Source organism: Oncorhynchus clarkii, chromosome 28, assembly GCF_045791955.1.
Source record: "Oncorhynchus clarkii lewisi isolate Uvic-CL-2024 chromosome 28, UVic_Ocla_1.0, whole genome shotgun sequence".
NCBI classification, from domain to species: domain Eukaryota; kingdom Metazoa; phylum Chordata; class Actinopteri; order Salmoniformes; family Salmonidae; genus Oncorhynchus; species Oncorhynchus clarkii.
This window is the reverse complement of record NC_092174.1, coordinates 21,103,752-21,164,699: the sequence shown is the minus strand read 5'-3', so window position 1 is coordinate 21,164,699 and position 60,948 is coordinate 21,103,752. Positions and strand designations below refer to the sequence as shown.

The window sequence follows — 60,948 nt, the reverse complement described above, 5'->3', positions numbered from 1 at the left end:
CTTTTTAATTCATTAAGATTAATAACATTCAAATTGAATGGGAAATTGGAGCTTTGATATGATGAAATCAAAGGGCATTTGAGTGTAGAACTTAAAGACAGCGGTTGTTGTTATCCTCCAGGCTATTTCGAGACATTTATTGCAGTTATTATAAGTAATGCTTTTATAATGATAGGTTACATTAACCTCTGCTCTGTTACAGACTCGGTTAGCCTTTTTTGGTGGATATCTTTGAATTGTGCACTTTCTGTGCTTTAAACTTAAAAGGAGTTGTGTGGGGGGTTTGTGCTGGGCTGTGTTGAGCTGGGCTGTGGGGCTGAATGTGTGGGAAGTACAAGGGTCTAGCTTGTAATTTGGGTTTTCTGGGAGCCGCTCCATAAGTCAGTGCTTTCCAGGTTACGGCAGGCTAATCAGGTCCAGTCGCACTCTGATAACTGGGCTGGGCTGAGAACTTGGAACATGGATGGGGAGGGACGGAAGGGGGTTGGTTGGGAGGGGGGTAAATGTTGCAGTATTTGGTGCAGGGGGCCGTGGTGTAGCAACACCCTGTTGTTCAGTCAATTAGGCTGAGCAGGCCCTGGACATTTTAGGGGCGCCTCTGGCAGTGTCATTGATGGAGAGGTTAGAGAACAGGCCAGGACCACCCGGAATTCAACAGCCCCCAGACCCCTCCCCCCCACACCACCCCCCAATCCCAAAAACACACACTGACTAAATCACAGGAACACAAACACCCCCCCCCCCCCCCCCCCCCCAGCTCCATCTAGGGAGTATGAACAAGGGGATTAGGAATATAAAACAAGTAAAAGCTCAATTATACACAGAGGGTTCAGTTTTAATGCCATCTAAGAAAGCGTAGAATAAAACGCATCACAGTCACATAAAACACTGACCCACACAAGTTCACACATGCTACTTTGGCTAGTAACGTGTTATCTCCTGCTTCTTAGGGTTGCAAAACTCAGGTACCTTTCCCCAAATTCCCAGATTCTTCAGAAATCCCAGTTGGGAAGTTTCCCAGATTTCCTACGTATTCTCTATGTCCTTATTCCAGGAATCTTACAAACAGTATTTCTGGAAAACCTAGGAATTTTGGGTTACTGGAATTTTGCAACCCTACTGTTGCCGGACAAAGTGGAGGTGAGTGGGACTTGAGTGTGTGATGGCAAGGAGAGGCAGTAGTATGCTCACCCTCTGGCTCTATAAGCTGGGCACTCCCTACCAGGCAATATTTGATGTCTGCACCTCGGCCGATCACAGCGTTACTGCAGATCACACTGCCCTGGATGTTACACCTGTAGAACAAACACACAGCACCATCAACCAGACTTCCCCTTGAGAACTAGTACACTATCACACTGTGCAGATTGTGGGTACCTGCGAAGACATCGCAGAGTTGATTGCTGGCCATTGGACACTTGCTCTCTGACCTAATGCAAAGTTAAAATCCTGGTCTTGTGTACCTTATTTGAACATCTACTCGACCAGGCTTCATTTTCAAGGAGGACGTTTTCTGGATGCAATATTTGAGAAGATGCTTTCAACTGCACAGGCTTTCATTAATGCACGCGCACACACACACTCTTTCATGGGATCACTTTGGCACCATAAAACTTTATAACTTTATGTGCACAGTTTGATGTTTACTTAACATGCCTGGGCCAGGCCAGCTTTTTTTTCTTGATGCATGAAGAACATATTTACAATGAAATTTCTCTTTCATGTCTTCAGCTAATTGCACAGCAGAGGGAGGGCCTTGTCCTTTCCTGCCTCTAACCCCTCCCTTAAAGGAAACATGACCCCTCAGAGTTTTCAGCTGTCTTGTTTTATTTTCCTCAAGAAACTAGATTAGCATACATATTAAAGAAAAACACCAGCCTCTACCTTGTGTGTGCAAATTGATACACTATCATCGACATTTAGAATATTAGGTATTCGATATTGTCAGGTTTATTTTTTATTTTGTTGAGGGCAGGGGGTGACAAAACATTATAGACAGATGTTCATCAAGGCTGAGACCAAGCACACGCCCCATGTCGAAATAAAAAACCCATTCTGGATCCTATGTTATAATTATTATGGGTACTGAGCTCAGTCTAAATAGTGGGTTTCAGACATTAGGCTTATGTGATGTCTAGGTAGGCAGTATACTCATTAATTTGAGTGGGGTAGCAATTCTCTATGGTAAGTAGACCGTGATCTTTCAAATTCCTCATTAACTGTTAATATCATGTTTTAAACATCTTAATTGTTCCTTCATTACCTTGATTGTGTCTATTCTACATTTAAACTGAGATGTTAAATGTTTAACTAAAGTTTGGTATGATTTTATTTGATCAATAATAGAGAAAATCCTGAATTAATCAATGAATCTCAATTCAGGATTGAATCTCATCTTCCTTTGTGTAACTGTCATAGTGAAACTCCAGACCCTGGTTGACAGGCAAAGGCATGCTAACAATCAGAATATCAACAGATGGAAAGTCTGTGAGGTGTTGGTGCTGTGTTGGGTTGGGGTTAGTTTAAGATAGCAGGGGAACCGACAACCCTGCCCGGGGATGGTTGATGTTCTGCACCACCTGGGTTGGCAGTCCAGACTAAGGCCACCATAAAGTCTTCTCTGGAGGATAGAAACAGAGTGAGCTCTGTGGGGCAGGCTGGGGAGCAACATGTATGTCTCTCCCTCCTAGAGAGACTGACGAGCTTGGCCCTGCAGCCACTAACACAGGCAGGTCTGTATTGGCTGCTGCTGCTGCACTGGGGCTATTCAGGTGGTGGTGGAAGTGTTGGAGGGAGAGGAAGGGGGGTGAGCAGGGAGGGAGGGAACCGGGTGGGGGGTTCATGGCAATGGGAGATTACAAGGATTGGAGTTTTAAACTGAGAGACCACCAAAGAAGCCCAACTGAAACACCACTAATTACTGACACTGTGCTCCTCCTCGCTGTGACCCCCCCACCCCCACACCTCAACCACCCACATCCTCTGCCTGCTTCCCCGCGACCTCGACCGCAGCCCCCCCCAAATAGCCTCTGCTTTGTAAACAAGCACTCCTACATGCAAACAAAGGGGCCAAAAAATGCAAGTGCCTTCTTTAACATGCCAGGGATTTGCTAATCCCCTCGTACATTTTTTTAATGTTGCGAAATAATTGCCATTTCTTTATTTTCCTATTTTCTCTCGTTCTTTCTTTCTCTTTATGCGTGCACTAACTCGGACATGAGGGTACCCCCGCTGGCTCAGGCCTCCCTGTCTTTAAGAGAGACTGTGCTAAAGCCCAACTCTGCCAGATAAAGCTCTTCCCCAGGATTTGAGGATGTCTGAATTTAAAATAACAGGGTCCTTTTCTACTTCTCAGTGGCCTCTCTCCTGCGATTCATGTCATGCTTGCAGTTTTCAATCACCAGCCAGGACATCCTTTCAACCAGCCAGCACGAGTGAAAATACTTTAATTAAAAATGTCTCCCAATGCTAGACTGAAAAAAAAAAAACGAAAAAAAAAAAACGATTCATAGTAGGTTTACATGGTAAGCAATCCACCCACAATAAATAGTTGAATATAACACTTTAAAAAAGGTAGAAAACTGAGGTAAAAGTTTTTATTTTATTTTTTTAAATCCACTTGTGAGTTATATGAAGGAAGTGAAATACGTTGTTGCTGAGAATCTAGCTACAGCATAGTTTAACCATGTATATTAATCACCTATGTGTTTATGTATGCCATTGTAAGCGTGCTCTGGTTCACTGCACACCAATGGACATTGTCAACATAGTGTTCTCTGTTTCCCCCACATATCACATAAAACAAGCCTCAGGCAGTCAGTCCCCTCCTCGCACTGCAGCCCACCCAAACACAAACACGGTTGCTTTACTCTCCTTGTGGGAACCAAACAACTGATTCCCATTCCAAATCCTATTTTCCCTAACCCTAACATTTAACCTAACCTAACCCAACCCCAAACCCTAACTCCTAATTCTAATCCTAAACCTAAAAAAGCATTTTGCTTGTGGGGACCGGTGAAATGTTCCCACTTGTGCAAATGTTCCTTGTTTTACTATACCTGTGAGGACTTCTGGTCCCCACAAGATAGTAAAACCAAAAGACACACATACTCCGGAGTCATCCATACACTCTGGCCTCTAAAACCTAATGGTTCCCCTTTGTGGTTTAAAACTATACTGGGCATAATTGGAGAAGGGAGTTTACTACCCGGTCTTTTCCAAATGGAAATAACAGTGTGTGTGTTACACTGCTTTCTCTCTACCATAAAGTGTCATCTGTGACTACCTGGTAAAATGTCCTGGGATCACAGATTCTGAAGTCTAAGGACACAGTGGTAGAAATGGTCCAGATCTGTATACAGGAGGCTCTACTCACCCGTCCTCGATGGTGACTCCGTGCATGATGATGGAGTTGGTTACTTTGACCTTCTCTCTGACGGTGGTGGACGCGCCGATCGTTGATCTCTTGATGGATGCCTTGTCTGAGATTTGACAGGATGCTCCTATTATGCTGTCAGCACCAATCTGGCAGACAATAACCAGATGTGGTAGAACGATGTCAGGAAAAAGAGATCATAAGCCGAAAAGACCACACCAGAATGTACACTTCCCTCTGTTCCCTTCCTACACTACTATATCAGTCAAATTTCCAGTGTAAAAATCAAACTCTTACACACACACACACACACACACACACACACACACACACACACACACACACACACACACACACACACACACACACACACACACACACACACACACACACACACACACACACACACACCAAAAAAATAAACGTCCCTTTTTCAGGACTGTCTTTCAAAGATAATTCGTAAAAATCCAAATAATCTAGATCTTCATTGTAAAGGGTTTAAACACTGTTTCTCATGCTTGTTAATGGGAAAGAACCATAAGCAATTAATGAACATGCACCTGTGGAACGGTCGTTAAGACACTAACAGCTTACAGACGGTAGGTAATTAAGGTCACAATTAAGAAAACTTAGGACACTAAAGAGGCCTTTCTATTGACTCTGAAAAACACAGGGTCTCTGCTCATCTGCGTGAATGTGCTTAAGGCATGCTGCAAGGAGGCATGAGGACTGCAGATGTGGCCAGGGCAATACATTGCAATGCCCGTACTGTGAGAAGCCTAAGACAGCCCTATAGGGAGACAGAACGGACAGCTGACTGTCCTCGCAGTGGCAGACCATGTGTAACAACACCTGCACAGGATCGGTAAATCCAAACATCACACCTGCGGGACAGGTACAGGATGGCAACAGCAACTGCCCGAGTTACACCAGGAACGCACAATCTCTCCATCAGTGCTCAGACTGTCCGCAATAGGCTGAGAGAGGCTGGACTGAGGGCTTGTAGACCTGTTGTAAGGCAGGTCCTCACCAGACATCACCGGCAACATCGTCGCCTATGGGCACAAACCCACAGTCGCTGGACCAGACAGGACTGGCAAAAAGTGCTCTTCACTGACGAGTTGCGATTTTGTCTCACCAGGGGTGATGGTCGGATTCGTGTTTATCGTCGAAGGAATGAGCGTTACACCGAGATCTGTACTCTGGAGCGGAATTTATTTGGAGGTGGAGGGTCCGTCATGGTCTGGGGCGGTGTGTAACAGCATCAGCAGACTGAGCTTGTGGTTGCAGGCAATATCAAAACTGTGCGTTACAGGGAAGACATCCTCCTTCCTCATGTGGCACACTTCCTGCAGGCTCATCCTGACATGACCCTCCAGCATGACAATGGTCCTACATCTGTAAGAGGTGTAGTTGCCAAATGTCCCCAACTGTTGAACAGGACAAGAGGAGCTGAGGGCCTCTGCTAGTGGCCTCCTCTGCCTCTTATGCTCCTTAATCCCCTATGACACACACTTAAAGCATCTTCCCTGATAGACAACTAACAAGAATAGCATGTGACTCACCAAAGCACACTCACTCTAATGGCATCCTCACTCACAACGCTCATTCTACTACAACCTGCTAATGACTCAGATGCAGTCCGAAAATACACATCGTACCAGACATCTAAGAGAACCACCCATCTAGCTACTAGGCTAGCTACACACCAGACAGCGCACAGATATCGCTGCTGATGGATGGACTGCAGGCTCATCAAACAGCTTCGGGGCCTGGAACACAAGACAATAAGGTATACATGTTCATAGAAGAGGATAAAACAATAATGCCAGTAATGTACAGGGAGCATGGTCCTCACCAGATAAAAGGTCATGTTAATCACATCTAAAAGTTGTAAGCTAGGGTTACTAACAGAGCAGGCTATTAGTTTGATGTGGCAGGTAAAGAAAGCAGTGAACGAGAAGAGCATGCTAGCCATGAAGCAGTCAGAAACAGATGAATACATGTTCAGTACATCTAGTTTCACTCTCTCAATTACCAGGCGATTGGCTTCGATGTAGGCCGCTAGCGTGTTGACGCGGTAACACATGCCCTCGTCCATGATGTGCACGTAGCAGCGCAGGCGTCCTCCGTGGTAGGCCTCACTCATGTCCCCACGATGGTCCTTCCAACAGGACCTCTCCCAGGTTAGCTGCAGCAGCACCTCATCCCTGGACAAGATCTGAATCTCTACACACACAGACAGCAGATACACACAGTTGAGTGTGTATGTGTGTGTGTGCATGAGGTGAGTTACAACCTAGCTATGGAAACTCTCTTAAAATGTTCAAGTATGGTTTCATTACCTACGTTTGCATTGCCATCCTTTTTCTTAAGCTTTTGATCAGCTTCATCGTTGACATTCGGAGAGGTCATGGATTTAGAGAACTGTTTGCAGACGAGATACGGGACTAACTCTCCCCGAATCGAAGAGACAGATCTTTGAGAGAAAAATACAATAATTACTCAGTTGTTGAAATAGGTACATTCACTGAAAGTAAAAAATACATTTTACTCTCATGAAGTCTAACATTTGACCCCCAACTCTTTTGAAAAGTAATAGCATAGAATCAGGACAACATTTGACCGTGGCAATTGACCTGTTCTACTCATAATATTTATATTTTGATTCAGGTATTTCCTCATGACCAATCAAAACGATAGAAGTAGGAAGTAGGGAGAGGGGGGTGAGAAGGGGGGAAATGCCTTTGAGTGTACATAGCTAATGTCCATGCACTGAACGCTTTCACAAGTTCTAGGCCCATCTCTGCTCATGAGGGTTACCGCTAACCAGAAAACAAAGAAATAACCACGATCATTTCACAGTGTACACGTTCATGGGTTTCCTAACAGGTTAAAAAAGATTAGGCTGAATCATGGTTTCAAACTACCATGTAAGCCCGGTAGGCAATTTAACTTTCTCCTCCTTCTCCGCTCTCCTGCACTCCACTCAATGTCCCTCTCCATCTCTCACTCTCTTTTTAGTTTCTTTTAAGGGAGATTAGAATTTCCATCTGAATGCAGAGAAAGAAACAACAGTTACTCTGTCCATTTTTCTCCTTGAGCGCTCCACAGCAGAGCAGCTTCAAGAGGGAGAGATAGAGAAAGAGATGGAGAGAGAGAGAGGTAGAGAGAGAGAGGGGGAGGGAGGGAGAAAAAGGGGAGAACATGGAAAAAAAGGGGGACAAAAAGAAAGTCCACCTACTTTGATGCGGGAGAGAAAGAAATAAGCGATTAGTGCTTTTGAGGTCTCCCGAGTCTGGGTGGCAGATAACATTAAATGATATTTATATCAGGATGACTGGTGAATTCAAATGTTAAAGCAATGGGAAGCAGCAGGAACAAGCGTCTGCAATGCAGAGTATTTATGTAAACCCCCAGTAGAAAATTCCTATTTGGAGGGAAAGTGGGCCGAGTGAGTGAGTCAATGCACTCCCCAATTAATGCCACCTGCACTTATTTTCAACACCACTTAAAGGAGCTGTTGGGTCTCCTCACAATGCCAGTTTAACAAGCACAAAAGGGACGGGGGGACTAACTGGGGTACTGGACTGGGGGGGTGGGTGGAGGAAGAGGTTGTGCTGCTGCTTTTGGTTTTGCTGGAGTTGGCGGGAGGGGGGGGGGGGACAGTTTGGTGGGGGCTAGCAATTACTAGACCCATTTCTCATTCAAGCCCTGTTCTGTCCCCCTCCCAGTTCTGAAGTATCCCCTGCCTAGGATGTATGGGCAGGAGAATGTGAGTAGATGAATGCAACACCACTAGAAATATAGGCTACATGAATAGGATGTACATTTATCAAATTGGGACACACTTCAACTAAGTGGTCTAAGCATCTAACAGTGGCTTCAATTGCTTGGCCTTGATTTTAAGGATCCAGTACATCTTTTAAATTGTGGACCATTTGATCTGGTGGTGGTGGTGACCACAGAGATCCATTAAATGACTTCAATATGTTGGAAGATACATGTCAGTCTATGGTGGTGGTCCTATTATATACGGTAACCCAGAAAAGTACAGTGGGCAATAAACAGACTTTCTGATTGGCCCAAAGTGATTGCAGTTTAAAAGAAAACCAGAAGTATGAGGAAGTGAGATGATCAACACAGTTGTGATTGAGGTGTACCTCTGACACTAATGCACAAGGGGGCTAAAAGCCTAATAAACTGCTCAAGTGGCACATTGTAAAACAAATTAACACCTGACAAGAATACCTACCAGCCTCAAAGCCTTTCTATAGTCACAGCCTGTTCTCAAATTCAACACGCATGAACCTTGGCAAAAAAGGTGCTATTCAATATTTCACCTGTGTATAGCAATGCACTGTATTCACATTTATGTGGATGGTTATCGGTAGCTTTAAAAAATATTTTGATATACATTAAACATAAAACACGAGCACATTTGTGAGAAAATGACATGCACAAAGGCTACATCCCAATGGTACCCTATTCCCTACACAGTGCACTACTTTACAGGGAATAGGGAGCCATTCAGGAAGCAAGCAAAGTAAAATGGCCTCACTTGTTATCAGCCAGGAAGTCAACCACAGACTTCTTCAGGCAGTACAGGTGGGCGTCCACAAGGTTTTGATGTGCATAATTGGATGTCTGAATGAAAGAGAGAGAGACAGACGGAGGGGGTAAATCAAATCACATGTTAACTAAAAAGCCAGCGAAAACGGGGATGTTTTAGATTGCAATTACCTCTATCACTGTGTCGTAACATAGTAGTTGTTATAGAAACATTGTACTAACATGTCTTATCACATACTCTAGCAATTGGTTTGGAGTTGAGAGCGATTTTTGCTATCACCCAAGAGGGCTAAGGATTATTCCCTATTTCACTTCTGTAAGTCAACTGTTAGAGTAATAACAGTGTTACGACACAGGTTTAAGGGGAACTGTAACTGACTACTGAGAACACAGGTGGTGCCAGTACCACAGTTAATGTCACTGTTCATGGCACAACACACTATAAAGTATCCTGTAGCAGACACTGAGGCACCAAGCCTCTTTCTTTACATGAGCAAAACCACTTTTTGTTTTTCTTCTCCAGATGTTTTTTTAATTAGATGACAAAGAGTAAAAATAACTACAGTCTTTAATTTAGCTTTTCATTCTACCTCCTTAATTACTCTGTTGAAAGCAGTATGTGACAGAACAGAACATCTGTTATGATAAAAAAAAGAGGTGATATAACAGTCCTGCATCTGTGTATTGTCCCCTGCCAGCCTCTGTCCACAGGCCCTGCCCCAGAAACATGGCTGTCATGGCAACCGTGTCCAGTTTGAACTGCAGTGAGTGCTGCGTTAACTGGTCAGATGCCAACACCAGCGGACCCCCCAATTGTTTTACAGCCTGCAATGCTCTGGGTATAGATCCTCTGTGTTCAGGCAGGGCAGGCTGCTATAGAGCCCAGGGCTAAAATGGCAACCTATTTCCTTTATAGTGCACTACAAGTAGTGCACTACAATAGGCAATAGAGTGCCATTTGGGACATAGCCCAAAGGCGGCTGCCTGCCCTAGAGGCTAGTCTAATTCATCTGAGAGCAGCAGCAGCCAGGCTGTCTGAGTGATGTGGGAAGTCTCTGAGTTGCAGCTGAAGGCAAACCAAAGGTTGCTGCACCAGGCAGGAAGAAAGAGATGGGAAAAACTCACAGGATCAGAGATTGTGGTGGTATCGTGTAGAAACGCTTTAATTGAGAATAATTGCTGTTTGGGTTTTATTTTTGAAGTCCTCGGGTAAAATGATCATGATAATATAACGTTCTATACTTGCCGAATGGTGGTTAGTTACAGAATTAAATCTAAGCCTACAGTCGACATTGCCTACAGAAGCCAACATCAATTCTCTAAGACAGTGATGTCAGTTAGCAAAGCTAGCACAGTAGATATGACCATGGTGAAAGCAGAACTCATCCTGTGAGAAGGCCTCTGTAAGCACTGCTCACATAAAGTGGCCAGGAGACCCGACTCCATAAACAGTTCCTTGGACAGAACCAAGGCCATGGATCATAAAAGGCCATATCCATACACTCACTAGTCTATATTCTATATGACCTCTGGATCAGAGCACCAGGTGAAACAAATGAAACCTCCACCTAACACCCACCATGATCAGAGTGGTGAAGCACCACCATAACAAACCGGCTATCCAACCTGCCTGGTGGTGTCACATTCAACTGAGCCCCCCATACCCCCCCGTCTCCCCTTAATGTGACATTTATGAAGCGAAACCATAAGAAAATCATCTCATCTCCGGGGCGTTATGTGAGAGCCTCCCCTCTCCGCCTTTTCTTGGGTGAAGAATGCGATTTGAAACATTGAGAATAAGTCAGGAGGTCTGTTTGGCGATGCAGATTTCAGAACCAGATGCTGGGCCGTATAAATCACGTTGTGAGGGGGAGGAGGGTAAACAGGCAAGAGGTAAATTATGACAACTTTGAGCCATTCCATTAACCAGCTCACAGAGGGGCCATGTGTTGAATCCACCAACAAGAGGCTGAAAACAGAGACAGGAATATTCTAGCACATCACACCACCCACATGTGGTTCCAATGTGGTCCTCCGGTCCACACACAGACCAGAGCAAACTGGTTGTCATATCCTGTGTGTGTGTGTATTGTACGCCAAATGCAGATGGAAGTAAATGAGATTTATAGGAACACCCAGCATCTGACATCCTTGTTTGGCACCTGTGGGGCCGGGCAGGCAGGGAGGGAGGCCAAGCAGGAGAGATACCCAGGGATCAGTGTACGGTGGATGGGGTTCAGGTGTGGTGTGGCGAGGATGGGAGTGGTTGGGGTGAGGGTCGACAAGTGCCCTTTATGGAGCAGGACACCATGGTTAAACACAAGCAGGAGCGGCTACAGGCCTAGTCTGTCCGTCCAATGGGACGGCCTACATGCTGATGGAAGGATCCCCATTTGGGTGATCATTTTAGTAGAAATACAATACACATCGTTTGGCCATAAGCCACTGCATTTCCCAGACACAAGTCTAATGTGTGATTCCTGGTAGTCTAGGGGGCCTGGCTGATGAGTGAAACAGAACATTGTTGCAAAACTCCTCAGGCTATGGTGATTCACTCTCAAGCGTTATGACTGACTACTAAAAACCTCAGCATGTAGTAGGATCTACCTCCTAAATGAGCACATTCCACATGGCAGCAGTGCTGTGAGGTAATAGTACTTGTGCTTCTCTCTGAGGGGACACTGCTAACTGCTGTTCTGGACCTAGTCTGTGTCAACACCACTGCAAGGCTCAGACAAATTTGCTCACGCATCCAGCTACATTTCGCTTTACTATAAAGACCTTGGCTCTTTGTCCTCTCTCATGTCTGAGCACAGAAGGTAAATACAAACGGCCCCAAAATGTCCAGACTTGGGTAGTTAGCTGGGAAAATGTGCAGTTAAATGTATAGATTCCCTGCCATCGGACAATACATTGACGCTATTTAAAGAGAGGAATGTTTGAGGAGTGTGCTTCATGGCACACAGGGGACAAGACACATACTGTATTACTAGTTTTGCAATGGTACTACATTCTTCAAATATATTTAGTGTTGCGGGAACCAGGTACTGTAGACCTCAAGTGATTGACCAAATCCATGGTTTCATCCGGAAAGAGAATGAAACTATTTTAGCGTAGCTTAATCATGACGGGCCTAGGTGCCCCCAAAAAATTAAGGGCCCCTGTCACCACCCATATTTTCCTTAAAATGTAAATAATTTTGTTGGTAAGGCTGTGTGTTAATATTACTAAGCATTGTAACAGCAGAGCAGAAGCTAATCTACAGGCACATTTGAAGCTGTTACCAAAGAAGCCGCAATATAGCCAATACATTCAGCACCATGGACGGTGGTCAGAAATGAACCCGTATAAATCGATCAGCACCAAGGAAAGCACAAAGTGGTCAAAATAACCTGATTTTATCTGTAAATAATAGGCAATAGCCAATACTATAAAACCTCATCATGAAGATAAATATCTTGACCCAGTACATGCTCGCTGAGGTTTGGCACGGTGGCAAAACTGACATACCGCTATTTCAAATGATCTGCCTCCCGCACAGGCCTATAGCAAAAACACCAGCAAATCAAATCAAAAGGAGCATTCAAACAGATTTCTTAAATGGCAGCATGCCTTTTAACAGTGTATGCTACGTATGTGCGTATTACTATTGTTCTTATAGCCTAGTTAAACGTATAGGCTATAATGACAATGAAATGGCTCAGCTGCCGTGCACCAGAACATGGTTTCAAAAAACAGATTGCTTGTCAATCTACGACTACGCTCAATGTAAATTCATCTCAATAAAGCCTGATTTATATAGGCTGTCTGGGTAGCCTGCCCTGTAAAAATATAAGCTTACTCACTCATTTGATTGGCATTCGACGGGCCTTACGCTCTGCGAAGTCGTTGACTATGGCATTAAAATCCATGGTCCTGGCCCTGGTGTTTTCAAATGGACAGAATGGCCAACTCACTCGGTCTCTCTTGTCACATGCTGCTCCTCAGGTATGATTGAATTATTTTCAGTTTGGAAAAGGAGTGCTTGGCACTGGCTACCGTTTTACAAGCAGAGTCATAAAAAGGAGCGTCGCTGTAACTACTTCCCCAAATGTAGCAGTGACTGAATTGTAATCCACAATGAGCGTCTTGGCCTGGTCTCTCATTGTAGTGTGCTTTGCAATTTCCTTCTTAAAACAGGCCATCAAAGAGATTAATTAGCCATGTAAGCTTGCTGATACACCTTTGCTGCAATGTTCAGCCAACCGCCTGGCGGTCTAGTGTTGGCCAGGGTAGTGGGATGGATGGAGTCAAACAGACTCGATGTTGCCCACAGACTTTTAAATCTGTTTGACAGCTGGTGGATAACGATGTCAAGGTTTGCATTAAAGACTTTGACTCTAAAACTACTCTCCCCATCACAGTCGTTCATCCTTGCATAGCTCATCATAATGACGCCTCACCTTCCTTCTCCGAGTGTCTTCAAATGCGTTCTGATCTCCCCATTTGTCGGCAAGGGTCTTTGCAGTGACTATGGCCTTCGGAAAATCCTGTCGGAATCCGGACAGGACCTCTATCATGTCCTTGAGTAGGCTAACCGCTCTGTGCAGGTCTGCGTCTTTGGCCTGTAGCATTTTGGAGATGACGTTCACATTTTCTAAAACCTTAGTCTGCAGAACGACTAAATGCGGCATCCTCCCTCTCGTCCTTCTTGGCACTTAAAACTTCTTATGGCTTGGGGGCAGTATTTCGACTGGATGAGAAGCGTGCCCAAAGTAAACTGCCTGTTACTCAGGCCCAGATGTGAGGATATGCATATAAATGGTAGATTTGGAAAGAAAACACTCTAAATGTCTGTGTGTACAACAGAACTGGTATGGCATGCGAAAACCTAAGGAAAATCCATCCAGGAAGTGGGATTTTTTTGATGTGGGTATTTTCAATTGAATGCCTATAGAGTATCTAATGGGTTAGGACCAAGATTGCAGTTCCTATGGCTTCCACTAGATGTCAACAGTCTTTAGAAATTGTTTCAGGCTTGTTTTCTGAAAAATGAAGAAGAATGAGACCTTTCTGTCAGTGGACTGAGGAAGAATGCAGAGCTGGTTTGCGCGCATGACAGAGTGTGCGCCCTTCGTTGTTTTTCCTTTCTATAGAATACGCTATCTGGTTGAAATTTTATCGATTATTTAGACAATTGACAACCTGAGGATTAATTATAAACATCGTTTGACATGTTTCCACGAACTTTACCGATACTATTAGGATGTATTCGTCTACATGTTTTGACTGCCTTTGAGCCAGTGGATTACTTAACAAAAAGTGCCAACAAAACAGAGGTTTTGGGATATAAACAGGGACTTTATTGAACATAACGAACATCTATTGTGTAGCTGGGACTCTTGTGACTGCAACCATATAAAGATCTTCAAAGGTAAGTGATTCATTTTATTGCTATTTCTGACTTATAATTCCTTTACTTGGTTGTAAAATGTTTGTATGCTTTTGTAAGCGGGGCGCTGTCCTCAGATAATCGCATGGTATGCATTTTTGAAATCTGACAAAGCGGCTGGATTAACAAGAAGTTCATCTTAAAGATGTCTAACACTTGTATTTTTTATGAATGTTTATTATGACTATTTCTGTATTTTGAATTTGGCGAACTGCAATTTCACCAGATGTTGTCGAGGTGGGTCGCTAGCGAGATATCTGTATCTCAGGGCGGCAAGGGACTCATATCTAGATGACCAGCGGGTGGGACACAGTTGTTTTAGAGTTACATTTTCTTTTTCTGGTTCAAAATCAAATATACCACTCAACATTGACCATCTCTTTACGCTATGCCAGAAGGTGTATAACCGTATCATAAAACTGTTTAATCTATGGCACATTTTTGAGTCGTTGAGAGCCAGGTTAAGATTATGTGCATTGTGCACAAACAGCAAGCGGCTCTTTTTCGGATATTCTGGCCTGCACACCCGAATAGACCCCGCTCTTGTTAGCAGCTCGACATTTTGAAATATCCAGCCCATTATCCTCTATGCTGCCCAGGATTTTATGTTGAAGCTCAGCTGCTGATGTGTCAGCAGTGTCCAGAAATCCCAAAAACGACTCTGATGGTCAGATCTGTGGCGACATTATTTGCATCCCTTATCACTTTCACATAGCGATAAACTTGGCCTAACTGGTCAACTTTGGATACATCCGGTGTTGCGTTCATAATAATAGAAAAAATAAAACAAGTGAGGCTTCCTGCACCCCTCCCTGAATGTCACACTTCCCACGCTCCAACACCTGTCGGCAGAGATTTGCTGCGTTACGCACGCCTCTCTCCATTTCTGCGTCAATAGTGCCATTGAGCTTCCATTGCTCATATACCAAACAGGCACCCATGTGAATCTGACATGTCTCACGACATGCCATTTTGGATGTTAGATGGTGCCAATCTCTCACCCCATTCACCCACGCGTCAGAGAAGGGGCACTCCGTTCTCATAAAAGCCAGCAAGGCTCACAATATGCGCAGTCTAGCGTGGCCGAATAACATAGCCATGTACGTGGTCATTTGATTCCAGCCTTGGTTGTAGTGGTGTAATACGACACGGAAAAAGACCGCCTTTTGTCATCTCTTGGGAATGGGCCAGTAGGCTTACACGAGCCTAATGCAATAACGTGCAGTTTAACTTTTGCATCCACATTTGTTGCATAATGCCCCATCAGTTGAATAGGTAAAAAGGTTGTCTGTCCCACTTCCACCTGTTTCCTCAGCCGCCAGGATTCTAGCCTCGCCCTGCTCTTCTTCCTCCCCGCCCGGCCCGGGGATAGCTTGTCCGGCCTGGCTTGTGCTCAGGGTCATATCCGATGATACCTGACAGCCTGTATCCTCTGTCAAAGTTGCTTCTCTGGCACAATGGAAGAGCTTGGCCTTGGCTCACTTGACCCGCTAAAAGCTGCTGCTGTGGCGATGATAAACCTACATCCTCTTCTGGTCCTGCTACATTGCTTGTGCTAGCAATGGCTGCACATGAACTGCACTTGAAAAAATAATCGAATTAAACAAATTGTGATACTGTACCTCCTTTGCTTTCTCATTTTTGGCCTTCCTCTTTTGGACTCCACTTTTGTGTTGATAAATTGCTGATTTTTAAATCGGTAATCTTCTATTCTCGACTTTCTTTTTTTAGTCCGTTATCTCTTGATAGCTAGCTCAACTGTTGCTTATTTGCACAATGAATCCCAGAATGCATTTCATTACCTTAAGATGGTTTTGAAACTATCGAACAATATGATTTATTTCGCAAATTAATTTGATTTATTGTCATCAATACACTAAAATATCATGCTGACTTATGTAGTGGCAAAAAACATTTTGTTGTTGAAACCATTAGTGGGTTCATTTATCATACCCTAGGTTAAAGACAGTCGCGGGTCCTGGTGTAACCGCACCGGCTGAAGCTACGCCCCTGTATGGTAGTACATACTGTATGAAGACTATGACTTCACCTCTGCTGAGTTTACAGTGGAAAGTGGAGCAACATTGTATGCGAGAGGAATCTGCAGGAGCCTTCACACTGTCAAATCAATTCAGGGGCCAACTCATATCACATGTGTAGAAGGTTTTCAGCTTCCATTTCAGCTCACATGTGGAAATGGGTAGTGATAGGTGTCACCACTCAGACAACTAGCATGGGAAAAACGTGGTGGTAATCTAGGACAGGGGTCAAGAACATGCAGTTTGAGGACTGCAAAAAAAAACAAATACCGGTAAGATAACTGAAGAGATCGTTATATTTAAGGGCTGGATACTAACTTAAGATCCTAACACAAGATCAGCGTTTGTAACTTGCCCATTCGCATAACTCATGCATTGATATCAAAGGTCCCAGGTTAGCAGTACCACAGGACAGGACAGCAGCCCAGCGTTCCCATTCCATATGTCACCCGGCCCATGTCTGTATAAATACAACGGCAGACAAGTAAAGACTCTGGAGACAGCTTAGACAAACAGCTTTCAGACGTCTAACACCGTGTTCAAACTTCCTACTCTCAGGAAAAAGAGGGTTAATGGGGGAAACGGAGTCAAAACAGACTTTTGACATCTTAGGCTGAAATAAGCGACAAAGTGTTGATACTTGGGTTAGCTTAATAAGAGTTAGGCTAGCCGGCAGCTTTGAGATATCATAAAGCTCACTACACCTCAGTCTCTCAATAAGTGGTCTAGTGCTCATTGACAACTTCTCTTTTAAAGCTCAACTTGGGTAGGTTTCAAATGTTTAGAAAATGCTAATAAATTTGTAGTCCTATACAAGATTTTTGAAGTTGTGCATGTTTGTGCCTGTTTATGTGTGGATACAATTTACGTCTTGGGTAGGCCTTGATGTTCAAATGTTTCCAATATACACAAGTATTTCAGCATGTAACATCCTGGTGTGTGTCTATACATGTGTGTGTTTTTATTTACTAGAGCTGGGCGATATGGACAATAATCATATTTCGACAAAATGGCCTGAATTTGTGTTAATGATAAATAGAACGATACGTTTATAACAACGTGCACAACAGTTTTCATTTCATTAACCTTTAAACTACTAATTTGATGGTTGTAGCCATCAATTGTCCCAATAAAGGTCCAATGTGCCGTTTTTTTTATCTCAATATCAAATAATTGTTGGGTAACAATTAAGTACCTTACTTTCTAGGAGTGGTCTGAGTGGGGAAGGGAAAACTAACTTATTAGCAGAGAGGTTTGGAACTCTTTCTTACTGGTCTATTAACTAATTTACCGTCTGGTGATGCAGACCAAAAAACTCCATCCCACCAAAACAGGCTGAGATTTCAGGTGGTCTTTTCAAACAGCTCTTACACTAAAAAGGGCATGAAAATCATGTTCACAATTTCACACTATTATTCCAACTAGTGTGGAAATACAGTGCATTTGGAAAGTATTCAGACCCGTTGACTTTTTTCCACATTTTGTTACATTATAGCCTCATTCTAAAATGGATACTCTTTTTTTACCTCATTAAATCAACACACAATACCAGACAATGACAAAGCGAAAACAGTTTTTTATGAATTGACAAATGTATTACAAAATTAAATCAGAAATACCTTATGTAAATAAGTATTCAGACCATTTGCTTTGAGACTCGAAATTGAGCTCAGGTGCATCCTGTTTCCATTAATCATCTTGAGATGTTTCTACAACATGATTGGAGTCCACCTGTGGTAAATTAAATTGATTGGACATCATTTGGAAAGGCACACACCTATCTATATAAAGGCCACACAGTTGACAAACAGTGAGGTGGAAGGAATTGTCCGTAGAGCTCCGAGACAGGATTGTGTCGAGGCACAGATCTGGGGAAGGGTACCAAAACATTTCTGCAGCATTGAAGTTCCCCAAGATCCCTGTGGCCTCCATTCTTAAATGGAAGACGTATGGAACCACAAAGACGCAGTCTAAAGCTGGCCGCCCGGCCAAACTGAGCAATCCTGGGAAAAGGGCCTTGGTCAGGGAGGTGACCAAGAACCCGATGGTCACTCTGACAGAGCTCCAGAGTTCCTCTGTGGAGATGGGAAAACTATCCAGAATGACAACCATCTCTGCAGCACTCCACCAATCAGGACTTTATGGTAGAGTGGCCAGACGGAAGCCACTCCTCAGTAAAAGGCACATGACAGCACGCTTGGAGTTTGCCAAAAGGCACCTAAAGACTCTCAGACCATGAGAAACAAGATTCTCTGGTCTGATGAAACCGAAATCGAACTCTTTGGCCTGAATGCCAAGCATCACATCTGGAAGAAACCTGGCACCATCCCTACAATGATGCATGGTGGTGGCAGCATCATGCTGTAAAGATGTTTTTCAGTGGCAGGGACTGGGAGATTAGTCAGGATCGAGGGAATGATGAATGAAGCAAAGTACGAGAGATCCTTGATGAAAACCTGCTCCAGAGCGCTCAGGACCTCAGACTGGCGGCGAAGGTTCACCTTCCAACAGGAAAACAACCCTATGCTTCGGGACAAGTCTCTGAATGTCCTTGAGTGGCCCAGCCAGAGCCCAGACTTGAATCCAATTGAACATCTCTGGAAAGACCTGAAAATAGCTTTGCAGCGACGCTCCCCATCCAACCTGACCGCGCTTGAGAGGATCTGCAGAGAAGAATGGGAAAAACTCCCCAAATACAGGTGTACAAAGTTTGTAGTGTCATACCCAAGAAGACTCGAGGCTATAATCGCTGCCAAAGTGGTTCAACAAAGTACTGAGTAAAGGGTCTGAATACTTATGTAAATGTGATATTTCCGTTTTTTTTTTGTACATTTGCAAACATTCCTAAAAAACAGTTTTTACTTTGTCATTATGGGGTATTGTGTATAGATTGATGAGGGGAAATAAACGATTGAATACATTTCATAATAAGGCTGTAACATAACAAAATGTGGAAATAGACAAGGGGTCTAAATACTTCCGAAAGCATTGTATATATAAATCACAGGAAAATCACCTTTTTGACTGCACAGCACAATCACCCATATTAGCAAACTTATTTCACTTCAAACTTGACATTTCTCTAGAATAGGTTACTTATCGTAATGAACAATATCAGAAAAGGAATTATAATTGATTGAAATGGTCGGTGTCGATAATTTTTGGTTTATCGTCCCAGCTCTAGTATGTACATACATGCTTGCGTGTGTGTGTGTGTGTGTGTGTGTATCTCCACAGTAGTGTGTGTGTGTGTGGCTGATTTCCTTTTGCAGGGAAGCGTGCTTGCAGGTGCTGCGGCCCCTCTCTTATTGGGCAGGATTTACAGTGGCTCTGGCTCCCTGAAGTATTTACGAGCTCCCAACAGACCAGCTCCCACAGCCCAGCCAAGAGCCCAGGACCTGAGTCCACAGCCCAATACCAGAACCCCAAGCACAGACCACAACCCAGAGCCAGACCTACACCCCAGAACCAAAGCTTAAGACCAGAGTCCATATTTACAGTGTCTCAGAGTAGGAGTGCTGATCTAGGACCAGAGACCGTATCTTTAGTGTCAGAGTAGAAGTACTGATCTAGGATCAGGGGTCGCATCTATAGTATCAGAGTAGAAGTGCCCATCTAGAGGGCCTCCCGGGTGGCGCAGTGGTTAAGGGCGCTGTACTGCAGCGCCAGCTGTGCCACCAGAGACTCTGGGTTTGCGCCCGGGCTCTGTCGTAACCGGCCGCGACCGGGAGGTCCGTGAGGCGACAAACAATTGGCCTAGCGTCGTCCGGGTTAGGGAGGGTTAGGCCGGTAGGGATATCCTTGTCTCATCGCGCACCAGCGACTCCTGTGGCGGGCCGGGCGCAGTGCGCGCTAACCAAGGTTGCCAGGTGCACGGTGTTTCCTCCGACACATTGGACACACCGGATGCGCGCTGTGTTAAGAAGTTGTGTATCGGAGGACGCATGACTTTCAACATTTGTCTCTCCCAAGTCCATACAGGAGTTGTAGCGATGAGACAAGATAGTAGCTACTAAACAATTAGAGACCACGAAAGGGTATTTTTTTTATTTTAAAAAGAAAATTAAAAAAAGAAGTGCCCATCTAGGATCTGGGGCCATATCTATAGTATAGTGTCAGAGTAGGAGTGCTGATCTAGGACCAGGGGCCGTATCAATAGTATAGGTTCAGAGTAGGAGTTCTGATCTAGGAAGTCCCCACCTGTCCACGTAAACTTATTACGATCTAGAAGGTAAAAGTGATCCTATATCACTACTCTGAGATGCTGTGTGAATCCGGGCCCAGGGCCGCAGTCCAGGACCTGGTAGGGTGCTGACAGCTTTCACAGCCTTCCTATTGCAGCCCAGACATCATACACACATGCCACACTGGGGACGCAACATAATGCTAAAAAGGGGTTCATGATACGTTTTGCGCACACTAGTTTGCACCAGTATTTGATGATTATTGAGATAAGCAATTTATTTAAAAAAAATAATGGCTATGGTGTTCCATCAGCTCTAAACAGCCTAATCCCAAGATGTATTTCATGGTGGGCAGTATATCTACAAGTATTTTACATCAATATGTCATTTTATCCATCTGGCCAGGGATACATGTAGGATTTAGGCTACACCTTTGGCATTTGAACAAACATTAATTCTGCTTGAAATCTTTTAAGACTTAGGGTGGTGATGGAATAAGACCTTAACTATAAGGCTTAGGAACAGCCAAATGCAAGCAAGCACACACACACACCTCAACGCTAAAGCCTCTTGAAAAAACACATCTAAATGGATGTTGGAAAAAGAGAGAGAACAAGTGAAAGAAAAGAAAAAGGGCCACAGCATGCGCTCAGCTGGAACAGGGGGCCTGCCGTGGAAAAACAGCAGAACACAGCCAAAGCAGGAGCAAATCCCTGTATAGCTGGAGTAATTGGCAAGTCTCATGACAGTCAAGACTGGGGAGTGCTGTGTTTTTATTAGCAATCCCACACAAATGAAGGGTCAGAGCTGAGCAAGTTTGCATTGTTCCTTCCAACACTCCTCCACTCCCACGCCTTAGCTCGTGTGCTCCACACACACACACACACACACACACACACACACACACACACACACACACACACACACACACACACACACACACACACACACACACACACACACACACACACACACACACACACACACACACACACACACACACACCCACCCACCCTGGTGGCTTGATAAGGATTGGGAGAAAAATAGCAAGCTAGCAGTCAGAACAGGAGTAGCTATAAAATATGTATCCCTGAATTGCTAAACCAGAGAGGTGTTAGTTGTTGTGCTTCCCAGTTCCAGGTCGCATTATTTGAAAATGTTCTGAAACGTCATTCATCGTGTGAAAAGTACTTGATTCAACACAGCAACAACAAGATTTGAATGAAAATCCTACAAGGCATCCAATAACATCTCATTAGAGTAAATACATCACCTGGTAGATAATGAGCAGTATCAGAGCCATATGCGATATAGCCTATGGAGTCTACATTATGGCTCTGAGCAATGCATTTGAGTAATAACCAATGTTAACCATTGGTTGTGCCGCTCAAGTAATACTCACTTTCTCATGATGGACTTCCTGATGACTAGACCTTCGTCCAGGTCGGCCTCGTTGGCCATAAAGAGGAGCCTCTTCCCCGTTCCGTCAAATGAAGTTATCCGAGGAATAGCCTTATTTGGGGAAATGCAACTTCAAAAGTCATCCATAAAACTGCCAGATTATATGACAAGGTAGTGCGGTGTGTCACTTTTTTGTGCAGACCTGGTGTAATACTGGCAGTTGTGTAATTTTGTGAATCTTGTGTACCCGTTTTTTTCTTGCCCTTCTGTCCGGGGACAGTCTCCGTGAACTCATGGGCTTTGGTCATCAGCATTGAGAGGGTGGCATTGTGAGCCCAGAACAGGTCAACCACCTCGTGGAGAGCAGCGTCCGTTATCAGGTCACAGCTCACCACCAAGATGTCCATCTGGAGGGAGACATGGAGGAGGACCACAGAGATTCATAAGCATCGTGTTAGCAAATCAAATGCATAGCTGGAGCGCTGAGCTGGATGTCATTTATTTATAATATATTTTTACAAAATTACGGTATTGAAAATCATACCGCCGGTATTTTGAAATATACCGTTTAATCGCCCAAGCCTAAACAACACTAATGTTAAGACAGTTAGTGGCTTGAGAAGAGGAGGATGGGTTTTCACTCAAGACAGTCAGGCCCCACTAAACAGTTGTATTGGATCACAGATACAACAGAGAACTCAGAACACATAGCAGTTCATGACTTGGATAGGAGAATATCACAGCTGGCACTAGTCAAAAGGGCATACAAGTTACAATTAATTTATCTCTAAAAGGAAAGAAAGACAGTGATGACCTAGGACAATATCCTCTTAAAACTTTTTCTACAGCATGCCCAGGACCCTTTTACATCAGAGTCTGTGACAATATTCTGCCTAATAGGAGGAACACCCTTCAAATGAAATTGAAAATACATTTAGCTGTCCCTAGCCAATGCTCAACAAGTTATCACGCACTCCAGCCTTGAAATACACTTTATTCCCCCCAGCTTTATGTTATGCTCAAAACACCCGAGCTTCTTCGAGCTGTGACATTCATCTCAAACGACGTGCATATATGCATGAACATATGAGCCAACGATGCTCAAAAAGTCCTTAGTGCATGAAAAGTTTGGCCATGTTTTTCTTAACGACAGTCACAATGAAAATGGGTTCAAAAGAGGGGTGGGCAAAGTGGAGAGAGAGAGGTGGAGGGAGAGAGAGAGGAGAGTGGAGAGAGATGGAGGGAGGGAGAGTGGAGAGAGAGAAAGAGAGAGCGAGAAGGAGCGTTAAAGGAGGGTGAACCTCCTTGATAAACATTGTGCTCTCCTAACTCCCAGGCAGCCTAGCGTAGTGTAGCAAGGGGCACAGGGGAATCCAGCGATAAATCTTGCACTGCATTTGCCATTGTTTCTGTTTGAGATGTCTGGTTCCCATCTGCTCTGGCCATCTTGGGCCTGTGGATAAATAAACAGGGAAGGCAAGTGAGGAGTGAGGCCTGTTAAAGCATGCCTAGCTCTTTAAAGGCTGTATGCCTCATTGGGGAGGCCTGGGGAGAGGCCCTGCCGTGACGTTCTGCACACGGGGCACGCAGCTCAGCAGTCAGGCTCTGTGAGGCTCTGCTCTGCTCCACAGTCCACAGCACACATGGTCAACAGATAACAACCAGGCCAGAGCCAGGGGCCCCAATCCCACTGTCTGTCTCTGTGCTACTGGAGAGAGACGACCGGAGCATCTTCTCCTATTGTTAATCCCAACATTAAGGTTTTCAGACCGGTTTTAATTGTTAGAACAGACATGTGTGGGGGTGAGGGTTTGGTTTCAACATATATTGTCAAGAAAGACTTTGAAGCACTGTAAATCTTTTAAATCGTGACAAAGTAACGTTTGCTTGAAATATATCCTGTTGAGTGTCTCTTTGAGGCATAAATTAGATTACCACCATGAAAATAGAAATAGGCTACACTTTCTATATTCAGGTCAGGTCACATAACTACATATGCATCTAATACATCTGGCTGTACAATGTTGTATACTGTCAACAGCTGGGATAAACCCCATTAGGTGAAGTCACAATATCAGAGTAAACTGATTTGCTAGACAGCTCCTAATGGTTAAACACACAGCACTCATTTCTATTTCTGAATCCCAAGTTAACCAACCACTAAAAGTGGCAAAAAGCCCTTTGTTACTGCCGGTCAATAGGGAGCAGTCTGTCTGTCGCCCCACACGCTGTCCGGTCGGGCGGTCGGATGGTGGGTCGGAGGCGGACTGAGGGCTGTCAGACAGTCAGTAGGCATCTCTGTGGCTGTCCCAAATGGCACCCTATTCCCTATATAGTGCACTACGTTTGACCTGAGCCCTATGGGCCCTAGTCAACAGTGGTGCGCTAGATAGTGAGTAGGGTGCCATTTGGGACGTAAATTGTGACACTGGAATGGTGTCAGCTGGAGGATTATCTGACAGGGTTTGTGGCCTTTCAGCAGGCCTGATCTCTGGTGGTTAGGTCAGGGCCACCCACACTGCCTGCCTCCCCTGGCTGGTTCTGCCTGGCTGCCCCAAGGCCCTGTTCCCCCTCCCAGGCTCCCTCCACTCTCAGCCAGGTGAGACCACCCTGCACGCAGCACTGTAGAGAGGAGAGAGGGTGTGCTCTCTCTATCTATCTATCTGTCAGGAGTGCCTGCCCGCTCGATTCCTGCTGTCTCTACACAGTCCATAGACGGACACAAACGGCACGCAAAAACACACACATTGAGCACATACACGGAGCACGCACACACAACACGCACGCATGCTCATTGAGCGGACTAATCAATCAGCCAGACACCTCTGGTTTCATGAGGCCAAGTCTCTGCTGAGCACTCTCAACTTGGCATTTACAGTTGAGACATTCCAGTGACAACTGATCTCGATTTAACAGTTTAGGTTATGTGTGCATGAATAATAATGCGGAGGGACGTCTTTTTCAATATGCATTTTGTCCCGTAATTAAGGCTAATAATATCCCACAATAGTTACAATTGCATTACAATACAATTACTTTCTAATCATTCTTATTCATACCTCATCACCAACACTTGCCCAAAAATGAAATATCAGAAAAATATAGACTGGTTCAAAGTTGTTTTAGCCTTATTCAAGAGTAGTCTATTTTATTGTATGCACTTATGACAGAGGGGGGAGCTCTACCAAAAGCTCTGTGTGTGTGTGTGTGTGTGTGTGTGTGTATATATGAGGGAATAGCAAGAACTCCTGACCTCCAGCTCTCATTCAACCATGTCTCCTGTGTCCCCACTCACATGAGAAGCCTGCTCTGTGTCATACATACTGCCCAAATCACAGACGTCAATGTGGCTTAATGCTTAATCACTGAACACAAAAGTCCTTGTGCTAATCTTTTTCTCAATATGTGACTTTAGGCAAACGGAATTTACAGTATTTAGTCAGATACACCCATCATTCCCCAGGTGCAGTGTGTTCGTGTTGATGGGATGGTCTGGGAGGGGAGAGACAACAGAGTGATTCCTATGCGGGGATTTGGAGCCCCATTGCCGGGTTTCCTCTCTCATCACCTCAGGGTCAGTTTGTGTGCTGGGGGACTGTGCAATTCAATGCCTTTAATCTACGTGACTGTCCTGGATTAGGTAGAAAAGCATGTGGAGGCACTGAGGGAGGGAGCATGCTGGAGCCAGCCCTCTTCTCTCCCTGGAGGCCAGCTGAGCCCGCTTGGTTCTGTTTGCCCGCAGACAGTCAATGGATACGTCTGTGTTTTTGTAATGTGGCTTTACTGTAAGTTTAATGCAAACAGAGTCTGAATAGGGGCTTATGAGTCTGAACTTGTCTTAATACTTTATACAGTTACAATACAACATCTCTGGTTTACTTACTCCTTACTAGAATAAATCAATGTGCATAAAACCATAACAAAAAAACATTGAATATGATCTAATTTGGACAACAACAAAATATAGAAAGATAGGCCATCCAGTCAACAGTCCACATCCCTCCCCTCTGTATCCCAGCGATCCCAGACCCCTCAACATGTCTCCTTGTCTTGGCTCCAGAATGCTACAGACCAGGGTGGATTTCAGTGATCCGCTCCGTGCGTTGGACAGCACCGGGCTGCTTCTGACATCATCTGTTTGAAGAACAGCAAGGGGAGGGGGAGAGAGGGGAACGGCTGTAGGGAGGGAGTGGGGGAGGCAGGTTTGCAGCAGGTGAAATGAGGCCCTTCGCTTAGCCGGGACCAGGAACGCACGGGTCAGTGGTCACCCAGCGGCACACAGGATCTCCTGCTTTAATAGCCTCGCTGTCCTCAGTCTTTCCATACCGTGTCCAAGTGAAACATGGGGCGCCTGTCTTCTATAGGCTCATTCTGGGGCTAGTAGTACCCTCGCTCCCTCACTGGCTGAACCACCTTCACCAGCTACAGCCCTACACACACTGACACACTCTGAGAACATTTGTCCAGGCATTTTCTCCCATTTTCTCATTCTTTCAAATGATCAGCCATTATCAGCCGACTCTGTGCCCCCTAAATACCAAAGCAATTAATAATTGATTCCACCTTATCAACAAGGTGCTCTACTATGAGACCATGTTGTCTTGGACATACAGTACACTCATGTGGTCTGCATTGATAGGCCTGTACAGTATATTGATAGATATATAACATTCAAAATAACATTAAGCACATTAACATCTCCAGTTCACAATAGGGAAGATACATTAAACAGTATTTACTGCTGAATATCAAATCTCAACCTGAAATCAGTTTATTCAACTCCACATTATTTTTGGGGAAAATCTCCCATTGACTTCATTGGATGATTTACGTCAACTTCCTAGTAATACACCCATAACTAAAGGTTAGGATTTAACCCCCAGGAGCTCCCACATTAGATCCAGTCAATGCATGGGCAGAGAGAGCAGCCAATCTGGCTATGAGGTCAACTGTCTGTGTATGTGTCAAAAATGGCATGGCCCTTGTCAAAAGGAGTGCACTACATAGGGAATAGGGTGCCATTTGAGATGCACTTTATGAGATCAACTGTCTGAGTCTGTGACCCACCTTGATTTTCTGTTGAATGTGTCTGAGGGCGTCTGCGGTGCCCATGTCAGCATCCTCCTGGATACACACTATGTCTAACTTCATCTTCACATCCAGCTTCGTGTTGGGGTCTGTGCTGATCATCTTCTGCACCTCTTTGGTTGTGATCACAATTACCTCTATCGAGGACCAACAAAGATGTTTAGGAATACTAAACCCAGTCACTCATACAGTGGGGCAAGTTACAGGTCTGTGAGAGCCAGAAATCTTGCTTGTTTGTAGGTGACCAAATACTTATTTTCCACCATAATTTAAAAATTAATTAATTAAAAATCCTACAATGTGATTTTCTGGATTTTATTTTCTCATTTTGTCTGTCATAGTTAAAGTGTACCTATGATGAAAATTACAGGCCTCTCATCTTTTTAAGTGGGAGAACTTGCACAATTGGTGGCTGACTAAATACTTTTTGCCCCACTGTATGGGACAGATGGCAGAATATATTACTTGAATATGTGCATAAAAGAAAATCATTCAAAACACTTCAAAAGTAATACTTGCTTCTTTACACATCGAAAACATTGTAAGGGTTGTCTTGACTGCAGAAATGTTCCTTCCAAAGTAGTTTGCTTACTGATGCTGTATTTAGCCTTGTAAAAGCTAATTGCAGGGCTTTGCTTTGCTAGTTGGCTGCTCACAGTAAATACTGCCACACATGAAGTTACTATAGGGACTGGGAGGGCTCTGACTTTCAGATGGGATAGTATGCATTTTCGTGCTACATACCCAAATCAACTACAGTGCCTTCAGAAAGTATTCACACCACTTGACTTTTTCCACATTTTGTTGTGCTACAGCCTGAATTTAAAATTTATTAAAATAAAAAAAATTGTCACGGACTTACACACAATAACCCATCTCTTAGAAGAAAAAAAATGTTTAAAAGAAAAGCTGAAATGTCTTGAGTCAATTAGTATTCAACCCGTTTGTTATGGCAAGCGTAAATAAGTTCAGTAGCAAAAATGTGCTTAACAAGTCACAAACAGTTAGAGTTTAATGGCTGTGATAGAAGACTGATGGATCAACAACATTGTAGTTACTCCAGAATAGTAACCTAATTGACAGAGTAAAAAGAAGGAAACCTGTACAGAATAAAAATGTCCCCAAACATGCATTGTGTTTGCCACAAGGCACTAAAGTAATACAGCAAAACTTGTTGCAAAGCAATTAATTTTATGTCCTGAATATAAAAAAAGTGTTGTTTCGGGCTAATCCAATACAACACATTACGGAGTACCCCAATCCATATTTTCAAGCATAGTGGTGGCTGCTTCATGTTATGGTTATGCTTGTAATTGTTAAGGGCTGGGGAGTTTTTCAGGACAAAAAAAGGAAAAGGAATAGAGCTAAGCACAGGCAAAATCCTAGAGGAAAACCTAGATCAATCTGCTTTCCGCCAGACACTGGAAGACAAATTCACCTTTCAGCATGACCTAACCTAAAATGCCAAACCTACACTTGAGGTGCTTACCGAGACAGTGAATGTTCCTGGGCGGCCGAGTTACAGTTTTTGTTAACTTAAATCTACTTGAAAAGCAATGGAAAGACATGACAATGATTGTCTAGCAATGATCAAAAACTAATTTGACAGAGCTTGAAGAATATCTTAAAGAATAGAGGGTAAATGTTGCACAATCCAGGTGTGGAACGCTCTTAGAGACTTAACGAGAAAGACTCTGTAATCGTTGCTAAAGGTGCTTCTAAAAAGTATTGACTCAGGGGTGTGAATAATTACTGTTGTAGTCAGAAGTTTACATGCACCTTAGCCAAATACATTTAAACTCAGTTTTTCACAACTCCTGACATTCCATCCTAGTAAGAATTCCATGTCATAGGTCAGTTAGGAACACCACTTTATTTTAAGAATGTGAAATCAGAATAATAACAGAGAGAATGATTTATTTGAGCTTTTATTTATTTCCTCACATTCCCAGTGGGTCAGAAGTTTACGTTCTCTCAATTAGTATTTGTTAGCATTGCCTTTAAATTGTTTAACTTGGGTCAAACATTTCTGGTAGCCTTCCACAATAAGTTGGAAGAATTTTGGCCTATTCCTCCGGACAGAGCTGGTGTAACTGAGTTAGGTTTGTAGGCCTCCTTGTTCACACACGCTTTTTCAGTTCTGCTCACAATTTTTCGTTTGTTTGAGGTTTGAGGTCTGGGCGTTGTGACGGCCACTCCAATATATTGACTTTGTTGTCCTTAAGCCATTTTGCCACAACTTTGGAAGTACACTTCGGGTCATTGTCCATTTGGAAGACCCATTTGCAACCAAGCTTTAACTTCTCGACTGATGTCTTGAGATGTTGTTTCAATATAGTCACAATTTTCTTGTCTCATGATGCCATCTATTTTGTGAAGTGCATCAGTCCCTCTTGCAGCAAAGCAACCCCACATGATGCTGCCACCCCCGTGCTTCACGGTTGGGATGGTGTACTTCGGCTTGCAAGCCTCCCCCTTTTTCCTCCAAACATAACGATGGTCAATATTGCCAAACAGTTCTATTTTTGTTTCATCAGACCAGAGGACATTTCTCCAAAAAGTACTTTCTTTGTCCCCATGCGCAGTTGCAAACCGTAGTCTGGCTATTTTTATGGCAGTTTTGGAGCAGTGGCTTCTTCCCTGCTGAACGGCCTTTGAGGTTATGTCGATATAAGTCTCGTTTTACTGTTGATATAGATACTTTTGTACCTGTTTCCTCCAGCATCTTCACAAGGTAATTTGCTGTTGTTCTGGGATTGATTTGCACTTTTCGCACCAAAGTACATTCTCTAGGAGACAGAACGCGTCTCTTTCCTGAGCGCTATGATGGCTGCGTGGTCCCATGGTGTTTATACTTGCGTACTGTTGTTTGTACAGATGAACGTGGTACCTTCAGGCGTTTGGAAATTGCTCCCAAGGATGAACCAGACTTGTGGAGTAGAGGTCAACCGATTATCATTTTTCAACGCCGATACCGATTTAAAAAAAATGTATTTGTAATAATGACAATTACAACAACACTGAATGAACACTTATTTTAACTTAATATAATACATGAATAAAATCAATTTAGCCTCAATTAAATAATGAAACATGTTCAATTTGGTTTCAATAATGCAAAAACAAAGTGTTGGAGAAGAAAGTAAAAGTGCAATATGTGCCATGTAAGAAAGCTAACGTTTAAGTTCCTTGCTCAGAACATGAGAACATATGAAAGCTGGTGGTTCCTTTTAACATGAGTCTTCAATATTCCCAGGTAAGAAGTTTTAGGTTGTAGTTATTATAGGAATTATAGGACTATTTCCTTCTATACCATTTGTATTTCATCAACCTTTGACTATTGAATGTTCTTATAGGCACTTTAGTATTGCCAGTGTAACCGTATAGCTTCCGTCCCTCTCCTCGCTCCTACCTGGGCTCAAACCAGGAACACATCGACAACAGCCACCCTCAAAGCAGTGTTACTCATGCAGAGCAAGGGGAACAACCACTCCAAGTCTCAGAGCGAGTGACATTTGAAACGCTATTAGCGCGCACCCCGCTAACTAGCTAACCATTTCACATCGGTTACACCAGCCTAATCTCGGGAGTTGATAGACTTGAAGTCATAAACAGCTGCAGGCAAACGCACGAAAGTGCTGTTTGAGTGAATGCTTATGAGCCTGCTGGTGCCTACCATCGCTTAGTCAGACTGCTCTATCAAATCATAGACATAGTTATAACATGATAACACACAGAAATACGAGCCTTGGGTCATTAATATGGTCGAATCCGGAAACTATCATCTCGAAAACAAGATGTTTATTCTTTCAGTGAAATACGGAACCGTTCCGTATTTTATCTAACGGGTGGCATCCATAAGTCTAAATATTCCTGTTACATTGCACAGCCTTCAATGTTATGTCATAATTACGTAAAATTCTGGCAAATTAGGCGGCCCAAACTGTTGCATATACACTGACTCTGCGTGCAATTAACGCAAAAGAAGTGACGCAATTTCACCTGGTTAATATTGCCTGCTAACCTGGATTTCTTTTAGCTAAATATGCAGGTTTAAAAATCTATACTTCTGTGTATTGATTTTAAGAAAGGCATTGACTTTCATGGTTAGGTACACATTGGAGCAACGATACGCACCGCATCGATTATATGCAACGCAGGACACGCTAGATAAACTAGTAATATCATCAACCATGTGTAGTTAACTAGTGATTATGATTGATTGATTGTTTTTTTACAAGATAAGTTTAATGCTAGCTAGCAACTTACCTTGGCTTACTGCATTCACGTAACAGGCAGGCTCCTCGTGGAGTGCAATGAGAGGCAGGTGGTTAGAGCGTTGGACTAGTTAACTGTAAGGTTGCAAGATTGAATCCTTGAGCTGACAAGGTAAACATCTGTCGTTCTGCCCCTGCCCCACCGTTCCTAGGCCGTCATTGAAAATAAGAATGCGTTCTTAACTGACTAGCCAAGTTAAATAAAGATTAAATAAAAGGTGTACAGTGTTTATTTATTATTTTAATTAAATCGGCCAAATCGGTGTCCAAAAATACTGATTTCCAATTGTTATGAAAACTTGAAATCGGCCCCAATTAATCGGCCATTCCGATTAATCGGTCGACCTCTATTGTGGAGGTCTACATTTTTTTTCCTGAGGTCTTGGCTGATTTCTTTGGATTTTCCCATGACACTGAGTTTGAAAGTTGTCCTTGAAATACATCCACAGGACACACCTCCAATTGACTCAAATTATGTCAATTAGCCTATCAGAAGCTTCTACAGACATGACACCATTTTCTGGAATTTTCCAAACTGTTTAAAAGGCACAGTCAACTTAGTGTATGTAAACTTCCGATTTCTAACTGTATGTAAATTAGATATTTCATTTTCAATACATTTTTATGTTTTTACAGTCATTATGGGGTATCGTGTGTAGAATGGTGAGAAAAAAAGGCTGTAACACAACAAAATGTGGAATAAGTCAATGGGTATGAATAGTTTTTGAAGGCACTGTAAACCCAATCACCAACCCTTTTTTAATGTGTCCCATCTCCAATCGTAAATATAATATAAACTCCTGTATAACCTGCAACACTACACATGTAGTTTATTTGCTAATGTTTGCCTGCAAAAACAAATGTTACATTGGTGCTGTGATGTCGCCTGTCCTGTTTCCAGACATGTTATGGAAGCGGGCCATATAACTGATGACTTGCAGTCTATTGGTATAGAAAAGATTTGGGCTAGAGGTGACAATATTGAAGGAAATAGGTGTATTACATAGCCCAATGTTTTTCCAATGCGTTATTATAAAACGTTTTTTTAGATGCATTATTGTCATGTGAGTGCACCTGTCAGTCGTTACCCTTAACGAACCCACAGTAAAGAAGCACACCTTCAGCAGAGACGCTAATGACACTGACGAAGGTTTAGGCCGAAACGTTTGTATATCTACCAACCGCTGAATGAAATAAATACTAAAGATAAACCTTGAGTGTGGACCAGCTACACAATTTTGGAATTGTATGTTAACCTTCACTACAGTATCTCCATTTGAAAACCCCATATCGCCTACTTCTATGCACTAATTAGAGAACCTGAACTTTTTTTATGTTGAAATTCCCCTAATGTGTATGATAAAACCTTGCTTTAACAGGCAATCCCGCTATAGGGGCAATTCCATGGTTAAGGAAGAATCAGATTTTTTACTTAAAATGTATGCCAAACAAAGTTTAACAAACCATACAATTCTATGCACAAGGCCTACTTTGACAATTTACACTGAACATTTTACTAACACATTTACTGAAAGAACTGTGCAGATGCAGATGTAAAACCTCTCTCAGTTTTATATGAACACATTTCCCCCAAATTCTTAAATACCTGCTCCGAATTAAGATTCAAGATGTCTGTAGAAAGAATGGTGTCAGCTATGGCATGACACATTGAGTTTGAAAACTATTTTGGTTATTGAATTATATCAGGTAACAGAATTGTGGTAAAGGAATTTCCTCATAGTTCCCTGATCTATACTACACAGAAATACATAATTATGGATATGAATGTCATTCTCTTCATGGTGATGTATCCTAAATAGGTACACACAAGGTAGAAATATACAATATTCTCCTTTGAATATTTGGGTATTATTTGCACAGGAGAGCTCAGTAGAGTACAACACAGAACAGTACAGTGTACTCAACTCTAGTGTGCTCTACTGTGTACTGTACTGTACTCGACTGATATCAATAAAAACAGTAACTGATAGGTCTACATTTACTTGTTACTTCTGTGAAATGTCATTATCCTACCTCCTCATGAGGAAGAGAAATTAGAAAATATCTGAATGATGTGGGTTTTTGGTAATGAAATTTCAAAGCACAAGGCAGTGTTTTTTAAACATACAGAAGGCAGAAAAAATGATCCTAAACTAAACATAAAAGTGTTGATATTAGTTGGCAGGGGTCTTACCTTCTAAGACTTTTTATGGTAGATGTTTTCTATATATTTTCTATATTTTGACAAGAAATCAAAGCCTTTGCTTATTCCAAATTTTTCGGATGGAAAATGGTTGAAAATGTACATATAATTTAATTTCTCAAAAATATAGACTCTAAGCTTTCATCTGACACCCAATTTGACATGCTCCTGTGAACTTCACGTCGGTGCTCATGGCTCCTTTTACATGGAAATTACCTTAGGCTACTTCAACACTAAGGATAATGAGGAACTCAACAATAAATAATTTTTTTAAATCCCCCAAAATTCACTCACTCCTAACCAGACACACCACACCTTCCACAAGACTGACACTCCAGTGGAGGGCCCTCATGTGCATTTTACTGAAGCAAAGAGGTGGCCAAGAACAGCTTTCCCAGACCACAGTGGTGGCTATTACAACTAGGCCGTGAGGAGTCCAAAATCAAGCCCTGGCCCACATGATTGAAGGAGAAAAATGTGCTCTCTATAACAATCTTAGTCATTTATCCCCCAATAATTACCTCTGACTTATCATTACCCAAATGCAGCCTGACTGTCTGAGCTACATAGAGGCCTGGCAGAAAACTGACTCCACTGCCGGGACCTATAAACACTGTAAATAGGTCTACCCATGCATTCGCTTTGTCTTAACTGCAAGTTTCTTAGCTAGACTCATGTATTCCAAAAAACATGTTAGCTAGGCTATAAGGCCAACTCATTATATTCTGAAACAAATACTAAGAAACACACATAGGAGTAGGAGGCCAAGGTGTTGTAAAGGTGGTATACATCCTTTTAGAAATAATGGCTTTGCCACTGACAGCACTAGAGCAGTACTTTTTTATTCACAGTCCCTAAGTGACCTTTATTGCGCCATTGGTTCATGCATCAACAAATATGGGAGGGATCATCAACTAGATTTAGCAGCAGGACGATTTGTATTGAGCGGGTGGTCGGGGGGCCGGAACATAATTACAAATAATTTGTAGACTGCAAAATGACAGCAAGAAGCCCAGTTATAATATTTGACTAAAACAATCCTTTCAAACCTTGCTCACATTTGTATACGATCACGTGTCTTTATTATGCGTTGGAATACTTGGGAAGAGATTTCCAAAATTAAAATCTGTTTTTTTCTTGCTCAGAAAACTTAGGGGGTCAAATAAAACCACATGTGGGCCAAATTCAGCCCCGGGCCGCCAGTTGGGGAACACTGACATATGGCATGAGTGGGGATGTTATTGGGTCACACTGCATTCCCATGCTGGGCTGCTCTGTCATGTGGGATGAGGTGAGGTGGCACTGGCGGTGTTACCCATACAGTCTTAAATAACATGGAGAAGTGGTATCTGTTGCATTCAGGTCACACAGAAATGTGAATATCTTTTACCTTGTTGAAGTATTTAGCTCCTTTGTGTTACCTTGAAAGTGTCATTGCAGCCTGTAAGAGGTACACACACACACACCTCTTACAAACAGGAAGCATCTACCAGAGGGAGTCCACTTGGTAGTTGTAGTATCCAACACCATGATTCTGGGATTTTATTTGAACATGAAAAAAAGTAATACACCAAAGTGGGTTTGATTGGATTGAGCCATAAATGTAGAGAATATTACCTTCAAACCCCACTCTCTCCAGCAGGTTGAGGGGGTACCAGATGAGGGGCTTGTTCCCTACAGGTAGCAGAGGTTTGCGGGTGCTGTAGGTCAGGTCCATCATACGAGAACCACCACCAGCAGCCATCAATACCGCCTGCAGCTCCATCTTCTGTTATACATACACACACCAGCGGTCCAATTTATATGACCACATCAACATGATTGTGCTTGCTCTCTTGCTGATGTCATACAGTAAGTGCCTACATTATCCCAAAAACGCGACCCACACAAACATGTTCAGTTAGCTAATGTTAGCTACCTTACTAGCCAACAATTCAATCGCTAACAAACGGATTAAGTACTTGCAAGAAGTAATACCAATTGTCAGGTTGACTCCCAGTAGTAGATAAAGCAAATCACGTGACCTACCTTTTGGAGAACGTCAACAGGTTTATTCAGCAGCAATATACTTGTCCCCAATATGACAGCGCTGTGCTGTCACAAGTGTTCGCTAACAAGCGAACCAATAGTACGCTCTCCTGCAATGTTCCACAGTCTCAACCGAGATTAACAATTTCATGAGCTTATTATATATAATATGTGCAGACCTTCACAAATACGTGGTAATAACTTTTTGTGAAACAATAAAATAGTATTAGATACAGTTCGATAAACTGACTAGCACCATGCTAACTTGTATGATGACACTTCCTACCGTTGATGAAATCGGTCCGGGAGAAAACTATATCTAAAAACGGATATTTTTGTTCCCTCAGTCATTGGTCAGAATGAAACAATTCAGGATTTACACAGTCAACAAAAACAACAAAATCCATATCATAACCATCATCATCAAAAAATCGGTCAGGGAGAAAACTAGATCTAAAATCAGATATTTTGTTCATACTAGACATTGGTCAGAATGAAACATATCAGGATTTAAACATTCAACAAAACCAACACTATCAGTATCATCATCAATATGTTTGTTGTTTATTTTTTTGTGAGAATTAAATAACTTTTGGCTTTTTCATGTCTGCTGTTTTGCATTTTATCCTTATCACATATTTTTTATTTAAGCTATCACCATGTTAATTTGCTATTTGGTTGACATGCTCATTTGAAAACGTTGACGTTTAAAAATGCTTTCATGATGTTTATTATAATGATTTTATCATAAAATAATGTAGGAAAGGAAAGCTGAAAATGTACTTTGTGTGTCTTTACAGGGAGATTCCTAAGGACTCACACCAGCAATTTCCAGGCTGGGCTGAGGCCCCCACCAGTGCAGATTACCAGCCACCCAGCTCCTCCAGACAGAGCCCAGACCCCAATTCTCAGACCTCCGATGTAACAGCAAATTTAACTCTGGGAATGTGGCGTGGCTTTGTTTTCTCTGGACTGGAGATGAGCTTCATTGGTAGCTGCCTGTAGTGGAAGCATTGAAATAACAAGACAAGCTATCGCAGTTCACTCTGAAGAGAGGGAAGGGAAAGAGGAAAACTGTGTAAATGTTTACTGACACAGCTATGAGAATGCATTTTAAACTCCTTCTGGTCACCTTGACATAGTGCTGCTTAGTCACACGAATGTTTACTGTGGTGAAAAACAGCAGTTAGACCACCAGGATGATCATGTGTTAATGATGGGATCGAAGTTTGTCAACTGGCAGGGAGTGTAGTATTTTACCTCCTCAATACAAAGGTACATAACTGGTCCACTGACACTTTGCCAATGAAATCCTACTTAATGATCACAAATAAATATTAGTTGTACAGTACTAACATTTTTATAACCAACTAAACACACACATTTTATTTGTATTATATGGAAGGCAGAAATCATTCGTTCTCCTTTAAAAATGAATTTGAAATCACCGCATGGTAGCCTATCAGAAAGAAAAGGGGAAGGTTAAAGGGATAGTCATCCAAGTTATAAAATTACATATTGGTTTCCTTTACCTGTAAACAGTTTATGGAGAAGATATGACAAGAATACATTATTTGTTTTTGTTTACCTGGCCACTATTTAAAATGGCAACATTTGAGAATTTGTGGCACAAATCCAATGCAAGTCAATGGTACCTACATTATATAAGCATTTTCATGCTTCATGTCTAAATCATCTGACCTAAAGGATCGAAAAACTGATTGTGTAACTCAATTAAGTTATTTATAGATGATTTGGACATGACTCGTGAAAATGCTTATATTGGTACCATTGACTTCCATTGGATTTGTGCCACAAATGCTAAGAAGTTAGCATTTGAAACAGTGGACAGGTAAACAAAACCAAAGCATGTATTCCTGTCATACCTTGTCCATAGACTGCCTACAGGGTATGGAACCCAACATGTAACTTTGGGTGAACTTTCACTTTCAACTTGTTTCATCCAAAACTTTCAAGTATGATTGAAAAAATAGAGAAGAGCCATGCATAACATCCAAGTACAATGTTTGTATTTGCCCTGATGATCCTGTCACTCACAATGGTTGATTGATGTAGAATATGGCAGCATGTATTCATCTGAGATGGAATAAAAGCCATGGACCAAAGATCTTCATTATTCAAATCTGGCTCACATGACATGCTTCTACTACAAATGGTTTCTTTACATTATCCTGGTCCTCACCATCAACCCCTTTACAAGGTGTTTTCTACATACAGATGGCATTACTCTTGTCACGAAAAGGGGTTCTGGCTAAAACTAAGGCTATCATAAAAGTAAACCCAAAGCACCGACCGACACTGTGAGATTATCCCTTTTTCTTTTTCACAACATTCGCATGACATTCCACATTGCTGGCCCCAAAACGTGAAGAGGCAACTGTGAGGTCCAATTGAAATCTCATAATAATATAAGTAGCAGAAAATGTGCTCTTAGTAGTGCGGCACAAAGTACAGACCAAGGCAGTGTCTTAAAAGGGTAAACAAACGTTTATAAGAGGTATTATGAGACCATACTATTTTCTGCCTTTGCTATACCTCCGAAACAAATGTCAGTGCTTTGAAAATATCAGATGTATTTTTTATATTATTAATATCCAGTAGTAACCCTGGCCAGAGGGCAATGATTCTTAGACATTTAGGCTAATGATTTAATATCTAATTTCCAATTGTTTGATCTACTATGTTAGAATGTGCAACTTAAGAGGGAGGATTAGAACTAACGTTGTGGTTTTTACCGATCAAATTCAAACTCTGCACAGACTCAACACATCATTGTATTTTCAGAAAGAAAGAAAAAACCTAGCCGCTAATAAGATTTGTCGTTCCTCTTTCTGTGGGTAATTTGATAGATGCGAAACCATGGAAATGCAGGTGCAAAACTTCATAACTTCATAACCCATTGCAAATCCACTGAGCCCTAGATCATGACAATCAAAGCTTGACCATTTTGGCAATCAAAGGCATTGATGTAAAGAAGTCTTTTAGGGCCATAATAAGAATAAAGAGATAGAGCAAAAGCCCTGCCTGATCCATAAGGCTGCCGTGATTTCCTCAGATTTCCTATTCCTGGCTTTAGCAGCTCTTGTAAATCATTCTCGATTCCCTTAAACAAGCCAGTTGGATTAGGTTGGTTTAGATCATAAACATTCACCGGACAGACCACCCAGGGAGTTTGTCTCGGGCAACCTCCGCCTCCCTTTGAGTTGCAGTGCAGTTGAAGCACAACATGTTCAGTGTGGTTTGTGTTTGCGCCACTTCCAGGGCCAGCATCGGGGCCCCAGCTGCCATGGAAACAAAAACAGGCCCATTCACGGTCATCCACCGATGACATAGATAAACATACTCTCTGAGCCTGTCTGTACGTCCACACTTTTCACATTTTATTCTCCTACAGGCAGCAGCAAAAGGACATGTGTCGTTCACAGGATTCCCCGAAATGATAGCATAGCACAAAGCGTGAGATTCTTGTTTGGACAAGCTGAGCAGTATGAAAACACTCCTTTTATCTTCTGCCCGAAAGATTAAGGATTATGGGAAAAGTAGTGACAAGTAGGTTAACTATATAACTATTTCACTCTTGAGAAAAAGGAGGGTGTATTTCGGGGGTGCGCCAAATAAAAACGTGATTCACATTTAAAAAATATTTAAATATATTATTCTTTTTTTATTAAAAAAATTCCAACGGGTTATACATTTGGGTGAGTTTTTTTTCTCTCGCCTCAGTAGCCTTGTTTCACTGCCAAAAATAAAATTAAACCATCTAGTGTTCAGCGAAATAACTACACAATTACAAATACAGGTAGCCTAGTCAAATAATTAACATCCCAATCACATTAACCGTTACTCTCTCACGGGAAACCTTTGCTTTTGCACAGACATTTAGAAACTAAACATGCAAATTGAAGAATAAGCCACGGGAGTTTTTTGAGGGAGAATAAAGACGACTTTCGAGTAGTAAGACGTATAAAAGCAACAGATACCATTCATAACAAGGGGCTAGAAGAGTCTTACAGTGCCTTGCGAAAGTATTCGGCCCCCTTGAACTTTGCGACCTTTTGCCACATTTCAGGCTTCAAACATAAAGATATAAAACTGTATTTTTTTGTGAAGAATCAACAACAAGTGGGACACAATCATGAAGTGGAACGACAGTTATTGGGTATTTCAAACTTTTTTAACAAATCAAAAACTGAAAAATTGGGCGTGCAAAATTATTCAGCCCCTTTACTTTCAGTGCAGCAAACTCTCTCCAGAAGTTCAGTGAGGATCTCTGAATGATCCAATGTTGACCTAAATGACTAATGATGATAAATACAATCCACCTGTGTGTAATCAAGTGTCCGTATAAATGCACCTGCACTGTGATAGTCTCAGAGGTCCGTTAAAAGTGCAGAGAGCATCATGAAGAACAAGGAACACACCAGGCAGGTCCGAGATACTGTTGTGAAGAAGTTTAAAGCCGGATTTGGATACAAAAAGATTTCCCAAGCTTTAAACATCCCAAGGAGCACTGTGCAAGCGATAATATTGAAATGGAAGGAGTATCAGACCACTGCAAATCTACCAAGACCTGGCCGTCCCTCTAAACTTTCAGCTCATACAAGGAGAAGACTGATTAGAGATGCAGCCAAGAGGCCCATGATCACTCTGGATGAACTGCAGAGATCTACAGCTGAGGTGGGAGACTCTGTCCATAGGACAACAATCAGTCGTATATTGCACAAATCTGGCCTTTATGGAAGAGTGGCAAGAAGAAAGCCATTTCTTAAAGATATCCATAAAAAGTGTCGTTTAAAGTTTGCCACAAGCCACCTGGGAGACACACCAAACATGTGGAAGAAGGTGCTCTGGTCAGATGAAACCAAAATTGAACTTTTTGACAACAATGCAAAACGTTATGTTTGGCGTAAAAGCAACACAGCTGAACACACCATCCCCACTGTCAAACATGGTGGTGGCAGCATCATGGTTTGGGCCTGCTTTTCTTCAGCAGGGACAGGGAAGATGGTTAAAATTGATGGGAAGATGGATGGAGCCAAATACAGGACCATTCTGGAAGAAAACCTGATGGAGTCTGCAAAAGACCTGAGACTGGGATGGAGATTTGTCTTCCAACAAGACAATGATCCAAAACATAAAGCAAAATCTACAATGGAATGGTTCAAAAATAAACATATCCAGGTGTTAGAATGGCCAAGTCAAAGTCCAGACCTGAATCCAATCGAGAATCTGTGGAAAGAACTGAAAACTGCTGTTCACAAATGCTCTCCATCCAACCTCACTGAGCTCGAGCTGTTTTGCAAGGAGGAATGGGAAAAAAATTCAGTCTCTCGATGTGCAAAACTGATAGAGACATACCCCAAGCGACTTACAGCTGTAATCGCAGCAAAAGGTGGCGCTACAAAGTATTAACTTAAGGGGGCTGAATAATTTTGCACGCCCAATTTTTCAGTTTTTGATTTGTTAAAAAAGTTTGAAATATCCAATAAATGTCGTTCCACTTCATGATTGTGTCCCACTTGTTGTTGATTCTTCACAAAAAAATACAGTTTTATATCTTTATGTTTGAAGCCTGAAATGTGGCAAAAGGTCGCAAAGTTCAAGGGGGCCGAATACTTTCGCAAGGCACTGTATATGGTGAGCTACCGAGTGGCTAGGACAGGCAAGCCCCATACTATTGTGGAGGACTTCATTCTTCCTGCTGTGGCAGATGTGGCTGGGACAATGCTGGGGGAAAAGGCCCAAAAAACTATACAGACAATGGCTTCATCAAACAGCACTGTTTCACTTCACATCAGTGACATGGCAGGAGATGTTTTGAAACAATTACTGTTTCGCATACAAGCCAGTGAATTCTATGCGTTACAGCTGGATGAGTCAACAGACGTGGCGGGCCTGGCACAGCTCCTGGTATATGTCCGTTACTCCACTTGAGTACACTTCAGCATCCACCGGGAGGCTCTTGCTGCCAAGGGAATGCCTGACAGCTTGAAATACGTTTTGGACACTACAGTGAAAATGGTTAACTTTGTTAAAGCAAGGCCCCTGAACTCTTGTGTATTTTCTGCATTATGCAATGATATGGGCAGCGACCATGTGATGCTTTTACAACATACGGAAGTGACACTTTTTTTTAATTGAGAGAAGGTATTGACACGTTTTTTTTTATTGAGAGACGAGCTTAATGCTTTCTTCACTGACCATAATTTTCACTTGTCTGACCGCTTGCATGATGACGAGTTTCTCACACGACTGGCCTAACTGGGAGATGTTTTTTCTCGCCTGAATGATCTGAATCTAGGATTACAGGGACTCTCCGCAACTATATTCAATGTGCGGCACAAAATTGAGGCTATGATTAAGAAGTTGGAGCTCTTCTCTGTCTGCAGTAACAAGGACAACACACAGGTCTTTCCATCATTGTATGAGTTTTTGTGTGCAAATTAACTCAAGCTATATCAAATGTGATATAGCGAAGCACCTGAGGGAGCTAGGTGAGCAATTATGCAGGTGCTTTCCCGAAACGGATGACAGAAACAACTGGATTCATATCCCTTTCATGCCCTGCCTCCAGTCCACTTATCTGAACAAGAGAGCCTCATTGAGATTGCAACAAGCGATTCTGTGAAAATTGAATTTTAACAGAAGTCACTGCCAGATTTCTGGATTGGGCTGCGCTCAGAGTTTCTTGCCTTGGCAAATCACTCTGTTAAGACACTGATGCCCTTGCCAACCACGGACCTATGTGAGAGTGGATTCTCGGCCCTCACTAGCATGAAAACTAAATTCGGGCACAGACCTGGGGTGTGTGGAAAATTATTTAAGACTGAGACTCTCTCCAATACAACCCAACATTGCAGAGTTATGTGCATCCTTTCAAGCACACCCTTCTCATTAACCTGTGGTGAGTTATTCACAATTTCTGATGAACAAATAAGGTTTTATATGTAAGATGGCTAAATAAAGAGCAAAATTATTGATTATTATTATGTTATTATTTGTGCCCTGGTCCTATAAGAGCTCTTAGTCACTTCCCACAAGCCAGGTTGGGACAAAAACTCACACTAATTCTTATGTTTAATAAATGTATCATATAGTGTGTGTGTGGCAGTCTTACAATGATGGCAAAAAACAACACTCGAGAGTGCCCTGACCTTGGTGCTAGAGGGGGTACGCAGCTGGAGGTTGAATGTTTCAAGGTGTACGGGACTATAACAAGTTTGGGAACCACAGGTTTAGCTGATCCTTTTAGCAGTTGATGTGTATCATATTTTCTAGAGTTTGGTAATTATAATTACTGTCATTTCAATGATCTGCTTCATAAAAAAATCCTCTTGGATACATTCTTTTCACATTTACGTTTGTAAAGCACCTTTTACTCCAACACGAAAAGGTCCAAAACACGGGTTCCAGACACAGGAAATATCTAGACTGCATGGTTTTGATGAGCCAAAGCAGTGGGCAACTCCCTGTCGGAAGGGCCTGGCATGTCTGTGCGCAGTGCTATGCCTGGTGAGTGCATGTGTCAAGTCTTTGACTGTTTTACATGTCTAGCACTGTTCATATTTCTAGTGCTTGTAACGAAGCTTGTAGTTCGGGTAGCTTGATATAAAACAGAGCAGAGAGAAGAAGAGATAGGAGTTTACTCCACCTTATGTAGCGCCTGGATTTACAGTAAAAGTCCCACCCAAACATGGATGAGGGTGAGCCGGGAAAAGGGATGGTATGTTGTGGGTTTTATAATTGTTTAAAAACATGAAGGTTGTTCCTTGGTCGTTCCAACAGAAATTCCCCTCCTCTGGCACCAATTGTGGTTTATAAAGCAAAATCTAAAGTATGTCACTAAAACATAAGCACATCATCACGCTTTATAGTTTATCCTCTAGGGGTATGATTGTGTGTGCGTCTGTGCTCTATGTGTATGTGCGTGTGTGTTTATGAGTACTAGCAAGTGGACATTCATCTGTGTGCGTGTCTGGTGCTGGCCGGGTGGGTGACTGCCCTTACTCTGCTGGGGCCTGTTTTAGGGGGGGAGCCCAGTGAGGCAAAGCCACAAGAGTGCAAACAGCACGCTGCCCTGCCTCTCTGATCTCTGTGTGTGTCTCCTCTCCTCTGTCTTTGTCCGCCCAGCAGGGCTCTGTCTATCTGTGAGGTCCTTTAACCACCATTCTCTCCCCTCAGCCTCCCAACACTGCAGGCAGCCACAACTCCACTGGGTGTCCCCATGCACACACAGCCCCAGAGGCCAAGCCAGAGGCAACCTCCAAGGGGTAGAATCCACACGGACTCACTCATGACTGTTGCTGACTGTCCTCCTGTTACACAGCATATGTTCCATCGCTCTTTTGGATTGCGTCCCAAATGGCACCCTATTCCCTATTTAGTGCACTACTTTCGACCAGGGCCCATCGGGCTCTGATCAAAATATAGGGAATAAGGTGCCACTTGGGAGGCATCCTTAGAACAGACCAAACTTCCCATGGTGGGATCCCAGGCTGTGTCTGTATTAAACCCTGTGATGACATGATGGATGTTTTGTTTATGTCAGGCCTGGCTGGAGCCTCTACTCTCAATAATCACATGGCATGTCACTGTTTGGATTGTCACATCTGGCTGGGGACATTTAGTTTTTTTGTTTACGTGACACAATTTCCCACTCCCCAAGCACCGCTGGTGTGCTGACTGACAGACAAGGCATTGGGGAGTGGGGTCCATATTGGCGTCCTAATTGGCACCCTATTCTCTACATAGTGCAGTACTTGGGCAGTGGTGAAAAGTAGTGTGCTATACAGTACATTTGGAAAGTATTCAGACCCCTTCCCTTTTCCACATTTTGTTACGGTATAGACTTATTCTAAAATGGATTAAATTAATGTGTTTCCTCATCAATCTACACACAATACCCCATGATTACAAAGCGAAGACAGGTTTTAATACATTTTTACACATTTATTTAAAATAAAAAACATAAATACCTTATTTACATAAGTATCCAGACCCTTTGCTATGATACTCGAAATTGAGCTCAGGTGCATCCTGTTTCCATCGTAGAGCTCTGGGGAAGGGTACCAAAAACATTCTACAGCATTGAAAGTCCCCAAGAACACAGTGGCCTCCATCATCCTTCAATGGTAGAAGTTTAGAACTATCAAGACTCTTCCTAAAGCTGGCCGACTGGCCAAACTGAGCAATCGGAGGAGAAGGGCCTTGGTCAGGTAGGTGACCAAGAACCCGAGGGCCACTCTGACAGAGCTCCAGAATTCCTCTGTGGAGATGGGAGAACCTTCCAGAAGGACAACCAACTCTGCAGCACTCCACCAATCAGGCCTTGATGGTAGAGTGGCCAGACGGAATACACACCTCAGTAAAAAGCACATGACAGCCCACTTGGAGTTTGCCAAAAGGCACCTAAGGACTCTCAGACCATGAGAAACAAGATTATCTGATCTGATGACAAGATTGAATTCTTTGGCCTGAATTCCAAGCATCACATCTGGAGGAAACCTGGCACCATTCCTATGGTGAAGCATGGTGGTGACAGCATAATGTTTTTCAGCGGCAGGGACAGCTGGGAGACTAGTCAGGATTGAGGGAAAGATGAATGGAGCAAAGTACAGAGAGATCCTTGATGAAAATCTGTTCCAGAGTGCTCAGGACCTCAGACTGGGGCGAAGGTTCATCTTCCAACAAGATAACGACCCTAAGCACACAGCCAAGACCACGCAGAACCCGATCAAACATCTCTGGAGAGACCTGAAACTAGCTGTGCAGCAACGCTCCATATCCAACCTGACAGAGCTTGAGAGGATCTGCAGAGAAGAGTGGGAGAAACTCCCCAAATACAGGTGTGCCAAGCTTGTAGCGTCATACCCAAGAAGACTCGAGGCTGTAATCGCTGCCAAAGGTGCTTGAACAAAGTGCTGAGTAAAGGGTCTGAATACTTATGTAAATGTTATATTTTTATATTACAATAAGGCTGTAATGTAACAAAATGTGGAAAAGGTCTAATTTGTCTGAATACTTTCACGAATGCACTGCTATGGAAGAAGGTGCCATTTGGGATGGGCCTGATGTCCTTTCTTCTGCCGGTCTGGGTCTGGGTCTGGGTCTGGGTCTGGTTCTGGGTGCCTCTGCTCTGTGGTCTGGCATGGGGCCTTGATCTGTCCAGAAACAGTCACATCCTCTTACAGATGAAGGGAAGCAGTACATCTAGGCCTCGGGCTAAAGTGGAGGATATCCAAGTCTGGAACCAGGTCCAGTAACATGCTGTGATTTATTTGTGATTTCCCTTGACTGATGTTGAAATGTTTTCTTGGACACAACGAAGAGTGTATAGCCGTGGAGATGTACAACACCATAACGATTATGTGTTAATCTAAAGTTGTGTTCATGGCTTGATATGTTTATCGAAAAAGGATCAGCGGAGAGAATGACTAAGATTAACATCATGTTATGCTCAAGATCATGCTGATTATGATATCCATCTCAATTTTGAGAGAAGCAATAGTAGATTGAGTGGTAGTATATTACAGTGAGCCCTGTGATTTGAGTGAATGAAAAATTGCAGCCAAACACTTAAATTATACTGAGTTAGACAATACTACCTGAATAATTCTCAGGCTAAGAGGGAGGTATTCTGCCTCTTCCCCCTCCCCTGAAGACAAGACAAGACTCAGATATCCAGCTGTCTTAATCACAGATTTAGTGAGAACATTACTCAATGGGCTTTGGGCTAATTTGGCCAGGCATTGTAATTCGGCAGAAAATTCAGCTGTTTCCCTAAAGTGTCTGCCAGGATTGCAGTGGAGTCGGAAGCAGCACTATGGCTTTGGCTTAGCTCTGTGTGAGGTCCTCCTCCACCTTCACAGGGTGAGCAGTCTGCTGGCAGAACAAACATGGGTGGGACTACACCATATACAACCACGCTTAAATCACACACTCTAATTCTATTAAACAGAGGAAGGAGGCCAACAGAGCATGGGCTGAGTCATGCATCTCTCTCTCTCTCTTTCTCTCTTGCTCTCTCGCTCTCTCAACCTATCTCATTCATTCCTGTCTTCCATTTAGACAAAGACAATTATCCCTTAATGAAAAAAGACTTAGAGTAACGTCTTAACCATTGTTTTGGAGGATATCTAGTTTAAGAAAAGTGGTATTATGTTAAGCAGTGCAGTAACTCAAATCATCAGGATTTCTGGGTTACAAGACAAGAGACAAAAATGGCTGCAAATGGTGGAGGTGTCGTGTTCCCCAGAAATTCCTTACAGTTACAGTTTTGTAATTGATTTGGTACAAAACTCCAAACAGCTCATCAAAAAGGCAGTTCTTTTAAAACTCTAAGCACATTTTCAATTGACTAACAACCCAAAATCAAACAGTCACTTTTTTCACCAAACGTAATCTTTTTTTTACCTAGAAGTACATGTTCCACATTGCAATGCATGTTCATATAAAGTAATTGCCTTTCACAATGCAATGCATACATACATTTTGATATGATTCCCTTCACTTTTGTTAAAATACCTTTTACTATTATTGTTATGGCTGGGGGCAGTATTGAGTAGCTTGGATGAATAAGGTGCCCAGAGTAAACTGTCTGCTAATCAGGCCCAGTTGCTAATATATGCATATTAGTAGAAGATTTGGATAGAAAACAGTCTGAAGTTTCTAAAACTGTTTGAACAATGTCTGTGAGTATAACAGAACTCATATGGCAGGCTAAAACCTGAGAAAAAATCAAACCAGGAAGTGGGAAATCTGAGGTTGGTAGTTTTTCAACTCATTGCCTATCGAATATACAGTGTCTATGGGGTCATATTGCATTTCTTAAGGCTTCCACTAGATGTCAACAGTCTTTAGAACCTTGTTTGATGCTTCTACTGTGAAGGAGGGGGGAATGGGAGCTGAATGAGTCAGCGGTCTGCCAGAGTGGCATGAGCTGACCACACATGAGAGTTCACATGAGAGTTAGTTTGCATTCCATTGCAATTCTACAGACAAAGGAATTCTCCGGTTGGAACATTATTGAAGATTTATGTCAAAAACATCCTAAATGTTGATTCTATACTTCGTTTGACATGTTTCTACGGACTGTAATGGAACTTTTTGACTTTTCGTCTGGCCTGCGCGTCATGAATTTGGATTACTGGGCTAAACGCGTGAACAAAAAGGAGGTATTTGGACATAAATGATGGATATTATCGAACAAATCAAACATTTATTGTGGAACTGAGATTCCTGGGAGTGCATTTTGATGAAGATCATCAAAGGTAAGTAAATATTTATAATGTTATTTCTGACTTCTGTTGACTCCACAACATGGCGGATATCTGTATGGCATGATTTGAGCGCTGATGATGATTTGGCTGGAAAAATGGCTGTGTTTTTCTGTGACTAGGTGCCGATCTAACATAATCGTTTGGTGTGCTTTTGTCGTAAAGCCTTTTTGAAATCGGACACTGTGGTGGGATTAACAAGTTTATCTTTAAAATGGTGTAAAATACTTCTATGTTATATTCTATGTATGAGATTTCTGTTGTTTTGAATTTGGCGTCCTGCACTTTCACTGGCTGTTGTCATATCGATCCCGTTAGCAAGATTCAAGCCATAAGAAGATTTTAATACAACCGCTCTTAATTGATGATCAATTAACCATTTGGTAAACCTGTAGATTTTACTTGAAAACTGGTTTGTCTACTACAGACATAACTACATAATGAAAATGTATGTCTGTAAAGTAGAAACATAAAAAGTATTATAACGTTTCTTGTATCGTTTTGGTGCAGTTTACACGTGGACAATTTTCACAACTCTTAGTACAAAACTCGAAACAGATCATCAAAAAGATCATCACACTGCTTTATAAAAATGTACGTAACTGACACTTTTATCTAAAGTGAGAGGAGTCCACACGTTTTGGCATGTGACACCAGATGGAAACGAACCCACATCTCTGGTGTTGCGAGTGCCATGCTTCTATGAACTGAGCACATACAGGACCACTATAATACATACAGTTGAAGTCGGAAGTTTACATGCACTAAGGTTGGAGTCATTAAAACTTGTTTTTCAACCACTCTACAAATTTCTTAGTTTTGGCAAGTCGGTTAGGACATCTACTTTGTGCATGACACAAGTAATTTTTCCAACAATTGTTTACAGACAGATTATTTCACTTATAATTCACTGTATCACATTTCCAGTGGGTCAGAAGTTAACATACACTAAGTTGACTGTGCCTTTAAACAGCTTGGAAAATTCCAGAAAATGATGTCATGGCTTTAGAAGCTTCTGATAGGCTAATTGACATCATTTGAGTCAATTGGAGGTGTACCTGTGGATGTATTTCAAGGCCTACCTTCAAACTAGTGCCTCTTTGCTTGACATTTTGGGAAAATCCAAAGAAATCAGCTAAGACCTTGAAAGAAAAATGTAGACCTCCACAAGTCTGGTTTCCCTTGGGAGCAATTTCCAAATGTCTGAAGGTACCACGTTCATCTGTACAAACAATAGTACGCAAGTATAAACGCCATGGGACCACGCAGCCATCATACCGCTCAGGAAGGAGACGTGTTCTGTCTCCTAGAGAATGTATTTTGATGTGAAAAGTGCAAATAAATTCCAGAACAGCAGCAAAAGATGCTGGTGTAAACGGGTACAAAGTATATATCCACAGTAAAAAACGAGTCCTATATCGACATTACCTGAAAGGCCGCTCAGCAAGGAAGAAGCCGCTGCTCCAAAACTAACATAAAAAAGCCAGACTACGGTTTGCAATTGCACATCGGGACAAAAATCGTACCTTTTGGAGAAATGTCCTCTGATCTGATGAAACAAAAATAGAACTGTTTGGCAATATTGACCATCGTTATGTTTGAAGGAAAAATGAGGCTTGCAAGCCGGAGAACACCATCCCAACTGTGAAGCACGGGGGTGGCAGCAACATGTTGTGGGGTTGCTTTGCTGCAGGAGGGACTGGTGCACTTCACAAAATAGTAGGCATCATGAGGGAAAATTATGTGAATATTTTGAAGCAACATAACCCTCAAGACATCAGTTAAAGCTTGGTCGCAAATGGCAAAATGGCTTAAGGACAACAAAGTCAAGGTATTAGAGTGGCCATCACAAAGCCCTGACCTCAATCTTATTGAACATTTGTGGGCATAACTGAAAAAGTGTGTGCGAGCAAGGAGGCCTACAAACCTGACTCGGTTACACCAGCTCTGTCTGGAGTAATGGGCCAAAATTCACCCAACTTATTGTGGGAAGCTTGTGGAAGGCTACCCAAAACGTTTGACCCAAGTTAAACAATTTAAAGGCAATCCTAAAAAATGTTAATTGAGTGTATGTAAACTTCTGACCCACTAGGAATGTGATGAAAGAAATAAAAGCTAAAATAAATCATTCTCTCAACTATTATTCTGACATTTCACATTCTTAAAATAAAGTGGTGATCCTAACTGACCTAAGACAGGGACTTTTTTACTAGGATTACATGTCATGAATGGTGAAAAACTGAATTTAAATTTATTTGGCTAAGGTGTATATAAACTTCTGACTTCAACTGTATGTACAATTCAATACTGTAAAATACAATACATTAATACAATACAGGTGGAAGATGTGTGGTTGCCTTTCCTGTGAGTGTACCACCTTCCTTCAAGCCATGGATGAGGCATCAATCCAGACCTACTGTATGTCAGTCTTGGATTCACCATGCCAAAAGGATGTTCCCTAGGTCCATGAACAATGAGGATATTTACTGCTTATGGCAAATGCTCAAGACAGGCTTGATGCAAACTAGTGCCTACTGAACATTGTTTCTTTCATTTCATTACATTGTGAAAGATGCCTTCAATGATCCCACCTTTGATCACACATGGGATACTTGCAGACTTGTTTACGTGTTGCTGTGCGTTTTGTCCGTTTTGTTGCCTACCTTACTTTGCTACCTGACAACTTTACTTTAATTACCGTTTATATTTTTGTTTTTTCCCTCACTCAACTTTTTTTCATTAAACTTTTTCACTCCGGGCGCTTTATCTGGACGTGGTTCGTCAGGACCTCCACCAGCCGAAGTTAAGTATTAACATTAACATGATGCCTTCTAATTGCAGTCGCTGTACTCATAATATACAGGAGAACGATCGCCTTACGGCGAAGATAGCTGTGTTAAAAGCCCAGCTTCAGACGCAATCGTTAGGCAAGGGTAATTTCAGTGTAGAAAAGAAGGAAACAGCATCTGTGCCACCAGTAAGTACAGATAGTAACGTTAGTATAAATCCCCTTGCATGGTCCCCGCAGCCGGACAACTTTCTCATGGTTTCTGGAGGGAAATGCTGTAGGAATGCTCAACCGGTGTCGCTCGTGCAGCAAGTCGGAGTCTGAGGCCGAGCTTTCTCTGGTCTCTACTCCTCCCGTTACGGGGTCTGATACGCCGAAGCTTCCCACTGTTAGCTCTGACAAATTGAAAACCCTAGTCATTGGCGACTCCATTACCTGCCTTATTAGACTTAAAACGAATCATCCAGCGATCATACACTGTTTACCGGGGGGCAGGGCTACCGACGTTAAGGCTAATCTGAAGATGGTGCTGGCTAAAACTAAAATTGGCGAGTGTAGAGAGTATAGAGATATTGTTATCCACATCGGCACCAACGATGTTTGGATGAAACAGTCAGAGGTCACCAAGTGCAACATAGCTTCAGAGTGTAAATCAATTAGAAAGATGTGTCGGCATCGAGTAATTGTCTCTGGCCCCCTCCCAGTTAGGGGTAGTGATGAGCTCTACAGCAGAGTCTCACAACTCAATCGCTAGTTGAAAACTGTTTTCTGCCCCACCCAAAAGATAGAATTTGTAGATAATTGGCCCTCTCTCTGGGACTCACCCACAAACAGGACCAAGCCTGGCCTGCTGAGGAGTGACGGACTCCATCCTAGCTGGAGGGGTGCTCTCATCTTATCTACCAACGTAGACATGGCTCTAACTCCTCTAGATCCACAATGAAATAGGGTGCAGGCCAGGCAGCAGGCTGTTAGCCAGCCTGCCAACTTAGTGGAGTCTGCCACTAGCACAGTCAGTGTAGTCAGCTCAGCTATCCCCATTGAGACTGTGTCAGTGCCTCGACCTGGGTTGGGCAAAACTAAACATGACGGTGTCTGCCTTAGCAATCTCACTAGGATAAAGACCTCCTCCATTCTTGTCATTATTGAAAGAGATCTTGATACCTCACATCTCAAAATGGGGCTACTTAATGTTAGATCCCTTACTTCAAAGGCAATTATAGTCAATGAACTAATCACTGATCATAATCTTGATGTGATTGGCCTGACTGAAACATGGCTTAAGCCTGATGAATTTGCTGTGTTAAATGAGGCCTCACCTCCTGGTTACACTAGTGACCATATCCCCGTGCATCCTGCAAAGGCGGAGGTGTTGCTAACATTTTCGATAGCAAATTTCAATTCACAAAAAAAAAATATGTTTTCTTCTTTTGAGCTTCTAGTCATGAAATGTATGCAGCCTACTCAATCACTTTTTATAGCTACTGTTTACAGGCATCCTGGGCCATATACATCGTTCCTCATTGAGTTCCCTGAATTCCTATCGGACCTTGTAGTCATAGCAGAAAATATTCAAATTTTTGGTGATTTAAATATTCACAAGGAACATTCCACAGACCCACTCCAAGAGGCTTTCGGAGACATCATCGAGTCAGTGGGTTTTGTCCAACATGTCTCTGGACCTACTCACTGTCACAGTCATACTCTGGACCTAGTTTTGTCCCATGGAATAAATGTTGTGGATCTTAATGTTTTTCCTCATAATCCTGGATTATCGGACCACCATTTTATTACTTTTGCAATTGCAACAAATAATCTGTTCAGACCCCAACCAAGGAGCATCAAAAGTCGTGCTATAAATTCACAGACAACACAAAGATTCCTTGATGCCTTTCCAGACTCCCTCTGCCTACCCAAGGACGTCAGAGGACAAAAACCAGTTGACCACCTAACTGAGGAACTCCAATCTGGATGTCTTCCGACTAGCTTGGAAAGACAGTACCGTGCAGTATCGAAGAGCCCTTTCTGCTGCTCGATCATCCTATTTTTCCAACTTAATTGAGGAAAATAACAACAATCCAAAATGTATTTTTGATATTTTCGCAAAGCTAACTAAAAAGCAGCATTCCCCAAGTGAGGATGGCTTTCACTTCAGCAGTAATACATTCATGAACTTCTTTGAGGAAAGATCATGATTATTAGAAAGCAAATTACGGACTCCTCTTTAAATCTGCATATTCCTTCAAAGCTCAGTTGTCCTAAGTCTGCACAACTCTGCCAGGACCTAGGATCAAGAGAGACACTCAAGTGTTCTAGTACTATATCTCTTGACACAATGATGAAAATAATCATGGCCTCTAAACCTTCAAGCTGTATACTGGACCCTATTCCAACTAAACTACTGAAAGAGCTGCTTCCTGTGCTTGGCCCTCCTATGTTGAACATAATAAACGTCTCTCTATCCACATGATGTGTACCAAACTCACTAAAAGTGGCAGTAATAAAGCCGCTCTTGAAAAGCCAAACCATGACACAGAAAATATAAAAAACTATCGGCCTATATCGAATCTTCCATTCCTCTCAAAAATGTTAGAAAAGGCTGTTGCGCAGCAACTCACTGCCTTCCTGATTACAAACAATGTATACGAAATGCTTCAGTCTGGTTTTAGACCCCACCATAGCACTGAGACTGCACTTGTGAAGGTGGTAAATGACCTTTTAATGGCATCAGACCGAGGCTCTGCATCTGTCCTCGTGCTCCTAGACCTTAGTGCTGCTTTTGATACCATCGATCACCACATTCTTTTGGAGAGATTGGAAACCCAAATTGGTCTACACGGACAAGTTCTGGCCTGGTTTAGATCTTATCTGTCGGAAAGATATCAGTTTGTCTCTGTGAATGGTTTGTCCTCTGACAAATCAACTGTAAATTCCGTTTTAGGAACACTATTGTTTTCACTATATATTTTACCTCTTGGGGATGTCAATCGAAAACATAATGTTAACTTTCACTGCTATGCGGATGACACACAGCTGTACATTTCAATGAAACATTGTGAAGCCCCAAAATTGCCCTCGCTAGAAGCCTGTGTTTCAGACAGAAGGAAGTGGATGGCTGCAAACGTTCTACTTTTAAACTCGGACAAAACAGAGATGCTTCTTCTAGGTCCCAAGTAACAAAGAGATATTCTGTTGAATCTGTCAATTAATCTGAATGGTTGTACAGTCGTCTCAAATAAAACTGTGAAGGATCTCGGTGTTACTCTGGACCCTGATCTCTCTTTTGACGAACATATCAAGACTGTTTCAAGGACAGCTTTATTCCATCTACGTAACATTGCAAAAATCTGAAACTTTCTGTCCAAAAATGATGCAGAAAAATTAATCCATGCTTTTGTTACTTCTAGGATAAACTACTGCAATGCTCTACTTTCCGGCTACCCGGATAAAGCACTAAATAAACTTCAGTTAGTGTTAAATACGGCTGCTGGAATCCTGACTAGAACCAAAAAATGTGATCATATTACGGGCTAGCCTCCCTACACTGGCTTCCTGTCAAGGCAAAGGCTGATTTCAAGGTTTTACTGCTAACCTACAAAGCATTACATGGGCTTGCTCCTACCCATCTCTCTGATTTGGTCCTGCCGTACATACCTACACGTACGCTACGGTCACAAGACGCAGGCCTCCTAATTGTCCCTAGAATTTCTAAGCAAACAGATAGAGGCAGGGCTTTCTCCTATAGAGCTAAATTTTTATGGAATGGTCTGCCTACCCAGGTGAGAGACGCAAACTCGGTCTCAACCTTTAAGTCTTTACTGAAGACTCATCTCTTCAGTGGGTCATATGATTGAGTGTAGTCTGGCCCAGGAGTGTGAAGGTGAACGGATAGGCTCTGGAGCAACGAACCACCTGGCCGGTTCCCCTCTGCCTCGCCGGTTCCCCTCTTTCCACTGGGATTCTCTGCTTCTAACCCTATTACAGCGGCTGAGTCACTGGCTTATTGGTGCTCTTTCATGCCGTCCCTAGGAGGGGTGCGTCACTTGAGTGGGTTGAGTCACTGATGTGATCTTCCTGTCTGGGTTGGCGCCCCCCCCTTGGGTTGTGCCGTGGCAGAGATCTTTGTGGGCTATACTCGACCTTGTCTCAGGATGGTAAGTTGGTGGTTGAAGATATCCCTCTAGTGGTGTGGGGGCTGTGCTTTGGCAAAGTGGGTGGGGTATCATCGGATGGGGCCACAGTGTCTCCTGACCCCTCCTGTCTCAGCCTCCAGTATTTATGCTGCAGTAGTTTATGTGTCGGGGGGATAGGGTCAGTTTGTTATATCTGGAGTACTTCTCCTGTCTTATCCGGTGTCCTGTGTGAATTTAAGTATGCTCTCTCTAATTCTCTCTTTCTCTCTTTCTTTCTCTCTCTCGGAGGACCTGAGCCCTAGGACCATGCCTCAGGACTACCTGGCATGATAACTCCTTGCTGTCCCCAGTCCACCTGGCCGTGCTGCTGCTCCAGTTTCAACTGTTCTGCCTGCGGCTATGGAATCCTGACCTGTTCACCGGACGTGCTACCTGTCCCAGACCTATTATTTGACCATGCTGGTCATTTATGAACATTTGAACATCTTGGCCATGTTCTGTTATAATCTCCACCCGGCACAGCCAAAAGAGGACTGGCCACCCCTCATAGCCAAGTTCCTCTCTAGGTTTCCTCCTAGGTTCTGGCCTTTCTAGGGAGTTTTTCCTAGCCAACATGCTTCAACAACTGCATTGCTTGCTGTTTGGGGTTTTAGGCTGGGTTTCTGTACAGCACTTTGAGATATCAGCTGATGTACGAAGGGCTATATAAATACATTTGATTTGATTTGATTTGATGGACTAGAAATGATGGAAATGTGATGTTCAGTCAATTTTAATGGGTAGTGCAAGAGTGAAAATGTGAAAACAGTGTAATGTACTCTAATGTACAGTACTGTAGCATGCTACATTCAAAGGGCGATGTTGAAATATGCATCTTACATGTAATGCTGTTGGATTAACTGATTGTTAAATAACTAAATTGAAAATATATAATTATGTCGTGTATTGGTGATTAAACCAATGCAGTCATTATATTTCACAGCAAACTTAGATTTTGTCTCAATGGTTGTGTGGTGAAAGAAAGGTTTTGAATGTAAGACTGGCTGTGTAACAAGTGTTACCAGTTTGGAGTTTTGTACTAAGAGTTTAGATAATTCACCACATACTTGTGAAAATAGTACCAAAATTATATAAAATACTGCAACAGTCAATGTAGTTCACGTTACCCCCTCTTCACCTTTCAACAAATCCAGACTTTGGACAACACGTCCAAAATATGTATTGGTTTATCCTTTACTATAGTGTACATGTAGTTACACTTTCCTTTAAGACATGTTATTTTAAGTTGAAATAAATGTTTTTAGCATTCCAAACATTTTGAGGGAGACAGTATGTGTGGTCCTGTTAGCACCTAATGTAGGGTAATGTAGGCAAGGTGTGTGTGTGTGTGTGTGCGTGCGTGTGTGCATATCTGTGTGTGTGTGTGTGTGTGTGTGTGTGTGTGTGTGTGTGTGTGAGTGTGTGTGTGTGTGTGTGTGCGTGTGTGGGTGGGTGCGTATGTGCATATCTGTGTGTGTGTTTGTGCGATGTGGCTACCTCTGCAGGAACACCCATGGCTAGCCTCGGCCTACATGTCAAATTGTTGAGATGGAGCAACAACTCCCTTCTGAGATACAAACAAACAGAGCTCCACCCCGGCTGTTTTAATGTTGAATGCACAGCTGCAGATCTAGACTTTATCCCAAATGGTATCTTATTCCCTGTATAGTGCACTACTTTTGACCTGGGCCCTAGTCAAAAGTAGTGCACTGCATAGGAAAGACTGTGCCATTTGGGAAGCAGTCCTGCACCAGGACTTGCCGGAGGCTGAGACTACTAGGGTCACAGCCCTGAATACTTTTGGCTCACGTCTCACAAGATACTTTCAAACACATTATGTTATTGTCATTAGGCAATTCTATATTACGTCATAGATGTTGTATTTACCTCACCTGAAAAATGAAATGGACATCTAACATATGATTGAACATGTTGAAGATTGAATTTAATAACCATGCAAAATTAGAAGTCAAACATTGTTTCTTCAACATGGTTATAGGTTTTCACTATATGAAACGGTCTCACAAGCATTGTAAATGCATTCTCTACTAAGTTATACTGCAACACGTTTCAGCATTTGCACATTTCCCCATAGGACTGTAACTCTAAGCACCATAAAATGTGTGGAAACAATTGTGTGTATCCAGAGGCCCAAATAAAGGTAAACAAAAACACAACCCCACCGGGCTTTCACCAATTATTTATTTGTCTACTCATTTTTCTATTATTATATGTATTATTATTATTATTACTATTGTTATTATTATGTGTTTCTCTCTGCATTGTTGGGAAGCATTTCACTGTCAGTCTACACCTGTTGTTTAAGAAGCATGTGACAAATAACGTTTGATTTGATAATTGGATTTGACTCTCTGCAACAGCTCTCCCTTGTGGTAAATCTGGAGAATTGCTGGATTCATATTTCATCTCGGCCAGCGAAACAGGGCTGTTATGGTCAGGTTACGGTACCGTTTAAACCCCACAAGATCAGACGCGGATGATGAAGAAGGGATGAGAATTCCTGCCTGCTGTGGCTGGTAGCAGCTTCCGGTGGCTCTGGGAAATCAGTTGAACGTGAATAAATCACCCTTAACAAACCCCCCTTAAACACCATACTGAGCACAGGCTAGAAAACCTGCCATGTTTTGTTTCTCCACTCTGTGTATGTGTGTGTGTGTGTGTGTGTGTGTGTGTGTGTGTGTGTGTGTGTGTGCAGCTGGATCCATCTTTCTCTCCAATCCCCTGGAACAATATTCCCCCTCCTGCGCAAAAGTATTTCACAGAAAACATAGAGACGGTGGTCTAATAGTAACAGTAGGCCTCATGGAGACTGACTTACACCCCCCCACTTCCCCCACCTTCTCTTCTCTCACAGAAAAGTATACCTCCTCGGCCAGATGTCCTGGTCTCATCCTACAGTGAAGGTAAGTTCACACAGCAGGGATAAATAACACACATTTGACTGCTGTGAAGACAGTTTTAGTAGGTTTCATAAGACCCTGGTCATCCAGCTAGTTCCCACAGTGCTGTATTTAAAGACGCTTGTTGGGAGGTAACGACACTTGTATACAGTACCCTAACACACAGACAACTTAATATACAGTACCCTAACACACAGACTATTTCATATACAGTACCCTCCTAACACACAGACAACTTAATATACAGTACCCTAACACACAGACTATTTCATATACAGTACCCTAACACACAGACAACTTAATATACAGTACACTAACACACAGACTATTTCATATACAGTACCCTAACACACAGACAACTTAATATACAGTACCCTAACACACAGACAACTTAATATACAGTACCCTAACACACAGACAACTTAATATACAGTACCCTAACACACAGACTATTTCATATACAGTACCCTAACACACAGACTATTTCATATACAGTACCCTAACACACAGACTATTTCATATACAGTACCCTAACACACAGACAACTTAATTTACAGTACCCTAACACACAGACTATTTCATATACAGTACCCTAACACACAGACAACTTAATATACAGTACCCTAACACACAGACAACTTAATATACAGTACCCTAACACACAGACTATTTCATATACAGTACCCTAACACACAGACTATTTGATATACAGTACCCTAACACACAGACTATTTCATATACAGTACCCTAACACACAGACTATTTCATAAACAGTACCCTAACACACAGAATATTTCATATAGAGTACCCTAACACACAGACTATTTCATATACAGTACCCTAACACACAGACTATTTCATATACAGTACCCTAACACACAGACTATTTGATATACAGTACCCTAACACACAGACTATTCGATATACAGTACCCTAACACACAGACTATTTCATATACAGTACCCTAACACACAGACTGTTTGATATACAGTACTGATAGTAGTTTACGTGTCTGTTTCAAAGGACCACACTTGAAAAGTAATAACACATGAAAGTAAATGTTTTGTTGAATATATTGACATGCAAAGGCCTGACATTTTGCTTTATATAATTCTGTATATCATAAACTCTATGGGCCAGTTTACAGGACAGAGATTAATCGGATTACTGGACTAAAAAGCATGCTCAATGGAGATTCTTTATTGAAATAGCTTTTTAGTCCAGGAATCGGCTTAATCTGTGTACGGGAAAACTGTCCCTATATAATTATACACCCAGATGATATATTTCTTTATTGTCTGACTTTCACAGATATTTGCTTTACGTACAATAAAATGCACTGCGATAGGGTGGGAGACATGGCATAGGCTCGACACATTATCAAACAAAATGTACAGTTTAAGGACTCTTACCCCTCCCTTGGACATTACATAACTGTACCCCCCCCCCCCATATACTCACTATTACACATCCCTTTAATGCCCAAGGCCCCTGAGCATTGCACATCATGTTACTGCACAACCCTATAATTTCAATATCCATCATTCCTCTACCTTGCACAACCCTTTTATTTTAAACAGTTTCTTACATTTCACTTTTCACTATTGCACCTTCCTGAATGAGTGAGTCCATCCCTTTGCCCCTAATGGTCTCAGTGTTCCTCAGTGTTCAGTCAGAGAGAGCTGTTACTCGACCATTCTACCCAGAAGGCAGAGTGGTTGGTCCTGAAAGGGCAGGTCAACCTGGAACCAAGCAGTGGTTGGAATGCACCCACATGCTAAATGAAGTCTCTTTTGATCCCTGGCACAAAGCCTATGTGAGTGCCCCTAAGGAGAGAGGACCACCTCTCTGTCTGAAAGGCCCTGTGGATACCATGCCATGCCACCCCCCATTAGACACCCAAGAGGCCTCGTTTCTCCTCCTGCTTGGCCACCAGCCTGTATACCACCACCACACACAGACATGGAAAGGGAGGGAGTGAAGGGGTGGGGGGGATAGAAAGAGAGACCCTCTACTGAAACAGAGAGGATGATGGTGGTCGAGGCCCCAACCTTAGCCCAATGATTTACTCCCTGTCTCCCAACTAGTGCCTATTGTCCTGTCCTCACCACTCCAAGCTTCATAGATAGTTATGAGCTATTAGGCAGATTTCCAGTGAATATAATCATACTATTTTATGGTGTGTGTTTAACTGGAAAGTACTTGATTTGAATCTTATGCCAAGGAACGTTCTAAATTAAGGATGATATATTTTTGGATGAAAACCTGGTAAGTCCTATATTGTTGGAAAGGTTCTATCAATCAGTGCTTCATACGTGGTCTGGTCCAGGATGGTTGGTCCCCCAGATGAATTTTCCAAACCTGACCAAGGCTAATGAGCATGTCTATCTAGGGAATAAAATCCTATAAGTAACTTAAAATAGAAGCAAGGATCCATTTATACAATACAGGTTAATATGGATAATTCCCAAATGTGTCATCTTAGCATAAAATTTGTTTAAAAAAATGAATAGGCCAGGACAACAACTTCATGCATGAATCTGGGATTATTAGGAGGATGTGGGGAAAATTGGATAACACTGAGTTGTGAGGCATTGAACAGCATCAAACCTGAAAACCTCTGTATTGTGTAGCTGGACACATTCAACCAATGATGTGTATAAATCCTAGATGACTAACAGGGGGCGCTGTATTGAAGCCACGGCACAGCCATTTTGGTACTCCTCCATTGTAAAAAAAGATTTTGGAAATGATAAAAATGTCTACATTCGTTTTTGCCCAGTATATCAAATTACAGACACCTTAATTTGTACTTTTAAAATATATGATGTAACTATATATTAAAATAAAACATTAAAAATACATAAAAATACATTTAAAAACATATAAAAAAAATATTAATTAAAGTGTTTTTGTTGTTGAGATTACTTATGTTACGGTCCCTACTACTACATGCAGTGTAATGTAATTTTGTCCTTGAATAATTTGATTGAAATACCAATTCCATTCCTTCCCGTGGAGGACTGCTCCTTCTGGGGAGTACCAGTATGGCAGCCAGTGGCTTCAAAGCCTCTCATTACAAAGAATCAGCTATCCAGGGTTTATACACATTATTGCATTCAGCTCATTACCATGTCCCCTCCAAATGTTTTGACTTTACCTGTAGTACTAAG

At 42.4% G+C, this 60,948-nt stretch overlaps 1 pseudogene; it reads right to left on the bottom strand.

Annotated features, from left to right (window-relative positions):
* Positions 1–1,003: 1,003 nt before the first annotated feature.
* Positions 1,004–35,888, bottom strand: LOC139387103 (translation initiation factor eIF2B subunit gamma-like; annotated as a pseudogene).
* Positions 35,889–60,948: the final 25,060 nt, after the last annotated feature.